Source organism: Siniperca chuatsi, linkage group LG14 (genome assembly GCF_020085105.1).
Source record: "Siniperca chuatsi isolate FFG_IHB_CAS linkage group LG14, ASM2008510v1, whole genome shotgun sequence".
In the NCBI taxonomy this organism is placed as follows: Eukaryota; Metazoa; Chordata; class Actinopteri; order Centrarchiformes; family Sinipercidae; genus Siniperca; species Siniperca chuatsi.
The window spans coordinates 13,465,959-13,517,437 of record NC_058055.1 but is presented as its reverse complement, the minus strand read 5'-3'; the positions used below and the strand labels follow the sequence as shown (position 1 = coordinate 13,517,437).

General features: G+C 38.9%; 2 protein-coding genes across 2 annotated transcripts; both read right to left on the bottom strand.

Annotated features, from left to right (window-relative positions):
• Positions 1-23,546: 23,546 nt before the first annotated feature.
• Positions 23,547-35,994, bottom strand: ltn1 (listerin E3 ubiquitin protein ligase 1). Its single transcript, XM_044222982.1, has 32 exons — positions 35,825-35,994; positions 35,403-35,609; positions 35,097-35,195; positions 34,602-34,832; positions 34,451-34,503; positions 34,163-34,343; positions 33,371-33,544; positions 32,909-33,099; positions 32,375-32,522; positions 32,022-32,279; positions 31,565-31,876; positions 31,006-31,224; positions 30,826-30,867; positions 30,527-30,716; positions 30,138-30,377; positions 29,898-30,051; positions 29,582-29,732; positions 29,202-29,412; positions 28,924-29,080; positions 28,447-28,560; positions 28,211-28,338; positions 27,991-28,126; positions 27,729-27,873; positions 27,229-27,442; positions 26,756-26,993; positions 26,538-26,615; positions 26,212-26,398; positions 25,877-26,042; positions 25,566-25,786; positions 25,142-25,336; positions 24,742-24,909; positions 23,547-24,313 (listed from the first exon to the last, which is right to left on the bottom strand). The coding sequence occupies exons 1-32, from the start codon at positions 35,864-35,866 to the stop codon at positions 24,251-24,253; spliced, it is 5,313 nt and encodes a 1,770-aa protein (XP_044078917.1). The 5' UTR covers positions 35,867-35,994; the 3' UTR covers positions 23,547-24,250.
• A 2,852-nt stretch (positions 35,995-38,846) lies between these two features.
• Positions 38,847-48,156, bottom strand: tmem135 (transmembrane protein 135). Its single transcript, XM_044222787.1, has 15 exons — positions 47,940-48,156; positions 47,305-47,432; positions 46,300-46,392; positions 46,059-46,092; positions 45,886-45,951; positions 44,002-44,048; positions 43,822-43,863; positions 43,552-43,728; positions 43,391-43,460; positions 43,117-43,284; positions 42,702-42,765; positions 42,524-42,600; positions 42,050-42,148; positions 41,860-41,927; positions 38,847-41,121 (listed from the first exon to the last, which is right to left on the bottom strand). The coding sequence occupies exons 1-15, from the start codon at positions 48,075-48,077 to the stop codon at positions 40,986-40,988; spliced, it is 1,407 nt and encodes a 468-aa protein (XP_044078722.1). The 5' UTR covers positions 48,078-48,156; the 3' UTR covers positions 38,847-40,985.
• Between the last annotated feature and the right edge of the window lie 3,323 nt (positions 48,157-51,479).

Sequence of the window (51,479 nt, the reverse complement as noted above, 5' to 3'; positions counted from 1 at the left end):
TATCTAAAGGCGGACTATCCAAGTAAAGTGTGACACGCTTGTTGTCCCGCCAAAAAAGATTAACATTTTAGTTCATTTTTTTACTTCAATAACGACTTCTGGAGTCACAAACCATGGCAACAACAAGCGTGTTTTTTCTAAATGCTGCGCATGTGTTGTCAGATTGGTGAAGATGTTTTCTTTATTTGCTCATGCTTTGTCTATTTGCATTTGTTTTCTTAAGCTGCACTGCAGTGAACTCTCAGGACCACTGCAGTAAACAGATGAAACAGAAGAAAAGCTAATGTTGACACAGATTTGAATTATACAACAGGAGCTATAGAGAGCCCATTTTGGTGTCATGGAAATACAGAATTGTGACCTCATAAAATATCGTAGAAAAGGTTTCAGTCGTAGTCATCTGGACACTGTTTTCAGAATCAAGACGTTTCGGCTCCCATCCAGAAGTCATTCTCAATTGATTCTGAAAACAGTGTCCAGATGACTACGACTGAAATGTTTTCTACGATAGAACACTCCTGGACGAATGAGGGACTACTCGTCTCATAAAATATGATTTATTTTTCAATTCTGACCTACTTTAAAAACTCCCCAGAAGTATGAAGACATTAAGACAGCAGCAAAACATTTTAAAGTCACTGTATAGAGACCTAGCAGGCAGACCCCACCCAGCTGTAAGAATAAAAAAGGTTTGAAAAAGTTGTAGCTCTATCAGAGGTCGGGGGCAAAAGTGTCATGATGAACCAGATGTTTTTCACTGAGCTCTGACTCCACATGCTTCTCAATTCACACACACTACCCCCCCATGGTTTAGCCAGAGGTAATGATCTATGTCGAGAGAAAGGCACGACTTTACACTGAGGCACTACACAGGGGTCAGGGTCACCTTTAAACAGATGTTATGGCAGGGGCTGCTGCCAGTGCATCAGGACATGGGTCAGTATTAAGCAGATGCTGCAGACCAGGAGGGATTAGCATGTCACATCCTCGTTGAGCTGACTAAATGCTGCCATCTCTGTCAATAGACTCCCTGTTGTGAGTGAGCTAGCAGGAGTCCAGCTTTTATGCTGTTGCCATGGTGTTGCTAAAAAATCATTGCTAATGTTACATATTGTGAGAAAGCACTGTCGAACCCTGAAAGGAACCTTCTTCTGCTGTCATTTCATTCAGCGACCGTCAACCAATCTGTTGTTAGTTAATATTCCTCTGTGATAACCTTTGAATCCCTTTTTAATTCCAGCAGAGACTAATTACTGTAAGTCAAAAACATTCCTCATGAAGCTTATAAAAATAAGTTTGCTATAAGTGTAAACAGTGACAAACTGTTAGAGCTGAATCCCATTCACACACGACTCACACACATTCAGATCTGCTAAAGAGATGGAAACACAGAAACTTATTTACTAAAATAATCTGCAAACATCCCACAACATTTTGACTTTTCATCCACAACTTAAGACCCCACAGTACGTGCCTGACCTCGGAATGCCTTTCACTATAATGTGTTTGCCTTCCCACGATGGAACTATGTGCCTTGCATTCCAGGAGATATTTACAAGCAAATCAGTAACTTCCTCACAGAACTGTGGTTCAGATGGCAACAACAAGGGTGTTTTTCTAAATGCTGCGCATGTGTTGTCAAATTGGTGAAGATGTTTTCTTAATTTTCTTGTGCTTTGTTTTCTTGCAGGTGTCCTTATCGCCTTGATAACACTGAACACTTGAATAAACAATAGGCTTCTGTCTCCTGGGACTGAGGTCTTGAATTAATTAAAGATTTTGCAACATTGCATAGACAGGTGACTGTAACCTTGATTTTGTATGGTATGTTTGTTTCTAATGCAGATGTTATATGATTAAAGCAGCTTGTAAGCATTGTGATTGACTCAAACATACATTTGAAAAAATGACCTAATGATCACTGCATACAAGCACAACCATATGTATGGAATGCACCATGCTGGAGAAACCTAGAATTTAAAAAAAAGTAAAATCAAAAATACACAAAATGTGTAGATATATTTAATTGGTTATCGATTAAATTATGGATGATGGTTAAGTTGACTGTCACATGCTCACAGATTCCATCGCACTGACAGTCATGATAGTTCTCCAAATGTTGACTGTTGACTGTTGCTTCTGTCTGCGTGAACAATTTCAAATGAAGTGTTTCATCATTTTGTTCTCGCTGTTCCGTCCCAGTAGAAGCTCGGCACTCAAAGTTCCCATTGTTCACCATTTAAAATTAAAGATGTGTTAATACTTTTGAATCCACTAAGACAGGACATGAATCCAACTATGCAATTTAATAGTTTCACTTTAAATAGTAAAAACATAAATTATTTTGTTCTCACTCTCACTGCCTAGTTCTCCCTGGTGTAGTGTGTGTGGGTTTATCTGTGTTTTTTTGTTTTTTTTTTAATGCGAACACATGCACTGAGACACACACACACACAGTCACTATGAAATGATTTAGCTCAGCAGTGGGCTGTTTATTAAGAAATGGGTAGACTGCTGAGCTCGACACCTCCCCACTGTTTCTGAATAATATGTATTAACACTGTGCTATCTCCTCAATGAAAAATGCTGCAATAGAGCACTGGTAGCTGCGTTTTGTGTGTGTGTGTGTGTGTGTACCACATAGTACATGTGTGACTTCTTGCAAACAAACGCAACTGAGTTATGACCTTATTTGGATTAACCGGAAGGCTTTGTTGTATAGCAAGAGCTTTATTAATTCATGAAACTATCGTGCTGTCACTCTCCCTACCGGAGGTGATTAATATGTCTGTGACATAGAAGAGAAGTGAATTCCCTCGGGAAAAATATGCACTATGAATCCTCTTTATCATTTATCTATGCTGTATATGTGTCTAGCATGATAAATCAATTTCCATTACACTTCGAGTCACACCAAGCTCTACTTTGTATACTACATGTATGCATGGCTTTCCACATGAATGTATACAAAACATATACAGGTATACCAACACAGATATAATCAATGAGTTTTCAATACACAAAGACATTTTCAAGTGAGACACGAAAGCAGTCATAAAGTTGTTGGTTAACAGACGTTAACCAACATTTGCGGAGGAAACTTTATGAAAGTAAGATATTCAAATTAGCATTTTTCCCTGCAGTCAAAACAATAACTTAGTTTCTTTGGAGAACTGGGTGACGTATGCCTTTGACTTATGGCTCAAAGGGGAAATGAAGATGACTGAGAAGTTGGCAAGTAGAAAGGATCTATGTAATCGCAATTTGTTTAATTTCTTCTCATTTTTAAGAAAAGATTCAATAGAATTGCTGTCTTTCTGAAATGTTTGTTTCACATCAGAAAGAGTTGAGGCATAATTTATTGTAGAAAACTGATTTTTTTAAATATATAGCATTTGAAAAAAAAACAACCTTAAAAGAAAATTAATTGTAAATTGAATATTTTCCAGTTTCAGGCTTTTTTTTACGTTGATAGAAATAACAACTCCTACAACCTTTTAACAAATAAACAAATACAACCTTTATTCACTCAAAATGAAAGTGGCACATTTTTCCTCCTTTCAGTCTGTAAAGGAAGGTGTTTATGTCATTTATGTTCTTCCCAGCACTAATTTTACTTCACAGCACTAAGACATGCCAGACAGCAGTTTAAAATAACCGTGTTTGAGAACTAAATTGATGCTCATGCAAAATATAGAGAGCAAAGGCAAGATTGAATAAGTGAAGGAGAGATGTAGAGATAGAGATGAATGAATGAGGTAAAGGAATAAGAAATTTCTTTCCCTGATGGGTTGTCAAAATCACTTTTCACTAATGCCCCTCTTAACCCTGAATGTGTCACTGCGCACATGCACATACACATAGACATACACGGCCATTCATTTTCTTAAGCCATCTGGTCGGAGCTTTTAAAACCAGTTTAGTGGGACAGTGAGCACAGACAGAAAGAGACAGAGAGAGGAGCAAGGTGAAAGTAGGAACAAGTTCACTGACTCAACAGAGACAAAGAAGAACCATTGTGACTTTCTGGTCACCTTGTCATTAACATCAGCACACCTTATTAAAGGAATAGTTCAACATTCAGGGAAATACGCTTTTTCACTTACCTACAGAGAGTTACATGAGAAAAGCTATATCACTCTCATGTCAGTATATATGACAAAATCTGCCTACCAGCACCAATAAAGTTCACAAATGAATGTGTTATATTTCATTTGTTTATGGCAGTAACTTCCTGGAGTCTCCGCTAGATGCTTTGCAACCTAATGGTGACATGACAAGACGTTACCGTGCCCAGCCAAGAAATACTCTGGCTATTAATCCCCCATAAAACCATAAGGTCTTGTTTTTACACTTTTTGTGTGTGTGTGTGTGTGTGTGTGTGCGTGTGTGTGTGTGTGTGTGTGTGTGTGTGTGTGTGTGGATGCTAGGCTAATCTAACCAGCTGCTAGCGGTAGCTCCATATTCACCATAGAGTGGTTTCAATCTTTTCATCTAATTCTCGGTGAAAAATCGAGTAAGGGTATTTCCCAAAATGTTGAACTATTCCTTTAACTTGACCTCTCTTTCCTTTTGAAGATTGTCAAGGTTTGGTAAGTACAGGTGTTGGACTAAATGGCCTGTGCCCAACCCCAAGATAAAAGTATTATACCCTGAGGCTCCATGTGCCTGTAGGGGGCTGCTGTTCATTTTTTTAAAGCACAGCTATAATGGTCAGACTAATATCTGTCAGCCTAACTACAGATTAGACAATGAATGAAATGGTGCGTTTTGAATTGATGTCAAATAATTATTGATTACCGAGCTGTGTACCGTTCAAGAAACACACACAAATGAGCAGCTTTTTCATGAGGCCATTCAGGAGTTGTCCAATTTCCCCTCACAAGCTATTGATAAGCATTCTCTTTGCCTGTCACTCAGGACTTAGACTGATTCCCTCTCAGCCCATGAGGCCAATTTAGTCTCCACAAGAATCTATCACACAACGATGTTATCTGCAATCTCCCTCCTACCCCTCCATCGGTCTTTCCAGCTATGTCTCTCTCCTCTCCTTTCCACCTTTCTCTTCTACCTAACCCCCCCATTTAACTTGTACTTTTCAATGTTTCTCTACCCTCGGTCTTTCATCCCCTGCTCTCTTTCTGCAGGATCTCACAAACTAATCAAGTATAGGGAGAACCAGACTTTGCATATAGATCATATCCCCCATTGACTAGGGATAGAGAAGAAAAATATCTACATCGCTTACATACGAAGCCTTTCAGTATTGTGATGGATGAGTTGCATTTAGCTTCAGCAAACTTTTGAGACATTTCACTGATATGACTTGATTAATGGCCAAGCTGAGAGGTCCACTGCAAGAGGGAACCTATTGGGGAAGGAAATTCTCCTCTGAAGATCTCAGATAAAACACTAAATGTCTGGTTCTGTCAGTCAGCCCCCTCATACCCATGTCAAAGCATACTGAGTAGATTTATGTGCCATCTTCTGAACAATGACACTATACACAAGTGGAACATTACATAGTGGAAACTATTTAATATTTAAAGATTTAAAATCAAGGTGTCATCAGCAGAAATAGGGACACATTTGGAAGTATCATAAATAGTGATTGGCTGGTGGCCCACGGACTCATAGTGCTTTGGTAATGGGCTCCAGAGATAAGGGTAATAAAAGAGGAGATAAAAGACATCTCTAGGGGGTGAGCCTAGGAGCGCCTAGAGACTCAACAAGCATGCATCACCTGTCACCACTAAACTGTAGACAGGATATTAAAATCCTCAATTATGAAAATTAGGTTTTATTTAAGCCTGGATGTTGTGGAGCAAATACCTTAATTAATCCATCTCTAATGTTCAAATGTCTTAGCATCAAGGGACAGAATATCCCTAGGGGTTTGTGACCTGGGAGCGCATCTTTTAATATGAAGCAGATGTTAAACATAATCAGAGTTGCATCTTAATTTTAATGAATCCTGCAGGGTCATAATAAGTGCCATTAAATACCACACAGCACCACAAAGTCTCAAAAACCATGCCAATAGCGGCTTCAGATTATGCGACAATATGGAGTACATGAAACGTGCACTGCAAGTGGGGTGTTTTAAGGGATGTTATACTGCAGGAGACCAGACACTTTATTTCAACAAATCAGATGGCCAAAATCACGTTTTACTGGCCCCATTCTGCCCAGTAATCCATAATGTTTAAAGGTCCTGAGTTTATGCCAGTCCCTGTCCACATCTGTTGATATGTATCATGATAATAACTAGAGGATTACATGGGCTCTTTCCTGAATACATAAATATAAACAAATATACAGGAATATATCCAACACAAGCTCTGTGCTCCTTTTTCTCAAGCACTAGAATCACTACATGTTTCTATTATGGACATACACATCTTCTTACAATGTACAACATGTGTTTAAGTCTACATTGTGTCCATTTCAATTCTTTATAAAGAAATTAATAACACAGCTGAAAGCCAGTCTATTTCTAGCTAGTGCAGAGACTACACTTGTGAAAAGAGTACAAAATAAAGAGTACAGTACATTTTTCCCCCTAAAAAGAGTGTCCTGAGTCAAGGCTGCTGATGGAAGGCAGGCACACAAGGAAAACTCTGAATCATGCACATCATTAAAGTTACACTCTGCCCAGCTCTGCACATTTAGTGTCTCATTAAAGGTGTGGTTTGACATCAGGTTTGGTGTGTTACTGCAGTTATGATCTTGTGTATGGGAAAGCTGCTGCATCAACACATTTTTGTTTGTAGACGTCTGACACTGAAGTCCATACCAGCATCAGCTCAACAGACAGTGTCCCACAGCTGCTTTCAAATTAAAAGCCTAAACTATTCCTGACAACTGAACGTTTTAAAGAGTGTACAGTTCCCTGTTTTTGAGAGAGTAAAGTACTTTACCTCACCTCTCTCTCGTAGTATAGTCACACACACACACACAGAGAGAGAGAGAGAGAGAGAGAGAGAGAGAGAGAGAGCAGAGTACACAGAGTTTTTGTCACTTACAGTAGGAGGACATTGCATTGAGTTACATACATTTCCAGGAGACTTATCCAAACCTCTGTAACTGCCTAACCACAACTATTACCTTAAACTTGACCTAACCCTAAAATGTAAGGGTTTACCTTGTGGGGACCAAATGTGACGTGAGTCCCCATAATATGTAACTGTGTGAACTGATTTTGGTCCCCACAACATCCCAAAGACACACACACACACACACACACACAGGCGTTACTGACAATAACAGATATGATTACTGACTATAATAATGCTGCTCCTTTTCAATCTAGATGTACACTGTAAAATTTGTGAATGCAGTAATTATCCTCTCTTTTTGTTTGCTTGATTTTGTGAAGAGAATAAAGGAAACTAAAGAGCACAACTTTACAGATAAAGTACAAAAATGCAGGGCATCTTCCTGAGTTGTAACAGCCCTAATTGAGCTGAATCCAGCACAATATCCCTTACAACCTGAATAGTTTGATAAATATTAATCATTTTACATTGTATTCATTTGTTGTTTATCTATATTTATATTTGCCCTTTCCAGTGATATACAAGTCTGTAACTGACCTAAACTTTGAAATGTTTGGTTGTCTGGTTGAAGATATTTCAAAATGACTTGGTATGTGAATTTTTCAAAAGGGTATCATGTTCTGATGTTATGACACCATCGCAACCTTTCCATATATAAAGCATACTTGATGTTATACTGTTATCAACCAAAAACATGATTGAAATGTAATTGAAAGTACTGTATGTTTATATTTGTTTCTTTTTTAATTTGACTCTTCAGTTTTGTAGCAGACCAGGGAATAACAAGAACAAGTACAGTATGACAAGAATCAATGTCTTTTTAACATAAAATTCAATCCATGATGTTGATTCTAGGGTGATTTAATATCTTTCTTTCTGGGTCAAATGGGAAATACATAAATTCTCATTTGCTATTTTTTGTTCTCGCTTTGTTTTAAAAACGGGAACTATTGATCTTGAGTCTTAGACTAGCTGTATGTAAAAGGCTTTAAAAGATTTCTGTAGGCTACATCCAAAGAGAAGTGCTGCTCTCACATATATTTAGGATTGGTATTGACCTCAAATCTCCATCCCTGTATGCAAATGTTGTCTTTCTCTTTGAGATACATTTCAGTAGAGGCGGACTGCCCCCTAATGCTTGCCATATTAACAGGTTCTAATGGTACTTTCAGCTGTGAATTTGACAAATGTATAGGTATGTCATTATTCTCTGCACCAATTATATTGTCATATTTTTGGTACATGTAATATTATTAGCATGCATAACTCTAGATTCTAGTAATGTATTTAATCACCTTCATCAGCTCTGTACTCAGGTAGGTTTAACTTGGGGTGTTAACATCCACATCAGATGGATCGTAGGAATTGCCACCATGCCGATGGAAAGTACAAGTTAACGTAAACTTAAATAAAGTTATTATAACCAATATTTTAGAGTATTTTAGAGTGTATTATTTATTATTCAGCTTTGTACAACAAGGCTAAATCTCACAAAATCAGGGGGTTTTTTTTCTTTACACGTAAACATCCAACCAAGAGTCAATTCAGCCAGGTTAGATACATGAAGATGACATGACCTTGTTAACAACTACTAAACCAAGCCATTGTAAATGATTATAGTCACTCATTCAACAGCATTTTTCACAGCTAAACTGAATAATGTGAATATATATACATAAAAAGTATATTACAAGTAAACATTCTTGAATAATTTCTTCAATGATGCTCTTCCATATAAAATAGCCCTTGTATTGCACTTAACATTCATTGTTTACACAGGCTGTGTAACAGATGTCTATCCAACATGTCCTTGCCAATGTCATCTGTTGGCCTGCCATCACCAAACAAATGACTGCCTTGCCTTCATTCTCTCACCTCTCTTCCTTTTCTAACTACAAAGATCTCTATCTTCATGGGAATAAAGCCATCTTAGCATGTCATGTTTTTTAATATCCCCCAGTGCCCCTATAAATATTTATTAAAGATGTGCCATTGAGATGGGCCAAAAAGGACCCAGTGCTAGACCGCAAGCAAACACCTTTTGTTTGACTTCTGTAATACACTTCTAGTTAAGAAGCCAAACTGCAAACGCTGTAAGAGAGCAGACATGCTTCAGCATCATAAGGCGTAAGGACATTTGTGCCCCCTTTATAGCCTCAAGTATAGTCATGACTGTCTTTGATTTAGCAATTCAAAACAAAGCCATGTGAGTAGACAAAGCAATGTAAGATTTAGAGGTAAGAAAAGAAAAACAAAGTGTATTGATTTCCAAATAGTTTAGGGATAGAGGAGCAAACTTGTTTGAATATTAAATACTGACTTTGGAAATGTGAACTGCATACATATCTTGACATAATGTCTAGATATTTTACCTTGTGCTTAATTAAGAGAGTACATTTTAGTACCCCTGTAGGCCAGACAGTGTTGGGACACTTTCAGCAGGGCAGGCATCTCAGTTTCAACAGGAATTAGACCCTAGTGATTTAATGCTGAGGTGAAATGTTTGACTAAGTGAAAATCCCCTTAACTTTTAAACAGAATTGTCATTGACAATGTCATAAAGTGTATCTAGGCATTTTACAGAAGAATGCTGTAAATGCATTCATTTGAAAAGAATGAGATGGGGAAAAAAAACTTTTAAAGTCAATGTGCTTTTAAGGTAAAGGTGCTACAGAAACTGTGTCCTCTTTCTCTCCCCTCTCACATCTCTCTTTCCCATAACTCTTCCATTTTTCCTATTTCTTCCCTTTTCCCCTGTCACACCAGCCCTCTGGCCCCTCCACCTCTCCATTTGGCTGCTGTACTTTCTGTCCTGCTTCATTCTCCCTCAAAGGCCCTGCCTGGCCCAGTTTAGATCAGCTGCCAAAGTGAAAGTATGCGTGTGTTTCAGTGTGCCTTTCCACCTTTGTCTGTGCATTTGTGTGTGTGTGTGTGTGTGTATGTACAGTATGTGCTTATCAAATGCAATGTTCAGCTTTGCTCTGATAAGCTTACATAGACTATTGTAAAGATTATATTTATGTTAGTAAATTACACTTTCATGTCCATACTGAGGGAACGTGAGATGAAGTACAAACAGATAAATTTACAGCAGCTGCAGTGACACTGACATCAAGGTTTCCACTTTTTTAGAGTAAAGTTCAAAATTGCCAATAGGATGTCAAAGTACCAGGCACATGATTTTCGTGTAATCCTCACATCAATACACATAATTATGCACAGTGCGGGGGAAGTATCAAAATGCAAATGTGTCAGTGAAACCAGATTCAAAGCTAAATCAAATCAAAAAGCATAGAACACTACTTAAAGTCAATAGAGATCACAAGGGCAAAGCATCAGACACATTTCAGTTCAAGTAAGCAAGGGCTAAGTGCAAGGTAAGACTGCATAAAATAAATGCCAAATATAGTGCAAAGACCTGCAACATGTCATATCTTCTGGACAACTTGAGCTTGTTTAACTGTGAGATTCTGATACATGAGTTTTGAACTGCCATATGGTTAAATTAGCATGGCAGTTGGCACCCTGTTCTTCTTCTGGAAAGCTGCCATTGTATCAACAAATGGGTGAAATGTATCAAAGTGAACTTGATTTTCTGTGCAATCTAGCAAATTGTGCTGTAAACACAATTTGCACATAGCATAACATAGGGACTGTGTGTTTGAACAAGTAAGAAGTTTCCTTGAAAAATCTCACGATTCCCATGAAATAAGCCTGCAACCATATTGGCATTAAGTGGAGACCAAATGTGGCGACTGCAGCAACAAAAAAAATGTTTTAGCTCACTAGACTGCACAAACAACAAGAGTTGCGAAACTATCCATCACGTTCTGGTAAACCAACAACTTCAAATGCCTTTCTTCACAACAAACATATGACTTCTAAGTAAAGCACTTAGTACACAGTGCAACATTTGGGTCACCCCCATACTACACAATTGGTGGAATCAACTCTAGAGGACATAGAGCAACTGAGTACGAAATGTGAGGATGTCAAAAGTCTCTTGTCTCTGTGAGTTACTGGCACCCCATCTGGAAAAACACTTACCTTTTATTACATTTTAAACTTTTAGTTGTCCACACTGTAAAAAGCATTATACAACCAAATCTGAACTGAAAATTTGACAGCTACAACCTTCTTCAAATTGGAGCGCAAATTTGGATTACAACACCAAAGGAAATTACTTTAAGGAAAAATGAAGCAATTCAGTTCAATTTTATTTATAGAGCGCCAATTCATAACAGAAGTTATCTCACTGCACTTTTCCTATAGAGCAGGTCTAGACCGTAATCTTTATAATATTAATTACAGAGACCCAACAAATCCCACCATGAGCAAGCAGAGTTTCCTACAGTGGCATGTTTTAACTCTTCAGTGGTCTGAAGGAAAGGAGAAAGCATCTGGCTGAAGGAGCAAAGATCCTGATCCATCTTGATATTAAGAAAGACTTGCATTAAGAATGCCAATACTATTCGAACATTGTCAAGTATCTTAGACATGGTCTTATGTGAGTAAGTATAGTAATTAATGATCAAATTAATTTGTTTATGATGTATTGGTGCAAAAACATATTTGTGTGATATTTTTGCTATCTAAATTTTCTACGCTCTTGAAAAGGAGTTGTTTCTGTAATAGTTCAGTTGCATGGTATTCAGTATATTAAGATGTGCTGCTTCTTTTTTTTGACAAAAACAGTTTTATTTGAAAACATGTGAAAGTGCTGCTCTTGGAAGAGCTCACTTTTTCATGGCTACCCAGCGGATCATGCTCCAGAGCAGGTGTCGGTAAGCCTAGCCTCGGGGCACTCTCTGAAAAAAAAAAACATCTGAGAGACAATTTTAATGTCCAGTCTAAACTTCTTTCAATCTTTCCACTAAATGAATACTAATGACAAGACTGCACACAAGTCTTAGACGTGTTTTATAGCCCTCCAGACGCCTGTAAAAGAAGTTGAAGAGAAAAATGATTACCTCATCTGTTCATCTGTCTGAGGGACATGCAAATTAGAGAGGGTCATGGGAGGGGGTCAAAAATATTGTACAATAATGAAGTAAAGGAAAACGTGCCCTCAGCATGTCTATAAAAACACCTAAAGGTAATTGTTTGAGTAAATCTTGACAGGTGCAGGATCACAGCCAACACAGAGATTATTTCATCTTTAAGTCTGTGCATAAAAGGCAAACTGTGGGCTCTACAATGTATGTCTACATTTCTAGACAAAATGCATGCTATGTAAAAACAACAAACACAAACATTTATGTTGCAGTGACTGATGCTTAGAGGCCTGTTGCTTTGCAAAAATTGGAAGCAGGAACAAAGGGGGACCTAAGGTTTAGAAGAAAGCATGTAGATTTCTGCACACCAATATCAAAACAGTGGGACAGTGTAAATATAAATTTTGTTAATAAATGTTGTCTCTCCTCATGATACATCTCTTGCATGCTTTGATCAACATTCTTCTCTAAGTTTGGTATTTTGCATCACTTTTAGTACATAATAGTAACAAGTTGCTATTTTTTTAAACACATAACAGCTACCTGTTTACTCATAGAGAAAACATCAAGGGCACTACACGAAGAGCATATAAATGGGTACTCTTCCCAATGGTGGGTACCATATACTTGAAAATAAAAAGCAAGCACTTGGGTTGATTGTGATTGTAAACGTCAAGGTAATAAAAAAGTTGAGTTCCTCTCCGTTTACAAGTGGACAGAATGGAAGAGAAATAAACTGGTTAAAAGATAATAAAAAGAACATTCAAAAGTATTTTTAAAGCCATATATTGAATATATTGAGAGTTTCTGCTTCAGCACAAAATTGAGAGGACAAGAGATTGATATGTAGAAAAGGTTTCAGTCGTAGTCATCTGGACACTGTTTTCAGAATCAAGACGTTTCGGCTCCCATCCGGAAGTCATTCTCAATTGTGAAAAAATTGGACGGGAACTGGAAATTTAAGCTACTCTGAGTTACATAAGCCCTGCCCTCAGGAATCTGCCTGAGTATCTGTTAATAGCTAGTTTTGCCTGAAACTGACCTAATAGTTTCAAGATGGCCCAGTAATCAGTAATCAGGCCTATTGTTTTCTGGCTGCATCTACTTCATCACTGTTAAGTGCCTGATTAGCATGTGATAGGCGTGACCAAGGTGATACATTTTTTTTCACAATTGAGAATGACTTCCGGATGGGAGCCGAAACGTCTTGATTCTGAAAACAGTGTCCAGATGACTACGACTGAACCCTTTTCTACGATAGAACACGCCTGGACGAATGAGGGACTACACCGTCTTATTTTTAAGAGATTGATATCTTTATGTCCTCAATGGAAAACTGAAAAGATTAACACTCAAAGACAAAAGTAACACCAATTTGCACTAAAACTTAACTAACCCACATTATTCTTCTAGGCACTGACCTTTAAAATCCACCAGTGACCACAAGTGACCTTTGAGGAATAGCACAGACAAAGAAAATCCAACTGCATTTGGAAAATAAACAACTTCTCCATTCTTCCCAGTGGTCAGTCACCTCTCAGTCTTAGTACTGCAACATTAATTAATGAACTATCTATGAATACAATACAGCAAGATTAATGTCCTATTTTTTATTTTTTATTTTTTGGAGCTGTTAAAATCATACATTTCAAATTCATTCATGATCAAGCAACCATTTAGTTTCCCATTGGCCTATTATTCAGATATTTTGCAGCAGGCCTGGTGTCAAAAATGTTCTAAGTCAATCTTCCTGACTTAATATGATATTCATACATATGTAGGCAAGGCATGTGCAGTGCACTCTGTGCTAGGGTTCATGTCAGAAATGCTCAGTCATTCTTTGGGACTTAATGTGATTGACATTACAGCACACACAAGGTCACAGTGGCACTTGGCTAAAATTACATTGCAAATAAAAAGTAGCGTATGTGTTGCATACAGCGCAATGTGTACAATATCACCAAATATATCTTAAAGGTTTAGTACACAGTCAACAATATAATTGTATCATACCATGCTGTATGGGTGTCCTTATTTCACTTTTACCAACACAGATAAACTTTTCCTCCATAAAAACATCTTTTGCAATAAATCAGATGGGGAGGAAGGCGACACTAACAACAAACTTGCTTTTTATTGCCTCGCTAAGCGTGTGCTGACTGGACAAGATGAAGTGCCTAAAAAAGAGAACATTTGGGACTGTTTGCATTAAAGCACTCTATTAACTGATTTAACTCAACAAAAAGAAAAGATTTATACAGTCACAGTTTAAATACTCCTCCTATGATCTCTCTCTGAATAAGCTCTTACTTAGCGCAATAAAATTCACATCCACATTATCACAGACTTTGGTTCATATTCAGGTCTGTAGAAATAATTTGACAATGATAACAGAATATTGTTGGAAGTCTAGATACTGTACGGTGTGCGTGTGTGTGTGTGTGTGTTTGTGTATGTGCGAGTGAAAGAGAGAGACAAAGTAAGAGCGGTGGGAGTATCGGCTTGTGGTTCTGCCAGTGTTCATGCATTCATGCATGTGTTCAGTAGTGTGCCTGTGTGTGCTTACATCTGAATTTGATTATGTACATCTTTGTGTCTTCTGCAAGGAAATCAACAATAACATTATAACCCAGGGGAGCCTATTAAAGAGTATGTCTCTCCAGTGTGTGTGTGTGTTTAAAAATAGGAGCCATGTGTTAGAGTGATGGGTGAACTTCCCCAGCTTACTCAGACTCAATTAAAATGAACTTTTTTTGTCCCCACTTCCCTCACCTGTAGTATAAGGACTCAGGTGCAGGCCTTAAGCATGGTGTGTGCATGTGTGAAACATCCAGACTGAACATGGTTCTCTTAGTGCAAATAACTCACATTATCAGATATAAAATGTGTTGATTGTAAGAAAACCACTGATGCACATAATGTTGCCTTACATCAAAACAACCCTTTAAATCCCTTTTAGTCAATTTAACTGTAGTTCTCATCACTGTAGATATTCCTGTACATTTCCTGTACAAGGCAAATTAAGTGTTCCTAAAAAAAAAAAGGTGGCTGAAAAGAAGCTCTCAAAAACTCCTAAAAATTGAATAACATTACTAGGAAGGAACAATAGTGAGAATCCAAATAAAGATACGTTCATGCTACTACACTACATGTTTCTGTGGCTTTACTATGATCCTTTAACAGAGTGTGGTGTGCTATCGCAGTGGGACAGCTGTGCAGGCATGTCACTGAAGCATACTACCACAGTGACACCATGCTAATTCGACTGTCAGCATGTTCATTATAATACAAGAGAAAACGGGGGAGGGACAGGGACACATTCTGCTCTGGTAAAATCCAACCAAGATGTCTGGTGTAGTAACAAGTGCAGTGTGTATGTGTGTGTGTGTGTGTATACGTCTCAAGGTAAAACACTTTATGTGCTGAAAGGGAAAATATTCACACTGGAAATGTGAAAGCAAAACAATGTTTTGTAAAGTGTGCAATTTTCTGTTCTCTTGAGCAAGTGAAGCTAAACATAATGATACTAAGGGCACAACTTATTTTTGTGTAAAAGTATGTTGCGTGGTTAAAACGTGTCACCGGCTTGTTGAAATTCACTGTATAACTTCAATACTTGTTGTGCTATGCATTACCTTTCAGTAAGTAATGGGGCATAACCTCAATCACAATGTGGCATCTTTGTCTTTAGTCAGTTAGTTGAGGTAAAGGCCTCAATTAAGCCTTCGTGTATTGATGTATTGGTTACTGACATTACAATACAAAACCCATAATATGATGATGATTGCCAGTTTATAGCCTATAGCCTACCTACACATGAACCAAATTCTGTACCACCCTTTCTTTGTACTCTGTTGAGGTCTGATAAATTTCTGTGTCTGGACAAAATGTAACTCCAGCAGTAAAGAGTTTTAGAGTTCGGGAGCCATTTTATCTTGTGTTCTTTGTTCTTTAAAGCATTGCATTTCCACACCTTAACTCAGTTTGTAATGAATTAAAATGGCAGTGAGATGAATTGATAAACAGATGAGAGATTTGGGGTAATTGTTTACTTGGGTTTCAGTAATCATGGAACACCAATTATTCTGATTTGCATATCCAGCAATATCATTGAGATGAATGCTTGCTGAGCTGGCTAGTGTCAACATGGTTTAACAAAAGCGCAAACACAGCAAACAATAACAAGTACAAACCATAAAAATACATGATAAATGTAAAAAACAATATTCTTTTCCATCAGCTATTTTGTTTTCCTCTTTTTAACAAAAGCCCATGTACAAACTACTCAAATTAAGTTGTGCCACAAACGTTATGATATGTGGCATTAGACTGTTCAGTTCAATACTTGGTGCTTATGTATCCATCACTGTTAAAAACATCAAATATAAATGGAAAACCAAAGTTGCAGTTAGGCAGATTGGAAGATTGGCTGACATTGGGTAACCAAGACAATTTCACAGAAAAAAAACTGCAAAAACAGTAATTGGATGCTGTGTCTGATGTAAAAATGGGCCCTAAGTGATGTATTGAACTTGTTTTTTCTTCCTTTGTCATTATTGCATTGCACTGTTGAGTATAGATTTTTGACTATTTGATAATAGATGTATATTTTCTTACCCCTGAGAGTCAGTATGCTGGTGCTATACTGTGCATAAGTGAGTTCCCCATGTTATCACAGTGTGACCATCGCCTTTTAAATCTGGCTAACAGTTCATACAGAAAAACTCACAAAGGGAACGGTATCTGAAATAAACTACATCTCAACACTGACATTTCGTTTTGGGTCTGTAGGACTTGGAAGGCCTGCTGTGTTGTTTCCATCAGCTGTTTATCTGTGTGCAGTAAGCAAAGTATCTAATGCATTTGTCTGTTAGATGCGGAAGCAATTTTGCTTTACTTCCTCCACAACAAAGAAAAGCACACTCCACTGCAGCGACATCATCTATTTTCTTATGAAGATTCTATCAAAAGAGCTTTAACTCTATACTACATTGCAGTTGGATGCATTATACTGTTAATTTGGAGATAGAAGCTTACAGCAACCAGTGGGACTCCACTTTGCAGCTCTAACACTTGAGCCTCAAATGGCATTACTAACTCTGTAATCTAATCACTGGCCAGTGTAGTAATGCGGTCCACAGCACAAGCCCCAGGAAACTCCTGGGCATACAAGCAATTAATTAACTTAATTGCATGGTTAACTTAATTGATTACCTTGTTATTTTGCTAGTCTTGATATGGCTCCATTGCGCAGTGAGATAATGTAGACATAATGTGAGTATTAGCCCACTAGCAGCATTGGTTTCAGGTATCTCTCTCTCCCCTCTCTCTGCTCTTGACTCAGTGAAATACCAAAGTGTCCTAGTGCAGTGAGTGAGTAATTGATGTTGAATTATCATTCCATTATCATGCGCTTAATTAGTTTTATTTATAAGCCATTAGCTGAATACATCCAATCCAACACAAAAATGATAAGCAGGGCATATGAATGTACATGAGCGCTGCTGACTGGTGCCAGCATGGCTGAGTCGCCCTAATGTCACAAAGATAAAGTCCATGTAAGAACACAGCACGAGAATGAATTATGTTTCAGATAAGCCAAGATAGTCTACTTCTGTAGGGAATTTATAATGATAGCTCAGATATAACTTATCTAAAGCGTGTTGAGAAAGAGTCGTTCTCTCGGATACAGAAAAAGAGAGAGAAAGTAGTGTGCATGCATCCCTCAGTGTGAAGGTTGGTAAAGCCAGAGGCATTTATCTGTGGAATTAGTTGGCCTCAGATTTGGCCTCAGACAACTGTCATATCAACGCTGCTTTAGGGTAGGGCAGCCAGCTTCTTCTCCTCTCCACTCTTCATCCCCAACTCCCTGCTCCAGTTCTCCATTATCTTGTTGCCTCTTCTCTCTGTCTTCCCTGTCTTACTTGTCCTAATCTCCCCTTCTCTCCTTTTGCTCACTCATCTCCGTTCTTTTCTCGGTCTCACACTGTTCCTCCCTCCTCTCCTCCAGTCCTCCGTCTGCTGTGTGTATGAGGGATGACTCTTCCTCCTGGCCTGAGTATATTAGCTCCCCGGCCTCACTCTTTCCTGACAGCTCCGACCTTGTTAGAACTGGAGAGTGAGACGTCCACTTTTACAGCTGTAAAAAAAAGCTGCAAGGGTAGCTGTGTGACTTTTTTTACCTTTTAGTTTTACCCTTGAAGACGGATGTACATAAACACATTATCATCAGGGGATGATCATTAAGAAGAGGGCTGCCAGCGCCAAAACATCTCACTTCAAAACTCCATGTGTGTCTATTTTTATCCAAAGGACTACAGCTGGGGTTTCGAGAATCTTTCCTTAACTTCTTTTGTACTTGTAACTCTCTTAATGCCCCATAATAGCTTGGCGAATACGGGGCACCACCCACCTCACAAGCACACCTTGATTTTTACACTTCTTATAAAAACTAATTACCATACTCTATCATGCTCCATGGCACCATTAAATGAGCTCATTAAATACCTTTAGGATTACAAATCAAAGTAATTGCCAATTAGGATTTACCTAATTGTGTAAAACTTCAAGGATCTGAAGCTTTCTCACTCAGTTTGTGGCACAGCACAGGGCAATAGGCTATCACGCTGTATACTTGTTTATCAGCTGAGCCATTCTGATGATTGATGCGAACAAGCAGAACCAGCCTCGATCAGATTTTGATATACTCACCACAGTAAATGCTACAGCTGAAGCAGAGAGTCCAGAGAGTCCACTAACTAGAAAATGTAAACTTATACTCTATCTCTCTGAATGATGTCAGCAAAGATATCAGGGAAACCTTAACGTCAAAGTGAGAAAATGACAAGTTTTGTTTGAGTGTCTGTTTCTTAGAGTGATACAAAAGATGCAAAAAAATCTGTTTTTTGCTAGAAAAAGACAAAGAGTCTACAGCCATGCTAGCAGCTCTTTGAAGCAGCTCATTGCTAACAGCTCATTGCTAATGTCAGCATGCTAACATGCTTACAAAAAGCTTGATGCTTTGCGGATAATGGTTACCATGTCCACCATCTTAGTTTAGTGTGTTAGCATGCTAACATTTGCTAATTAGAAAATGTTAGCCATGTATGTTGATAACATAGTTGATAAAATATTTAAGTGGTAGACTGACCTGCCATCCCTAGAGCCACAATGCTAGCTTGGCTAAAAATATAGCTGTTACAAGTTTGTAGTTTGCTCCTTAAACAACAACAACTTCTTAAATGTGTGTAAGTAAAAATGGAATGTGACAAGCTTTCATGATGGAAAAAATTATCAAAATGTTGGATTTAAATGCAGAGTATGATTTTGGTGAGCTAAGTGCAGTGTTTTCCTCTACTCAGTGGAGTATCCTATGCTATATGTTTAATGTCTGGTTACTTTACAGCATGGTGCCTCTACACCCTTAGGCTTAGCTATGGAAACACCAACCTCTCAGAAACAGCGTGGCCATTTAAATAGAAGAGTAAATCCAATTTTGCCACAGGGTACAGAAGTCCATTTTCTTAGCCGCTATCACAAAATATAGAGCATTTGTACAATATATGGTGGGTTTCTCTAAATTTAGAGAATGAGGCGTGATAGTGGTCTGTCTTTTGTGAACTCTTCGTGCCTAATTGCTACATCTGCACTGTGAGTCATAGTAGATCCAGCCCTGCTACTTTGTATAACAACTGCAGAATGAACTCAGAATGAGCTATTGCCAGAAGTGTGAAGCCTTGCTGTCCCTATTCCCTGCCTCTGTTTAGCTCATGTGCTGGAGTTAACACACACACACAACCTAAAATATTCAGGAAGTACCACTTGTGTTTGTCCTAGTTGTATTTAAAAGGATTCGGTCATGCTCAGATTCCTTTTATGCTTCTCATGTGCAGTTATTTCCATGTAGACTAGGGCCCCTCTTTGGGGTTGGCTGACTGAAGCTACATAAGGTTCTCTGGTAGGACAAAAAGTACCCCGCCAGTGTTATTTGCAGGCAGACTTGTGCTGCTGGTGCTTGACTGTGAACTTAAGCAGTGCTTCAGAATACTTAAATAGCCCTTTGCCATGCATTGCCCCTTGAGCTGATAAGTTTCATCATGGAAAAGAGTTAGTTCAATTGGGCTTTAAATGCACTTTCAAAAAATGATTCTAAGATAGTGAGTGGATTTAGTCTCTTTGCTGTTAATCTGATAAAATGTTATATCATAAAATGATAAAAATATATGTTTCTAATAGTCATACAAATAGACGATGTACACATGACTACTGAAACCATTTCTAGATAAAACTAGACAAGACCTTACAATTCTTCTTTTTACTGTTATCACATATTCTGACAAAATGATATTGCATGCATGTTCTATTCTTTATTGACTTGCTCTTTTTCATTTCTATAATCTTAAAATATCGAATTTTCTCTTTAAATCTACTCACTGTGGTTCTGAATGACAGCCAGGGTCTTTTGAAAACAGCACACTCAGCCACCTGGTCTTTGGTTTCCTCCATTGCTGCTATAACATGGCAGCAGTAATAGAAAACCATAAAAGGCCTGTACGTGATGACAGAGTAATAACAGTAGATTTAAACTGTGGCAGACCAGGCAGTCTTTCCCAGCCATAATGACTAATACAAATGCATGTCTAGGAGCCAATAGATGGAGGTCAATAATCATTGTTTATTATGTTCATTACATGAAAACAGCAAATGTTAATAAAATTGATTATTTTGCTTTTGGGTGCAGTTGAGAAAATAGCACAGATAAAATTATAAAGTTCCCTGCTTTGGTTTAGGATGCATGAACCCGATGAATTCCCATTACATTCAACAAATTCAGATATTGATTGTATGCTGTGTGTAATTTCATACAGTGTGCTATATGATTTGGAACATGGGAGGGAGGCACAGAGAGAGAGATGGAGGAGATGAAGGAGACTGGCTACACAGTGGCAAATAAAATGACTGTGTGGGATTCATTTCAATAGAACTAATATCAGCAGAGTCATACTGATAGGCACATGCACGTGCACAAAACACACACACAAGCAGACAGACTAATTCAAAGCCATTTCCAGAGCTGAGCAGTTGCCTGCAGTGTTGAGGAGTGGTGTGATTGGGCTGGGACCAGCCTCCTACAAATGGCTTGGAATGCTAATAGGCTCACAAATGGGTCAGGGAGAGCTAAATGAGAGCTATCTAGGCCTGGCTAATTATGAAGTAACCAAAGCTCCACCAATCAGGTTCAAAGGCCAGAAAGGCCAGTGAACTGACTGGTTGTAGACAGGTTGGCTGCTAATTAGCTAGTACTAGTACAGCAGTTTCATGCAAGAGGGTCAGTGTAGGATGGCTAATGGATGGATGGCATCGCAAGCACTTTCAGAATTCAGGAGGGAGAAACGTTACGTTAAATCACCTGATCAACGCCAATTCTGCAAAGCACATAAATCACTATTTGATTTTTGATCCTTTGGTTATATTCAATTATTAAACAAATTCAGTTTCTTTGTAGTCAGTTGAGTCTGTTTAAGGACACTCAAAAGCTGTATATTCGAGTGTATAAACTGACATTACATTTTCAATATTACTGATCTGTTTTCAGCTATTTTCAGAATGGTTTAAATCACTGATTTCCATGTTGACTGGCACCCATCGGTAGAAAACTATTTATATCCTCATAGTCAAGTATGTTAGCAACATTTAATCCGGGTCTCCAACTGTCATATCAAATAGGTTCCAGTATTGTGAGTGAATTTATTCATCAAATTCATTTGAGTAATTAAAGATGGCACATTAATAATCCCTGTGGGATCCCTTATTAATTCCCTTTCTAAATTCCACATTAATTATTTGGATGAAATAAAAAACGATTTGTCTGGAAATCTAAATGAGACAGAAAATGTAACAATAAAAATCTGATCTTTGTAGGTAATTTAATCTCCCTCGATAGTCCAGATCAGTAATCCCTTTTCTTTCAGGTTAATATGTACACATCTCCTCAAATAGTAGTTGTATTCCTCACAACCGTGTCTTGTGCTTATGCTGCCATCTTCTGGTAAGGATTGACCCATATTAAGAAAAGAACAGGCTGAACAGACTGTACTGTAGTTCATAACATCTACACCACTGCTTAATCTAGCAGATAATGAGCAATACGATTTGAGGCTGTCCGTGTGAGTGTGTGTGTGTCAAAACTTGTGAGAGAAGGGGATTTCAGTATAAATATTTATGCTTGGCAAACAGATCAATGGCTATTAAAAAGGTCAAGGGCAGATGATGATGGATGCTGGCTGTATGTATTGATACATTTTGACTGCAATAATGAATTACAAGTGCACACATGCTTGCACACACACATAGACGGCAGACCAAATGATAGGGATTAATTCATTGATCATGCTTAATCTGTCATAATTAATTCCATAGGAACTACTGTGATGAGAGCAAGCCTCCATTAAACAGATAAATTATTTAACATGAGGAGGAGGTGGACCCAAGATAAATGAGCTTGGGAGACTGGTGCCAGCAGTCACAGGCTGAGGCTAATTACAGTCTTTTCTTGGAAACTAGCACAGGTTAACTTACAGTAATAGTTGTATGGAAATACCATATAACTGTAATTGGAGGCTCAGGTTAACCTAACAGTTCATGGAAGCACTCGGGCTTCATTACAGTTGACTTTGAATAAAGTTATCTAAGATAAAGTGACGGCATATCTTAAATGTCATATTTGTTGACCTATATAGCTTTATATAGCCACTTGTTCGTTTTTAGCAGAGAGAGAGAGAGCTGGCCCCAGTTAGAATCAAATCTCCAACCATGTGTTAAGTCCCAACAGGTTTATCCTATAAGCTACGCATACATTTTTTCAGTTTGTTTCTTTTGTGATCATTAAGTCTTTATAGTTACAGAATTAAGCCCTGGAAACTGCAAAATCCTAGATGATGATTGCCATTAACGTATAAAAGAGGCTAGCTTTGGCAAAGGAATTTAATAGGTCATGACATAACAATACACCTGGGGCCAGATGTATAAAACTGTGTAGACTCTAGAGTAAAAATCTGTGTATGCACAAAGTAAAAATATGCATGAGCAGTCTTTGTGCCACATTTATATATCCCTGCATATGCATTGTTCTGTATTACACAGCTCAGTCATCGGGAAAATGTATGCACTGTACTTCGTTCTGTACTCTGTCTGTTAACTGTAACATCCTGTAGGGCTGCCAGATCAGCCTTTAGTGTTGTTATACAAAGCCATTACAAACTATTATATGTAATGAGTCATAACAGATGGTAATTGATATACACTCACACATACACACATCTATAAACTTTGACATTGCTTGCTGAAGTCTATCACATTCAGATGGGCAGTCAAAAATATTTGTATGCGGTGTAAAACATGCATGAAGGTTCAAGTACACATTCCAGTGATAATGTGTATGCTTTGTTTGACCCCTGTTCTAAGTGTTCAATCAAAGACAAATTGCATCCATTAATAATATCCATTCAGTTGTATTTTATTTACTTTCCAGCATCATTTACAGCTGTATGCAGGCATCAGGAGACGATGCATATCATTAGGTTTTGATATTTGTGAGCACTGGCATTTTGAAATGTAAAAACTAAACCTTAAAGAAGTTCCCTTTCCTGCTTTTCATAGGTGATCTCACCATGTCATAATGGTATAAGGCATGTCACTAATCAGACATTATCTCTTTACACTCCTAAATATTAGGAAATATTTGTGAAGCCTGTCCTGGGCATTGCAATACTTAGACCATCTTTTTTAAAGTTTGTAAAATGACTAATTTCAACAGGTGCTTATGTACGACAGTGCCTAAAGATAAAAACTTATTACTAACAGAAAAACATCAGCAGGGAGCTACTGATTCTGCCCATTTAGAGTACAGTAAAGCACTGGTATTAAACTGTTGACAGCTTATTAACCCATGCTACTGAATATGGGCAATTACAATTATCACTAGATTTTACTGTACATTAGTTCAGACTTCCACTGAGCACATGAAACATGATTTTCTGAACCAAACAATATGAGAGAATTTCAACCCATATTGTGTCTATAAATTAGAAGTTAATATAGATGAGTTTCTTAATAACTCTATTCATGTAATCACAACCGATCTAGTCCTGGTTGACCGAAGAACTGTCAACCTTTTAGCCATGATCAACAGACTGTATGTTAGAAGAAGGTTTCTCTGCACAGCGGGCAGGTGGACTTGTTGCTGGATGTGAACCATTTGTACTGTAGAAAGATGAAAAAAATAAATAAATAAATGTAAAAGACAACAACTAAACATTGTCAAGGATGTTCACTTTAAATTCTATGTGGTCATGCATTAAATTGTATATGGTATTTGTGAGATGTAACACGGAAAGTGTATGTGACAACCAATAGTGGGCAGTGGATTTATGAATTATGCCTTCAATTAGGTTCCAGTAAAAGGAAAAATCCTCATAAAACATCATTGTTCCAGATTACGCATATACAGACAAACTACAGTTTGTTGCCAGTGCTATTGTTCTCTCTGTTATGATGATTGATCAAAGATTTTTTTTTAAATATGCTCAAAGTTTACCAATGTAATTAGTTCTTTTTAACATCGGTAGAGAAGGCACTGATCTTGACAGCCCACTACTGGATGTAATATGATCTTGACAAATAACTCTCACCAAACACGCTGAGTGGAATTTCTTTTTGCAGGTTCGGCAAGCCTTCTTGGGCAGGGAGTAGTTGGAGCCGTGGATAACAGAGAAGCAGATCATACAATCCTCTATTCCCTCGAAACGCTTGTCCACATTGTTCTTCCACAGAGCTAGGCCCTCCATTATACTGCCATTCTGAAGACACAAACACACATTTACATTTTTCTGTAATTGTTTCATCCTCTTTTTCTTTGCTGATCCTTGAAAAGAAAGCATCTTCACCGCCCTCTTGGCCTGTATTGCTCAAAAAAAAACATCACTGGTAGGGATATACTGTAATCTGGCTACAATCCTTCAGGTTGAGGAACAGATGCTACTTACGACATCTTGCGTTTATATTGATTCAATTGTGTGTTTGTGTTTCTACCTGATGTGTGAGGTAGGTGCTCAGTTGCAACATCCAGTTCCTCCACTGCTGTACTGCAACGCCCACGCGCCTCCCACTCTCTACAGTGATCGAGCCTAGAGGGTAGTTCTGTGGTAGCTGAATCACCAACTCGATGAAGATATCATCCACAGAATAGGTAGCAATCACCTCCCGCGCTGCTGAGCGGGCTTTTACCTGGGGCAATAAGATAAATAAATAAGTAAATACACCTTTTGCCTTTGTGCAATTTCCTGGAGATGATCTATCAGATTATACAGGAGGAACGCAAAGATCAGGTATGCTGGGATTATCAAGGAAGTGGCACATCCCAAAACATGTTTCATTACAGTAAGTAACCTAAAACTAGTAAAAGTTGTAGTTGTAGATACACACACAGAGCAATGTACAGTATTTGCTTACTTACAGTCATGCTGTCAAACATCTGAGTGCTGGCGTGGACAGATGAGATCTCCTGGGCTGAGAGAACAGGACTGACGTATTTAATAGTGAACTTCTCCACGGCTGCGCTCACTCTCTTCTCCTGGCTGTTCCACCACAGCCGCACCATGGCAGGCAGGTCCTGCACTGTGCTGTAGTACACACTGCAAGCCAGATGAGGGAGCTCCCACTCAACACTCTCACTTTCTGCAGACAAGAAACACAAGAGGGGAAATCTAAGCTTGTTTACATTTCACAGCCACATAAAGAAGTCGGGTAGGTGTGTGTGCTACTTACTGTCAACAGACAGAGACAAGCTCTCTGTAAAGAAGGTTTTGGTCTCCTTTGTTTCTGTCCCCTGGCCTGGGTAGAGGGGGTTCTCAGGCATCAGTTTGAAGAGGTGAAGGAGGAGCTTGTTAAGGGAGCAGCTTCTCTTAAGATACTGGGCATAATGGGCACGCAGCTAGAGATAAATCAGAAGAGCAGTCAATACTGTGACAATACTTTTGATATCAACATTACTCTTCTCAGACATCAAAGCACACTCTTATAAATCGGTTTGCTTGTATACACTCTCATACACAAACTACCACATTTCTGATCATCTGAGGACAGGACTTATCAAGACTCACATGGGAGGGTGAGGATTTGAAAAAAGTGAGGAGCAGCTTCCAGGCCAGCAAGTACCCCAGGATGCAGGAGTACTCCACACTGAGAGGCTGGACCACAGCAAACTCTCCCACTTGAATCCCTGCCAGGATACTATCACACAGTTCCTCACAGGTTGACAGGATGGCCATCAGAGATGCTGGAGGAGAACTGAACACAAAAAATAAACAGAAAAGTCCAAAAATATTTTTGTCTAGTACTGTAAGAATTCATGTGACAATACCAAGAATCCATTAACTATCACATATGTGTAAAACCCACAATAATATGATCTCCCCCATCGACTTACAGACATGGCTCATCTCTATCATCATCAGACTTGTTGTTGTCTCCCTCTCCATCACACTCAGGCAGCTGAGGCATGACCCTGTATTGACAATAAGTAAGTATGTTCATTTTTCTTTTGTTTTATATTCCCAACCTCCTGCAGGGCCCTTAAGATCTCAGGTTAGGTGAAAAGTTACCTACATTTGCGCACAGATACACACTCTCAAACATAATCCTTACTTTTCTAACAAGTGGTAGACAGTGATCTGCAGAGGCCTGGCCTTAAACAGCAGCAGGGGACAGAAAGTGTTGAGAAGCGTCTGGAGGGGCTCTGGCAGGTTTGTATTCTGGTCCGCTATGAACCGTGGTGGCAGGGAGTTCTGTTTTAGCTGCTGCACAGGCACATATGTCAGAGCCATGCCAACTGACTGCAGTACCGCCAAAGGGAACACAGGGTCATCCGGTTCAGTGAAGGCTTCTGCATTTAGACAACAAACATATGATAAATTTGCCTTAACTGCTTGTATATTGCAATGACACGTTTGGGACACAAATGTGTAAATGTTCTTCATTTAGCAACTACCATAATACCTGGTGACATGCTAAATGAAAAGCAACAAGTATTAGGTAGGTTTTCGTGCTTGACTTTTCAGAGTAGGCTTGTTTCCCAGAGATTGTATCATAACCTCCTAAAATAAAATCCACACACGCACCTGTGATATTGATAGGCAGAGGCAACAGCAGGTTGTAGATTCCTTCCACAAAGAAGTCTGTCCATTCACCAGCCAGTTCTGCCGGCAGCTTCTCCAGTTCATCGGGCAAAGATGATGTGAAGAACTGGTTCAGGTTTACTATCAATGCAGCGTTCTCACACACGAACAGCTGCACCCATGGGTTCCATAGACTGCTCACATTTTCGCTGGCAGTCTGAGATTAGAAGCAAACAAATACAATCAAAGATAGTTAGGGACAGCAGATGCAAGCTATAAATAAAGAGCTAAAGTTGCTGAAAATGTATAACCAACCAACCATAGTGAGTACTCTTGATGATACAAATACCTGAGTTCAACACCCCATGAGAGGGTGCATCCATTCTGCTCCAGTGTCGTGAAACTGAATCCTTGCCAGCTCTTGGAGGCACTACTCTGTAGCTGACCCTGGCGTCTGACCTCAAAGTCACAAAACAATACAATATGTATGATCTATGTCTCACCTCCAACCAGGCTAACATAGAGCAGAGCAAGAAGTCCCACTGGCTGCCCCCAAGAACTGTTGGACGATGAGCCACCAGCCAGGACAGGAAACGCATCATCTCCACAGTAAGGTTCAACTGTTCTGCAGTTGCTTTAGACAGGTCACTGAAATACAAAGATGTGACAAATGTAGATATATAAGTAGAAAATATCTAAATTTGATCAGTCAGTCAAGAGATATAACAAACGAAAATGTTTGCATTGTTTGCGTAATTGCATTACCTGCCGAAGTGGAACCAGTCCTCCTTGCTGTTCCTCCACTCCATCACGGTGGCCAGGATAGCCTGCACAACCTCCTCCTCTACTTGTGTGTTGGCTTTAAGACAGCACAGCAGCACTGCCAGACACCCATACACATCTGTGACAAAAAGCCCAAATGTATTAATGTTTGGTTCAAGTCCAAAATGCATTTATGTGTGTGTGTTTATGTTTGTATTCTCACTGTCATTCTCTTGCCAGTTGATTATTCCGGCAGTAGCCAGAGCAATGAGAGTTTCTCTGTCTTCTTTGGTCATGGTGGGGCAGAGCACCTGGAGAGTGCTCATTTTGCTTCGAGACACTGGGAACAACCTGACCAAACACAGACAATTTTCAATATACAACACAATGGTAACATTGGTCACATAACAGATGTGAATGTGAAATTAAAAGTATTTAAAAAAAAATACATTAACAAACCTGTCTGCACTGCCATAAAGCTTCCTCACGGTTGCACTGTGAGTGGCTGCCAAGTTGTTGGTGTGGATGTAGTTTTCTAGAGTCAGAGACCATAGACCTCCATCCTCCACTGACCTACAGGGTAACAATACAATAGACATATATATAGTGGATATTGTTTCAAATAATTGCCTTAAAATAAACGTGCATAAAAATCAGAGCTGATGACTTTTGTCTTGTTTCTTCAGAAGCCGATACATTTATTAAATTTCTTTAATTATTATTAAAGTTCTTTTTTTGTAAACAGCTATTTTTATTGATTGTCAGATAATGTTTAGTCCAACAAATTAATAAGACCCATGTCTTTAGAAGAGGCTCCATGGATCCAGGAGACTGAAAGCTGTAGAAAATCATGTGTTAATCTTGTGTGGGTTTGTTTCGGTCTACTCTGCAGAGTACTAAATTCATTTCTTTTTTGTCAAAAATCAATGAGCTCACCGTGAGTAGAGTGTCTCCAGCAGATCTTTCTTTGGAACCTGGCTGTGGAATCCATCTGACAGCCCCCAGTCAGTCAGCACGCTATGATAGGCAGACACTATAGTAGGGCTGTACTCTACCTCCTTACACCACTGCAGTGCAAACAACAGTTCTGAAACTGCCAAAGAAAAGCATACATATACAAACATATATTAAAAAGCATCATAGATTGACATACAGAGAAAAAAATGTCACAGAAAAATTTTGTTCACATCCTGTGTGTGTATGTGTGTGTGTACCTGTGTACTTAAGGTTTGGCAGGTGGGAAGGACATTCTGCCTCCTTTTGGTCACGAGGTATGAATGCAACCGTCCGGGTCACCCTCCCCACCAGGGCACAGGCACATAGGTGGGCTGGCAGCCAAGATGACACCCTAACCATCCAGATGTCTTTGGAGGGTTTTTCGCAAACTCCTCGGTGACGGCTGGACAGTAAGGGGTTTTTGACCCACTACAGGGACAGAAATAAGGGGAAGAACAACTCATGAATGTCAAGTGTTTCGTGTGGAGGATTTAATTAAAGCAGAATCCTTCCCTAGCAAGTTCTTCATAACCAATGTAAAAGTAGTGCCTGAATTAGTTCTTTTCCTTGAGTAAGGATGATGGATTAGCTGGCTCACCTGAGGAGGTAAGGCTTGTCTGATTCTTGTCCATTCTGTCTGGCTGGGTGTCAATTGGGAAAGGAACTGGACGAGGAGGGGGGAGTCTTGATTGCAGACAGAGATGATTGTCTCCACTAGGCTCTGTACAGCCAGAACTAGAACCTGCAAACTAAAACATATCACCAAGAAGAGTTAGCTAGAAGCACGACAGATTCAGACAGATTCTTTAGATATGGTTGCACTGATGAATTGAACAGGCCCAAATTTGGGGAAGGACTACTGACAAACCCACTTGGGTTTTTAAAAACCACATCAGAGGAAGGTGTTTTGTTACCTTTTAACGTCCAGAGAGACGGTGAGTAGTTGGTTTGTCACCCAAAGCGCTGCACTGTGCAGGAAACCACCTTCCTTGACCTCATATTCAGAATGTTGGACCAATGACTGGACCCCAGCTACACACACTTTCCTCAGCTTATCTAAAAGTGAGTCTTTCAAAGCGATATCAACACAAATGAGTCATTTAGCTTACCTGATACGTATACAATATATGTTTGTGCAATGTGTGAGTACCTACCAGACAGGTGAGTGTGTGTTTGATCTTGGGCGGTGAGCTGAAAGACAGTGAGCAAGAGCTCCTCAGCCGAGGGTAGTAGAAGACAGTCTTGTACAGAAGAGAAGAATGTGGAGGCCACATCACAGATGAAGGAGATGAGTGGCTCCATGTTGCCTGCATCTGACAGACTCTTGGTCTCAGACAGAGTGGTGTGGAGCTCCTCTAAGATCTTCTCCATGTACACCTCTCCTATCAGAGGCTCTGCGTGGGTAAAAACAGATCAAAAAGATGATTATATAGTTTGGTGACTGATAAGAAAATCACAAAACATCAAGAGTCCAGCAAAAAGGTACTTTTCTATACATCGACAAAAACTGTAAAAAAATATTTGCTGGTGTGTTTGTGTTCACCATTGTTGTGGTGCTGAGAGAGGACCAGGCTGATAAGCGTCCAACTGTGGTTGCTCGTAGAAAAGGTAGAACTGGAAGAACTGCGTCCCACCTTGCACAGCTCCTCAGTCAATTCCAGGAGTTGCTCGCCCAGAACTGAACCTTTCAGCCAATCATTACAGCTCTTAAGAGTCTCAGGATCTACACATGCCTGACAGGACGGATAGCAGAGTAGCACAGACATTTATAACAGTGTAAAATTTATGTATAGGTAGATAACACACTTTGATAAAAGTCTGTGTAAACAGAATGACACATACCCTCTGTATAATTTGCAGGATAATTCCCCACTGTAAATCCATCTAGAAAGCAGAGTGCAGAGCATGAATGTCAGCAAAGAAAGAACAGCAAAATTAGAGTTGAACCTACGACAAAAGAGGGATCATCACGCTGCACATAAAAGACGTGAATCACGTTATGACATCTGCATCTTATGTTACCGTGGTGATGTGGTTGAGGACGCGGGTGGTCTCCTGCCGGCTGCAGCAGTAGAGGGAGCTGAAGACCATCTCCACCAGGTGATCAGTGTTTCTGCACCCCTTCTCAGCCAGCCACACCACCACCCGCTCCAGCAGGAACTGCATTGCTGGATTTTTCATATTCACCTCGTCCCGCTGCTCACCGTCCTTTGTTATTTTATCATCCAATTCGACCAATGTCTAAGACATGCACAGTTCAGGGAAAAAGTCAATTGTAAGGAATTGTAAGCTGTTAAAAACTTAACACTGTCCATTATTTAATCCAAAAGGACCATACCACTGTTTTTGCATGTTTAAGCCCATTAATTAAAAATTGCAAATACTTAACAAGTGTACCACAAGATTTTATACTGTACATATTTTTTTCACAGATTTGGCCATTACAAAGAAAAATTCATGGTTCGTAAAAATCCTGTAGATTAGTTGACCAGAACTGCTTAAACTCACAGAATGCCTTACAAAGATAAAAACAACTGACATTGAAATACACTTTCATCTGTAATCTGACAATATGACTTACACTGAAGACCCTCTGTGTGTGGAAAGACCGCAGGAGAAGGGAGAGGAAAACAAGATGTCTCTCCGAGTTTTTCTCATTCACATGAACCAGGCACAGTTGTGCCAGCTGGCACACTACATCCTCAAAATGCTGGGTCTGTGGGGACCTAAATGCCTTATCGTTCACAAGCTCCGACACTGTCTGCACAGGCTTCTCAACACCATCCCCCTCAACTTCAGTTTTCTCATTGTCCTCTGGCTTAGAGAAACATATCTTGACAGATATCTTCTTCCGGACGTGCTTTGTTTTTACTCTCTCAGGGTAACGCATTACCTGGAGACATAGAAGAAAGTGAGAATAGATTTATTTATTATTTTCATTATGTTTTCTGTTTCACTTTGGCCACTTTTTAAGACATGAATGGCTCTAACAGTGATATTGATCTGCTGTACCAGAGATTCCCCAAAACCAAACTCACTTGCAGCAAGGTGGCTACCCCTTCCAAAGCCTGTGGATCTGCTTCTTCATTGTCGGCACAACGCACTAACAAAAGACCAAGCCCCTCCCAGAAGTCTGCCAGTAGCCCTTGAAAGACAACCTTGCTGTCATTTGCTTCATCATCACTATGTAAACCTGCCCTAATCTCCCAGGAAACGACCATTTCAGTGACCAAAAGGAAAAGAGGCCCATTCTGAAGGGAGGGATTTCCGAGAGCCTTTTCTAGCAGTGGTAGGAGCTACAAAAAGACAAACAACAAAACAATGTAAGAAAGGTAGGGAATTAAGTAAATCTGACATGATTGGAAAAGAATGTGCGACTGTGTGATCCCACCTGCTGTGAAATAAGCATAATCCGTATTTTTTCCTGACCCTTCTTTTCTTCTGTATTGTGCAGTATGCAGTACCTCAAGCACTCAACAGCAGAAGTCACTATAACTGCACTTTCCGATGGGCTTGTCACTGCACGCTCACTAGACAGACTGAGACAAACACACAGACACTTAAGGTTATAGAGTGTGATACAGGAATTATGATTTATAACTTATAACAAGAGCAATATGTGTATAATTTTATATCAATATATCTGAAGATATGGTACATGTATGCAAAAATCACATACAAAATAATCAAATTACTGCTCAGTGCAATGAACTGTGTTATGGACTACATTAGGAAAATGTCTTCAAATTATTAATTATTATTAAAATGTGCATACAATCATTAATTTGACCAACAGAATTTTCTAAAACAATAACACAATATGAGCATATTGTCACAATATAGTTCCCTTGAAATTCAATAATTGATAATATTGAATTATTACCCAGTACAAGCGTACATACATGCACACACAGAAACAAATTACCCTTGTATGAATGAAGTGAAGAAGGTAGTGTAGAAGTCCAAGGTCGGATCGGTGACCTCTTGGGGCAGTTTGCTTAGGAGCGGCATTAGATTAGGGTGGAGTGCTTTAGCCATACCTTTGCCACCCTCTTTTAGTAAAGCCCAAAGTTTAGGTAAGAAGCCCTTCTTGGCATTCACATGTGTCCAGCAATCCTGAAATAGGAAATGGAAAATCTAAGATTAGATGGTACTTAGCTATAAGTTGGTACCTAAAAAAATGAAAAAAAATAAATACACAAATGAAACACATCTACATCAGTATCTACACATTTGTGACTAGTGCTGGTTAATATAACTCCTCCTTGCACTACTTATTAAGTCTAATGTAGTAACATAGAGGGTAGACAACATTACAAAACACCTGACAATATAATGGCATTAATATTACTGTATATGTGAGGTCATCCTTTAAACACAAGCTTACAGGGATCGTAGACACAACGTGTAGAACAGCCTCCCACACAGGTGGCAGCACTACAGGATCTGTGTCGTCAATGCTGAGGAGAACAGCAGGGCAGAGTCGTGCTGCTTCAGCCTGGACCAGTTCTGGAGTGAACTCACACAGAGCACACGCCATCTCGAAAAAGGCCCCTCGCACCTGTGGAGAAACACAGTAGTAATTAGGAACATATCTTCATTTGGCAGCACAAACTATGTATTATATATATATATATATATATATATATATATAAAATTTTAACTTCTCACACAGTTTTATCATTTTATGTTATAGTCAACTCAAGTGTACATGCGGGACAGATTGGTTAACAAAATATAAACTCTTCAAAATAAGACAGTGTAGTCCCTCATTCGTCCAGGAGTGTTCTATCGTAGAAAAGGTTTCAGTCGTAGTCATCTGGACACTGGACACTCAGTACGACTGAAACCTTTTCTACAATAAAATATAAACTAAAAAGAATTAGTTAACTTTATAGGATAAAACCATTTTCTCCTTGACATGTTGCCTTTACATGTAAACGTAGCCAAGGTAACAAGCGCACCTAAGATAAATTCCATAAAATCAAAGATAAATTCAGATACTTTATTTTTAAGCTTTACTCAAAAAGTCACTAAGGGAACCTGATTTCTTCTTTACAGTGGGCTTATGCATACACATAGATCTCACATAGTATCCCTCCCAATCTATGCAAACTCAAAATCCACTCAAGATTTTATGATGAATATATGAAATTCAAGTCCTAATCAGTGCCAGTACCTGTGGTGTCTTGTGTTTGCTGAACTTCCAGAACTTCCCAGAGTTAACAAGATCTGCTAGTCTTTGCTCCAGGGCCGTTCTGTCATCCTGGAGCAGCAGGAAGAGCAGTCTCTTCACCCCCAACAGAGAACTGGTCAGCATGCGCAAATATTTGGCTTCTCTCTCCTCCTCTGTCACACTTCTAGAGAACAGAGGGAACCAGTGATACTGACAGAATATATTGTCATTGTGCCTACACAGTGAGAAGAATGCACACAGAGGCTACAATGAATTAAACTGTTAACTTACTGTGGATCGCTTAGTGTGTCTGCCGTTTCCTTTAACAAAATATCCTGAAGTACCTGCAATATAAAAGCAACATCAATTTAAAGTTACATTTAGCTCATTAGATTACAGCATAAATCCCCTTGTCCGCTCTAAAGCCACCACTATTACTCACATTGAGGATCTCATCCTTGCAGAAGCTGAGAGCCTCAGGCTGCTTGGTGGGTGAGAAAGCAGCCTGGAAGGCCTGGCACGCAGCAGAGGCTGCAGGTGTGTAAGTGTCACACTGGGACAGAATCCAGTGGCCCATCAAGCTCTTCAGAAACGGGGCCAAGCTACGACGCACTTTCAGCACCAGCTGCTCAAAGGCCTGCTGGGTGGCCTCCCTGATCCGGCGATCATGGTCCTGACAGACACAATGATAAAGATAAGTTCTCCTAATGTAGACAACACCTCACACACATTAAAGTCCAATGTCTTCCTTAATATGAGTGTGGTTCCAGGCAACCTTCAAAGATATTCCCCATCATTAATTTAATACATTTTCTGTTGACTTTCATTTGTTAGGTAGGATGGGACTGATTATGTACTATTTCTACAATGTTGAAAGTAATGTGACATTGATACAAAAAAGGCATTTCATGAAATATGTGGTGAATGACCAGCTCACCACTGATATTTTGCAGTAAATCCTGGGCCAGTATGGCAGGACCCCTTTAACCTCTTCAGCATCCCGTTCCTGACACATGGACCCAAAGTCCTGCACAGCCTGAGAAGAGTACACAGCATCAAGACACACACCTGGACCAAAAAGCACCCTGGGGTGACTTCTATATACCCAGTGAGACATTTTTCATGTTTCATGTATACTGTATTTTATGCTGTTTTAAGGTTGTAGCAGATATGTTTAATATATGTATGGTACTTGTCTGTTGTATATGGTTGCATAGAAGACCACGTTCACGTTTAAACTAACTTTCAGTCTGGTGACAACATCCCTCTTCGAGAGTTTCCTGAGCACAAGGCGGAAATCTGGATCGACCAGGTTGTCTATCTCTTCCGCGCCGTGGACAGCGGGGACATAACTCAGCTCCGAAGTGACCGTTGAGTCGAAGCCCACAAACCCCGGGATGACACCACCCTCCCGGGTCAGTACCTCTGCAGCTCGACCGCTACTGGACGGCTATTAGCGGGAGAGAAACGCATGATTATAGAAAATAAAAGCAGTGAAGTAAGCCAGACGGAAACGTCGTGGTTATGAAACAGTTGAGACAACACAGCCACATGTAGTGTTAGCTGTTAACATGAAGTTTCACGTTGCATTAGCTTGTGCTCGGGTTTGTTGCTAGCAATCTTACTTTAACCCTGTACGTTAACTTTTTAGAAATTGGTACATACCCGAACATTTCCTTTAGTTCGCTGTTTATTCTTACCCCCCATGAATACGCATGAATCTTAAAAATATCAGTTTCCTGTGGTAACTTTGTAGTTTCCAGCGTTGGCAGTATTAGTGATACAGTGCGAAAGCCACTACAGTGCTCATGTTACGGAACAGAAGACTTCCTGTCTAAATTTTTCAAAATAAAGCATCATCCTCACGAACTTAAACTACTGTTTATGGTATGTACTAAGAGTTAGCCATACTGTAGGCTACAATGGGGATATTTGGTGACAAACCTCTTGACAGTTTTCACAATTTCTCTCATGGGTAGAAAACAGTTCCCGATGAAAACTGTAAACATTGATGTCTGTGGATTATCCAGAATAAACAGGATAAGACATGCATGACCGAAATTAGTCCCTCATTCAAATTCAATAACGAATTATAGAACTTTTTTTTTAATGTGTTAATTAAATGACAGAGTGTGAACAGAAAGCAGGCAGGGTGACAGCCTGATTTTTCTGAATCTATTAGGGGCCAAGAGGAAGCTGATGGAAGCTTTCAAAAGTAGGCTATGTAGGACTTTGTAGTATTTTGTAGAGCACTGCAAAATAACACTCTTGCACAAAATACCTGTAAGTCAAATTGCTTGGTGTTAGGAACTTTCTTTAAGTGAGTCCAATTTTTCCAAAATAGTTGAGGAGGCCATTTGAATAAAACAAGACCTTAGAGAAGAAATTATATGCACCATAATGCTATAGTGGTTGTCTGTTCTTTACTAATATTTCAGTATAAATGCATACAATAGCTTCCCTGGGTATTCTGATGTACAGTAATTTATTTTTATTTTCAATAAGGTAAACGCTTTTACTTTGAATGGGAAATCACAAAACAGAAGTGCTTACATGTGTCTACTTGACACAGACATACTTACTTCCGCTACGGATTTCTTCTTCTTGTCCATTTGGAGTAAACTAAAGCATTGTGCAATCATCGCTGCCCTCTGGAAACATATCGCAGACACTGCAGCCCTGTAAATAATAAAGACTCTTTCTCAGACAAGTGGGAGTTTATTTTGGGCTGAGGGTGATGGAAGAGGAAAGGAAGGAGGAAAGTTCTTGAAGTGTCCTCTGGGGAGCATAAATTTAGTCAGTAAATTTCATAGCTGTTGCTGCCCATTAGATTTCTTGTGTACAAGTGGAAATATTGGCCTGATGGTGGCACTAGAGAGGTCAGGAGTCTATAAGATACAGCAGGATTTTACCTCTGCTTACACTAATTCTGGATACCTTGTGTACAAAGTTGACATTTGACCACAACACAAAGAATATCGTTCATGGGCTGTACATGAAGTAAAAGGGGTCCTCATTATCAGTAGTATTACTAATACTTCATGGCATTTCATGGCATTCTGCTCATTTAGGAGTCATCCTCTGAGCTCCATGCAAATCCACAGCCAAGCTCATGGAAATCCAGCCATTTCAAGGAACCTTATTATAGACCAAAGTTTTGGCGAGATGAAAAGACTTCGGGATAGTAGTTGACATCTTGTCCCGCTCTGGAAATGCTAAAGATTTGAATTTGCTGAAGTTGGCTTTATCTTTCTACAGATCTACAATAACACATTACATCAACAGAGCATCACACTGCTCAGGCTCTACCCTGTCCCAACATCTGTACCACATCAGTGGATCGAAAGATAAAGTGTTTACATTCAGTGACGCACATTGGGAATTTTTGTTGTTTTTTACTGTTGCCATGCAGAATGACACTGACACGATTTTGCAGCGTTAGTTAGGAGACATGGCCAAGGAGAGGACAATGCATGGACATGGTGTACCTACCTATAACTCTTCTTTCCTATTGTCCAAGCAAGCTTCATCTCAGGAATTAAATAATTAATTCACAGCAATACAAAGTACACAGTGTACATGAGTTTATTTAAAACTTTGTGAAACAATGGCAACATACACAAGTAATATTTGATTATGTAGTACTGCTTAGAATCAGTTTTAACATTTACTGCAGCCATTTCTAATCTTGAGGCCTGGAGATATGCAGAAATGCCACAAGAACAAGAGTGAATGAGCAGTATGCCTGTGTGGACTGTCTGTGTGCTGTATTCTCAACATGAGTGGTTCCCCGTAAAGTGAAGAAATGTCTAGAAATGGGACCATCTGCATACGCGGAGTAGTCCAGCTACAGTGTGTTTTTCCATTTTTTATGTTGTTTAATTTCACGATCAGGTGAGGTCTGACGACAACAGACATGAGTATTTTCCCTCTTACTGATTAATCATTAATCATCCCTAGGTTGAGATCCTCTGCCCTGGACGAAGATCAAATGCCTAAAGTTAGTCCTTTGGTAATGATCTTCATCAAATCATTTTCCTTAACATTAAAATCATAAGAGATCAAACTCAGCACAGAAACCAAACAAGTAATGCACTTGGAATCCAAATATATTTTAATATACACCCTTTTTACATAAATCAAAAACATTTGCAGAGTTGTACTATAATTGTACAGAGAGATTTAGTTAATATATCACTATTTTATATTACATCTGTACTTTAGTCTTAACATGAATTTTGCACTGTATGTTTTTTACAATCATGGCTTCTGGTATGGAGGTCAGGCGTGTCTAAAGCTGGGCTGGGTTGAAATACTAAAGGCAAAATTCGAAGTAAACAAACTGGCAGTTCAAATAACTACCAGAAATATGAGATGTGTACAAAAAGATGCAGTTTTACAGTCTAATTATATATAATCATCTCACATCTGGAATGAGGCTGTCATGAATGGTGCACTTTTTAAGATTTTAAGATTCAATAGTATCATTTGCAATAAGCACAGAAATTGTACATGAATCACAGAAGTACCCACTGTCCCCATGACTGCAGGACCACTGTGACTATTGATCACATAGTGAAAGATGTAATTCATACTTTTCAGAGAACATGAAAGATTTAAAACTCAAAACATCTTTTTGGCAGACATCCTTATCTCTCAGCAACAAAAATGAAAAACAAAAGCAGACTGAGCTGTGTGCTTTTTATTCACAAAAACACATTCCTTGTTACCCTCAGGCAAACGCTTCAATGTGGCACCAAATTCTTCAGTAAACAATCTTTCAATCCATGTGGATTTTAAGCGATAGGGTTCCCCTTGGAACTGACAGTAAGTATTAATTAAAATGCTTACAGCCAACACTGGGTTTTTTTTTTAAAGCTCATGTGAACCACAACCACATATTTAATTCGAGCTGTGTTTGGCCTGTATTGTCAAGTCATTTCTAACCCAAATACCTCCACAGAATCAAATGGATTGATCTAGTTGACTGTAGTAACTACTTTTTAAAATTTGTGCAGACAATATATTTTGTGGATCAGAACATTAATTTTAAAGACCATTTTCAAATTATTCAGACTTTGAATTATATGGATCGTGTTGTACAGTGCTGTAGCTAAAGCTTCTGCATTAAATAGAGGGTGTAAACCAGAGGTGGAAGAGACACCAAGTTTCTGATTGCAACCATGTGCCAAACCTTGAGGACTGGAAAAGTATCATTGTGACAGCAGGGCAGTGGGAGTAATGGAAAGATCATTACTTGCCGCTGTAGGTCCATGTTAGTTTGCACAGTTAAAAGCAGGTCATTAGTAAAATTCAGACATATGCACACAGTATGGATTAACTCTCCCAAGCTCTCACTGCACCATCAACCTCTGACCAAATCATCTCTTCAAGCTGTAGCATGATATATGACTATATGTTTCTTGTACATTAACTTTTTAAGACACTTACACTATATGAATGACCTGGTTTCGTGTGTGAAAGTAAACATAGTAGTCTCAATACAGTTCACTAGCAAACAATGGATTTACTACATGTTTCCTTAGCTGTATTAACTGTCAATGTCTTCAATGTGAAATTGTTGGTATTTTTCCCACTTAATGAGTTGTAATAACAGTAAATTAGAGTCTTGTAAACTGATAGATTACCAAACAATTTTGTTCACCCTTCACCATCTTGCACACAAAATTAACTTCCAAATTTGGCATGGTCCTAGATGCTTTCTTTTACCCCATTAAGGATCTATAAAGGTGACCCACTCCATTGCAATTGCATTACTGTCAAGTGTTAAAAAAACACAACAACACTAAAACGGGAAGAGATTTGGGAAAAAAAATACTTAATTACATTTAAAAATCAATGAAGTTATGAAAAACAAATCACCTTAAGTAACTGGTTAACAATGGTGACTTTCCACTTGTGTTTTACATATTTGTACATCATAGAACACAATCAAAATACATCGCCCATTGTCTACTACAGAATAAAATATTTGATAAGGCTACATAATATATCATAAGTTTCATCCATTGTCTTGAAAAAGTACACAGCGGGGAGTAATAATTTCAAACTCATTCCCCTCTTAAATCTGAGTCAAAATCATGGAATCACTGTGCCTATTCCAAAAAGATGAATTAGTGAGTTTCTCTGATGTGAAAGCAGCCATCCAAAAAACCAAACTGAGTTCATTCAGTACAAACCTACAGGTAACTTGCAAAATGAATAAACATTATGATTAAAAGGATAAAAAGAACGTTGTTGCATCCGAAGTGAAATAATTTTTATTTTCCAGTAAACCAATTTTTGAGTTTATTTGTGATTTGGGGGAACTGACTCTATAAGGATATCTACCATACTACTACCATCCATCCCTTGTAGAACAGGTTAATGTCATCCTGCCAAATGCAAATTGACAACTTGACAAAATCTAAATAAAAATCACTCAGGTGGGTTTCTTATTAAAAGAAAGCCATTATTTGTCTTGTACTATTGTTTCATTAGGACTTAAAAAATATATTTCTTTTAATATACTCATCAATTTAAACAAAATTCTGCATTTCATTTATTTTACCAGTTACCTGTATATAATCCCAGTCAGTAAATGTGCTTGTGCAACACTGCACTTGACACTCATGACACCCTGCTTTGGGCAGACCTTGGGCTTTTACATCCTCCACAGCATATCCCATTCCATAACACGACATCACCACTTCTGAGGTTTTTATAACACCTTTAAAAAAAATCCTTAAGTTACTCAGAAACAACAGCCAAACTGTCCATCTCCTGTTAAGGTAACCTAAAGCCCCTCCCAGAGCCTGATCCCAAGTCATCCCAGTTGGATGTCGGCTCCTGGTGGAAGCACTGTGGTGAAACGAGGGTCCAGTTTGGGCACAAAGCCTTTAAAGTCCCTGGAGGCGTGAGTCCCAAATACATCGAGCAACTGTCGGTTCATCAGAGTAAACCTAGGAGAGGAGACAGAAAATAATCTTTGTACCATCATGAAAAACTCTCTCTAACAGATTACCTTAACATGGATAGAAACAGTCCAACCATGAGAATATAAAGAGCCAGAATTTAAATTGATTGATTGACTGATTAAATTTATATAGGATAGCTATACAGGAACTACCTTACATACTGTATACTGTAGTTTACTTCTTGCGCGCTATGGGTCACAGCCCAATTAATAACTAATGATGCATCTCCACAGTACGTCACAATGTCAGAGTATCCCTGCAATTCTGTCATCATCATGAATCATTCAGATTTTGAAGAAACAAAAAAATATAATAAAAAAATTCTAATATATTTATTGCAAACTGTTGCAACATGTTGACAATCATAGCTCAAATACAGTATACAGCTCTTCAATAATGCAGCCACAACTGGATCACTCCATGTAATAACCAAATTATGCTTCTACTGACTGAGCCTTGTTTAGTAATCAGAAAATCTGTATCAGGTTCATAATGGAATATTTAAGTCAATGTAAACATATTTGCTGTTATCTAAGTAAAACTCAGGTTACTAACCATCTTATCCCCTTTAGTAACATTTAAAGAATGCTGTGTGCTAACTAAAGTAGCTATTTCTCCCTGAAAAGGATACACACTTTTATTGCAAATAATGTTCTAATTACGACTGATTCTCAAACAAAATATAGTTTCACAGCTGACAGATTCCACACCATACATTCATACCTGCCCTTAGTTAACCGCAGCAGGAACTTCCAGTATGTAGGCCTGAGGTTCTGCACTTCCATCACAGCCTGTGTAACGAGGCGAATGTAATGAGTCATACATTATATCCTTACTCAGCAAAACAAAAATAAATATGTGTATGAAGCATATTTGTGTGCGTAGGTATGCATGTTTGTTACGCGTTACTTACAGCTTGGAAACAGATAGCCGTGGAGATGGCATATAGGACCGTGTCTGCATGAGGAAAGTAAGGGAACTGTCCGGCCTCAATGCCCTTGAAGTACATGGTCTAAAGACAGAGATTATTACGTGTGCTGGTAATTATAAACTGTCCAATACAGATACGTTTCAGATAAGCAGATATGTATAACAACATGTTAACAACATGTAAGTAAATTTTCTGTCTGTTAGTTTCTGTTATGATGATGCAGCATTTATTGGTAAGCCCTTACATTAATATTTTATATATTAATGCAAGTTTATTATTTGAGGTGAATTCTATTTTGTGTCATTCAGTAAATATTGTTTGTCTATGCTTGAGATGATTAATTTTGGTGTGTATACTTTCTTGACAACGTAATTTTCTTTTTACTGTCATCAGTAACACTTGTTTCTGCGATGCAATATATTAATCTGCTTCATGCGCAAAGAGATTTTCTTTTACCTCCACCAGCTTAGTGAAGAGATACATGGATATTGTCGTGCTTTTGTAGAAGAACATTGAGGTACCAGCCAGGAAGCCTTGAAAGACAGGGAGAAAGGGAAAGAGACAGAGTAAATCAGCTGAGACATGACAAAATCTGTAGGAGAATTGCTCTACAGTTTACACAATCCTGTTTTACCGGCTATCAGTGCATGGAGTTCATCATCAATGTTACGCAGCCAGCGCAACAAGCAGCTTGTTCCCTGAGTGAAAGAGAAAAAGAAAAATAATAAACCAATATAATACTCACATGACAACACAAGAGACACTAAGAGGGAAAAAAGATGGAAAATGTTACCCAACACAATACCAAATATGTGAGGAGATTACATCATTAGAGATAAAAAAATCAGAGATGGGAGACAGAAATATACATTGTGCAGTTGATATATTCTGATACTTTGGCACAATTGTTTGTAAAAAATGTTGCCAACCTCAAAGCAAGAATGGAAGCGAGGGGGGGGAAAAGAAAACAGTACAGCAAGGAAAAAATGTAAACAGCTGAGATGTCAGAGAAACAAAAAAAAAAACAGAACATAAAGTATGAAATGTACCTTGTAGATACTGACAAAAGATCCTAGAAAGGCCCCTAGCTGGAAGTTGTCTTTGTTGTAGAAGACGGAGGGGAGACGTGAGGGTTTAGAGAACATCTGCCTGAATGCTGAGGGCACTTTAAGACAACACTGAATCAGGTAGCCAACACTGAACATCCTGACAAAACCCTGGACAATGAAAGAAAAGAAAAAAGTATTTAATATTGTATTATTATCATTTAATAATATAAAATATGAGTATTATAAATCCTTCATCATAACAAGCGTGTCTTACTTTAACACAGTAGGCAATGCAGTTGTCTTGGTAATGTTTACAACATCTGTGTCTTGGACCCTTTTTGCATCTGATTAATTAAAAAAAAAAAAAGCAAGTTAATACTGGGCTCCCTGTACAAACCCATATGTGTCTGTGTAAAGGTGTGTGTATTCTCTCACATTGATTCTAGCAGTTCCCTGACAGCAGTTACCAGAGTTTTCCTCCTGGAGCTGGTCCTGTCTGCTGACACCTGTAAATCCTGCGTCTCTACAGCAGCTGTCCTCTCAATGGGCCTTGTGCAGATGTGTTCTGATGTGACAGAGTGAGTTGGAATCTCTTCTTTCCCAATGATGAACCTGTGACAGAAAATGCACACCACCTCTGTAAGCTTTACCAAAACACTGTCAGTAATCTATAGCAAGGCATCAGTGGGAACAGGGACAACTTACTTTAATGCAGAGAATGCAAAGCCTTTGAGACCATCTTTACTCCTGCAGTATAACACACAAAATTTATCTCAGACTCAAAACATTCGCTCTTGTTTTTAATATTTGAAGGCTATTCATAGTAACCAATTGACCAACGTTTCACATTTCACTGTAAAAATCTGTCCACTGTGCTGCTCTGACCTGAAGAAGAACATGTAGAGTGATGCAGTTATGCAGAACAAGAGCACCTAATGTGAAACAAAGACAGAAGGCATCAGGACAACAGGTGAAACGTAATCATCTGGCCATGGGACTCATTTTCATGTCATTTTCACAACCATAATACAATCTAGCGAAATCTGTGATGAAAGTCATCGACTGTTACTTGCTGATTTATTTGCCATTTTAAACAATCCAGTCTCTATTACCGTCATTGACACTGGAGCCACGTTGAACATATGGTCAAACCATGTGTGAAAAAGATGACAATGAAGTTATGTATTACAAATTAAGTTGATGGTGATGCTATATTATTTGTATAACCTGCCTACAGATATGATGAATTTGAATTTAATTTTCAAGAGGCACAAACTACAATCAAGTTTATTTATACACATCTGACAACTCATTCTGAGTTACTTCATATTCTTTACTGACACCTGCACATTGATCTGTCTTCGTCCCTTGAAATGGACAAACACATTCGAGATCTGAAATTTGATCTTGTAAAAGTAACCCAGAAGTGAGTTCAGTCATTAGTACCTGTACTCACAAACAAGTCGAATATTTATAGCAGCCAGCAATAAAACAAGCGCATAATTGACCAACTCATCTTCAGTGCAGCATCAGAAGAAATTATTAAATTTTTATGATATATATTAAACATAAAGTTTCTGTAAATGAGATTCTGAACATTAATATAGCAGCAAACAACTATTTTCTATATGAAGATATAGTGGAGTAATGGCATCCTGAGCAGAGGATGACGTCACACCCCCTCTGTATGTTGCTAGCATAGCTTCTCTGTGCTTTGGTTACACAGCCGCACCGGCCGTGCGTGCATGCGAGTCCCTCGTGTGAAACTGTTCATCTGTGAGGAGAGCTGTTTTCTTCTCAGCTAACGCGGTGAATTAAGGATTTATTTCAACCAAACCAGAGTTGGTGATTGTTGGAACAGTGGAAAGACAAACTAGACGGTTTTGGTGACTTTTATTTTGTTTCTGTAGAGTTTGAATGCAGTGTGTTTAACAATGGTCTGCGAGGTAAAATTATTGTTTTTTTTCCCCCCAATGGAGTCTGGTGGCGGGCGGGAGTGATAAAACAGCTGTTTCTGGTTAAACAAAAAAGATCTTACTGTTTTTTTTTTTTTTTTTTTAAAGTCTAGCTCTGTAGCGATCCATTCCATAATGTTGTCAGACACTTAGAATAACAAGCTCAGCCTGTCAGTGGCAAAACAAGCACTTTTAGTGGACATATTTTCACGGGCGCATTTGTCCACAGCAGCGATTGCAGCCTGTTGCGCGGCTGCCGGCTGAGGCGTAGAGCCAGAATATTTCAGTGAATTAAAGGTTTATTTCGACCAAACCAGAGTTGGTAATTGGTGGAACAGTATATTTACACTATGTAGGAGCTGCTGAAAACTTGGCGTATTTATAGTCTTAAACTTGTGTGCGTAAGCACAGCGTAAATAGGCAGCTCCCTGCTGTCTGTCAGCACGGCACTTTGATGTGCTGTACTGAACTCACAACTGGACCTTGCTGTAGTGGCCATGTAGCATGAGCTGCTAGCGCTGTCTGAAAGCAGTAATCCCACAGAATAACATTTTTGACAGCTGACAGATTCCACACCAGTGAGGTGAGTGATGTTTTTCATTTTGTTAATCTACCGCTCTAGATTCAGACATTATTCTACAGCTGGTTTAACAGAAGCATTATTATTATCTAATAACAGAGAGCGAAGGCAGACCTAAGAGCCCCTGAGGAAAGACGGGGCCCTCCTGTATTATGCGTTTTATTATTTAGCCCCCAAGCCCCATTGTTTAGCTCCCTTATCTTTTAGCTCACCCAAACCTCCCTTTCATCTTACCTCGCCATGTCCGATGGGTTTGATGATGCCTCGTGTCACTGCCATGCGGAACAAAGTCTCAATGGCCTGACAACAAGATTGCACTGTTACATATACATTGTGTGGCAAAATCAGATATACAGTATCTCTTTACATATAACAAATAATGTTTAATTGAAAAGAGTAGCTCTTACAAGATTTGTCATGTATATTGTCAGTAGCCCTCTCCTGGAGGGGGTAGAAAGTAAACACAGAATCAATATTTACATGGCCACACCTGATACTTGAGATGTATCCAACATCAGGTCTCAAAAAGTAAGTACCATTTTTGTGCAGTGCTGTACTTGGCAAATGTGTTTTAGTTCAAAAACTTGAAAAAAAGAGAGTAGGAGAAGAAAGAAAAATCTAGTGAAAATAAACAGACAGGAATCTCACCTGCTCTTGCGCTCCAGGAGGATGGCAATGTAGGAGGCAGGCAGTGCCGCGCCAAACCCAGCAGACCAGGAGTAGAACCCTCCCAATAGTTTCCTAAAGTTAGAAATACATACAACGTTATTTCACTGTTTGTTTGTTTTTTCCCCAACTAGAAAGTAGTGGACTCAAGCACACTGGCAACATCAATTTTCTTTAAAGAAGCAATGTTTTGGTCAGATCTTAGTTCTATTATTTTCCTTTTTTAATCAAAAGGGAAATAATATCTAAATAGCATGTTTAAAATATTTGTATTGCTTTGGACAGTCTATGTAGTATTGTTTAATTATGTGCAGCCCTCTGAGCTTAAAAGGTACCCTGTGGAGTTTATAACCTCTGGTGGCAATATGGAGCACACATGCATGCGCATCCCTCGAGATAACCAAAACAGGGGCCCAGACAAAAAAGTGCTCCATATCGCTACTAGAGGTCGGGTGTCCTGATACACATTCATGCCAATGGTTTCACACTGTTCCACTGATGTAAAGGTGCCAGTAATGCACAAAGAAACAATGCAATATGCCAACAAAGGCAGTGGAGAAGAAGACTGCTAGCTAGTAAACATGGATGTAACAGCTTTGCAAATGTTTTCTGAGGAAGGAAACGTATTCAACACATTTGTCAGGCCTAAACTATAGACACAGGGCGTTCTGTTGAGTAACACTGAATGTAAACATAACTTTTGTTTGTTCACAAGAAAACTCCAAAGGGCACATTTGGTCAACTCTGAAAACTGAAAAACAGACCCTGAGATACCATCTAACCAAAGACACAGAACCCCTGCTTAGGTTATGGGCTTGTGTGAATTTGCTTATTTCATGTTGCTGTGTAAGCAATCAAATCTTATGTTTCAATGACAAACATGTATACCGATCCACAGATGCATCACTTTAGCTTTAAACCCCTCCATGTCATCATCTTAATTTCAGCTGTGCCTTGACAATGTGAATCTGTGTTGGACCTACTAACCTGAGAATGCAGAAGAAAACAATGTAGAGACTTCCATTGGCAGTGAGGAAAGAGGTAGACCATAGGATCTCAGGGAGAAGCCTTTTTAAATAGTAATCCTTCTTTCTTCTCCTTAGAACTGCTGCTATCTGCAATACATTGAGTTGAGTGGCAGTCACTATTGTAGGTGTTCATATTTGGTTGCCAAATCATTGCATGAGAGATGAGAAAACTTGAAAATTTTGGTTCAACTGTATCAAACCTTCCATTTAGGCATGATGATGGTTTGAACAATCTTAAAAGGAGTGTTTACAGCGCACCAAAAACTGCAAAGGGATCGTCGCTAACTGGTCAAACGAGTTAACTTATCAGATGGTATTTTCAGTTGACCGTTAATTAGCCCGTTAAGTTACTCGTGTGTGTCATGCTGTGTTTTAAAGGGCAAGGTAGCGCATGCAATGTTTTTGCCTCTTTCACTAAGTTTGTACACGTGCATGAACTTGAATTTAGCCCCGGAGTGTAAGCTAGCGACATGTCAGCTAATCTTTACAGACGTTTTCTCAGAACTGGTTAGCCTTAGCATACTTGGTTAGCTGGCTAACTTTAGCTTAAGAGTCTACAAGTCCAAATACTGCAGGTCAAACGGCAAAACGTACCAAGTAAAGAGGGACGTATATTTTGAAGGAGACCTCCAGAGCACCCCTGGTTATATCCAAAGCAGACTGCACACACGACGGGTTCCAGGTATGACCAATCTCGTAGCAGTTGTGCGGTATTTTGCTTAGAGCAGCCATTTCTTTACACTGATAACCAACAGCAGGGAGGGAGACGGTCTACGCGCTGTCGTGCGCGTTCACTGTGAGGGGAACGCGGAAAAGAGCTGTGCACGTGCACGGCGCTGTCGGAACTGGACCGATCCTTCTGATCAATAAATACATTCAGATTCAGATTTTATTTACTCTAGACCACACATTGTGGTATGAAGTACAAATATAGAACAAAAGAGCAGTACAACCAGAATAGATCTTTAGCACAAACTAAGTCATGTCAAGAGGAGCAGAACATTGCTCTAGAAAGTATCTATACTGTCCTTGGTTTATCTGTCTGTAATAATAATATAAGTTTAAACATAGACGGATGTTTTTTGGCAGGTACTTTTTTCTATTCTCAGCTACTACTTTTAGTATTTTTACATTGAAACAAAACATGATATTCATCCCCCAGGCACATAGATTACAAAACATTTTATTTTTCTCCAGGCCTTTGTAATTTTCGGGTCTCTAGTAGCAGAATTCCTAAAATAACAGGAAGATACAAATATCCATGGATATACCTCCTGTTTTCCCAAAGTAGATACTTTTCAAACTTAAGGTCCTCTTTAAATTCACAATATAAGTCACATGATGACACACTCTGGAGCTCATAGTGCCACTTCTGCAGGAACTGATCTTTTAACCATTTAAGTGATATACAAATTAAATAAACAGTTTTACATTGTCTGGCTGAGCTTTGTTTCCTTCCCCTTCAACAAACTCCCCCAGTAACCAATAGCTCTCTTTTTAACAACACATAGTGGGTATCTTCCTAACTCCCTGTATATCATATTATTACAAGTTGACATTTTATCTTTTAATGTGTATTTGAGGAATTTCAGATGTAACCTCTCTAAAATGGCTGTCTTCTCAAACCCCCATACAGCATAACTGATATCACAAGCCTATCAAAGAGTTCTATTTTAATATCTATTGGTAAATCAAACTTCCTATGCTTACACAATAAAGCAAACATAGCTCTGGGGGCCTGTTTATTAAGTTCCTCAATAGCAATTTGAAATGAGCTGTTGTAATTAAATACAATACCCAGGTATTTAAAACTATGTACAATTTCTTGTATTGTCTGCATATATTAATACCATGAGTTTAATATAGCAATCTATCATAGTATCTAGCTGGCTCGCATTCATTTTGTACAAAATATTCCTCAAGATCATTCATAAATAATGTAAAAAATAGTGGAGTTAGATTTTCACCCTGTCTGACCCCAGTCACATTTCTTTTTATGAGCTCTACGTGCCATAATCAATTCTCTTTTATATTCTTTACTTTTAGCCCTAAAGTTTTCCCATTTTCCACACTTTTACATTTATTATGCATCTTCTTTGCTTTAAGGTATGCCTGTCTTTTATATCGACATTCAAAATTAAACCATACTGTCTTTTTCACATGCACAGTCTTATTCCTTTTCCACATCCTTCTAGGTAAAGTAACTATCGCACTCCCAATCATGATTCTGCATATTTCATCAGTTATTTAATCCACAGACAAAACATCCCATTTATGTAACAGATTTTCCAAATTGCTTAGCTGCATATTTTCTACATACTCTTTTCTTTTCTCCTTGTGCCATTAACCAATTTCAGTCCCATCTTTTATAACAGGGTCCTCTAAACTTTATAGTTCCCACACACTAAAAATTCGACAATACAGTGCTTATCTGAGAACAGGCAAAATCATGCACATGGCATGTTTTAGCTCAATTATTAGTCAATCACAGTGTTGTCAGTTGAGGTCATTTTCCCTATATATTTATCTTCCCCACATCTGCCATTTAAAATACAAAGAGAAAGGTTTTTGCACATATCTAAAATAGCAGTGCCATAACTGCCACAGTCTCTGGATGTATCTATTAACTTTCTCCACAGTAGTATTTGAGCCAATTCCAGTTTTTTGGCAGTACACAGCGTTTCTCCAGTATACTCATCCATGGCCATTTCATCTGTCAGGTACTTAACCCAGTCTTCTCTTTGGTATACGCATTCATGTCCCCACAGAGGAGAAGATACTGGATATCAATAGAAAGGTCAAGGATAGTTTGTGTTAGATTGTGATTTTGCTCTTGCAATATCAGTTCTTTAAACTTGAGTTGTCAAAATTTTATATTAAGAGACATGGAGAGGCACTTGGGCAAAAAGCCCATTATTCATTAAAACCAGAATTAGCTAGATTAGTATGAAAGAAATGGGTAGCTGTGTGAAGATGTAAGGTTTTGTTCTTTGCTACAATCATCACAGGTTCAATTCCCCACCTGCTCACTGTGGATGGAACTTCAGCTAAATACGTAAATCTGCGTACATCTTCAACTGCCTAAATGTGGTTTCAGATTAGGCTTAATCTGACACAAGATGTTAACCTTCACTGTAAAAAGTCCTGTTGGTGCTCAAGTGGAGGCATGTGAATACACACACTAGCATGATTTTGCCAGTGTTTTTCATAAATCTGGTGGTAGTGGAGATAATTGGTATTTATAATATTTTGTTAGACTGTAACATAAAACAGCACAAACATTCAGTAGGATGGAGCTACAAAACAAGAGAACACAATTAACTCCTGAGCTGAACTTGACCCTGGTGACCTACATAAACACAACAGATACATTTTTCAGCCTTGCTGCTTTAAAAAGGACCTTATTTTCCATTAGAACCACTGCCCAATGCACTTGTTTTTAAAGCATATCACTACTGTGCTTGGGGTGCAGATTGTACTGAGATTTGTGGGAATTATGAGAAATAGGAAGCTCAAGGATCACACTCACTTAACCAAATGAGGGGAATAAAACCAAAGTGATTAGAACATGGTTATGCTGTTTGTGTATCATCAAGGTGTGAATTAACTTTGTAAAAGGCAGAGAGAGACATCAGTTCACCCACCATGGTCTCTCAGTTGTACTGCTCAGAGTTGGTCAGTAGGTATCAGCCTCACCCTTTGATGAAGATGTAGGTGTTGGCAAGCAGGGAACAGGGAAAGGACCCAAATGCAGACAAGGGAGGCAGAATGATGACTTGAGTATTTTATTAAGAGCTTACTGGCAGATACAAGTAGGCAGACCGGTAGACGGGAAGACAGGTAGGCTGGCAGGCAGACATAAGTCCAAAAGCCAGACAAGACAGCAACAACATAGCAATGGGGACAAACTGACGAAAGAAACACAGAGACTAGACACACAGGTGAGGGCAGGATAACAGTTGAACCTTTTTAGTGCTTGGCTAACAATCCAAACTGGCAGGAAAAGCAAACAAAGACAGGAAGTAGAACTACCCGACACATGATGCAAGGAGAATATTTCTAAATAAATCAGGAAATAACCAAACACAGACCCTCAAACCATGACAGTACTGGGTTGAGGGGAATGTGCATTAA

Excerpts from the sequence above, each read along its gene's own strand:
- ltn1 (XM_044222982.1), bottom strand. The coding sequence starts at position 35,866 with ATGGGGGGTAAGAATAAACAGCGAACTAAAGGAAATGTTCGG. Across the intron at positions 28,339-28,446 it reads CTTTATGGCAGTGCAGACAG|GTTGTTCCCAGTGTCTCGAA; the intron begins GTTTGTTAATGT and ends GTGTTTGGTCAG. Across the intron at positions 27,874-27,990 it reads GACTGGTTCCACTTCGGCAG|TGACCTGTCTAAAGCAACTG; the intron begins GTAATGCAATTA and ends TTTGTATTTCAG.
- tmem135 (XM_044222787.1), bottom strand. The coding sequence starts at position 48,077 with ATGGCTGCTCTAAGCAAAATACCGCACAACTGCTACGAGATTGGTCAT. Across the intron at positions 45,952-46,058 it reads CAATATACATGACAAATCTT|GCCATTGAGACTTTGTTCCG; the intron begins GTAAGAGCTACT and ends TCTTGTTGTCAG. Across the intron at positions 43,461-43,551 it reads AGGGAACTGCTAGAATCAAT|ATGCAAAAAGGGTCCAAGAC; the intron begins GTGAGAGAATAC and ends TTAATTAATCAG.